The following is a 72,089-nucleotide window of genomic DNA, read 5'->3' as shown; positions in this document are numbered from 1 at the left end:
TTTAACACTATCATGTCTGTGTATGCAAAGAAGCATCAGCTACTCCTCTGCTGGGTTCCAGGACACGCTGGGATCGCTGGGAATGAGTTGGCAGACGAGAGGGCTGCTGCTGCTGCACTCAGGAACACTGTAGACATAACAACCGTACCCTACACAGACCTCAAGCCACACATCAGACAACACCTGCGGAGAACATGGCAAACACACTGGGACGAACAGACAGACAACAAACTACACGTAATAAAGCCACACTTGGGACGGTACACAGCTGACTCACGCAATAGACACACGGAAGTCGCCTTGGGTAGGCTGCGGATAGGGCACACCCATGCGACGCACTCGTATCTGCTGACGGGATCTTCTAGACCCCAGTGCAGCAGGTGCGGAGATGCCCTATCCGTGGTGCACATACTAATCACATGCAAGGCACTTCACACAACACGACGCAAACACTTCCCACAGCTATACAGACTACACGTCCCACCACACCCAGCGTTTTTCCTCTCTGATGATCCCATGTTTTCTATCAAGTGCGTTTTTAAATATTTAGAAGAAGTTCAATTTTTAGACCTCATTTCATACCACGCGTGATCACTCCCTGGCCCTATACACCAGCCATGCTCATTGTCGTTTTGTGATTTTACTTTTGTTTTTGCTGACTGTTCGTAGTGTCTAAGGTTTCACCCCTCATATATGACTATTGTTTTGGCGCTCTTTGCCCTAGTTGGCCTTGCGCCATAAACATACAACCATCATCATCATTTTCATTAGGCCGGGAAAGATGAACCACGTAATGAAAGAAGCTTCATCCCGTGTTTGTTTTTCGGTTCTTTCATAGACCCCACAAAGTAGAATTCGGCAGCAAGTAACGCGAACGCTCTCAAGCAGACGCGTTCATGCACCGCACAAGGCGTGTTTACATCGTGAATTTAAAGTTGCCAAAAATTACGCAATAATAAAAATATAATACACGTCCCGTCATTGCGTAAAAAACGGCAAGGCCTCTTAAGCATTTCTTTTGTTCGGGCCCTGATCGTTTGAGATGGATTATGCCATGCTTCAATGACAAAGGGAGGCTGGTTGTAGCACAGGATCCATAAATCATTCATTTATTTAAAAAAGCACAGGACATATTACATGACAATTAACACCAGTTTTGTTGAATATACACGTATGGGGTACACAGTGTAGGAAAACATATCAAAATAGGAAACTGCTCCTGACTCGAAATTGCTAAACCAGAAGAGAGTGTTCTAAACCAGAATGAGAGCGTAGATTGTGTCCTCTAGTAAATCTATGAGAGTGATTACACGTGTTCCAGAAACAATATATTCATCAAATAAAAACAGGACAGGCAAAACAAAGCATACGTTCTTTGCTAAAGACAAAAATGCGTCCCATGAACAGATGTGCATACATGGATTATGTTACTAGAAGCTGTGAAAAATATACCTAACTGTGGCTCTCTTGGGCTGTAGGATTCAAAGAATTTTTTTCTCTTGGCTCTGAAACAACGGTATGGATTAAACAGGGTGCTTTATATGCTCCCCTCAACATTTCTGCTTTCTGCCCTACCCGGCCACGAGAAAGCCACCCACATGAAAATGGGCAAGCTCATTCCAGCTGGAAATGAAGATTTCTAGGTAGATTTCTAGCTGGAATGTGTAATATTCGTTGGAAATGCGAGTTTCCAGCTGGAAAGCAATCCCAGTCAAGCTGGGAATCAAAATTTCCAGCTGAAAAGCAATTCCAGCCTAGCTACAGTCCAGCTGGAAAGTGCTGTTTCGAGCTGGGAAGGGCAATTCCCAGGTGGAAAAAATCCCAATCTAGACTGTGATTGCTTTCCAGCGGGAAATTGGCATTTCCACCTAGAATGTCCAACATTCCCAGCCTAGGTGCACTTCTGCTGGAAATTGCAGTTTCCAGCTTGACAGTTATTTCCCCTTTGCTGGAATGCAAATAGAAACAGATGACATTTTGGGAAAGACAAACTTGAAACAACAAAGACGGGGATCAAGGCTAACTTCCAGCTTTGTGATTTGCAGTAAATTTAATTTGGCAATCTTGAAATTATACACAGAATACAGCCATTTGTGTGCAAAATTAATTGGGCTTGACAAAAAATGTTTTTAGCAAATCCATGCGGCAGAACTTATTTGCCTGAATTTAGATCATTTAAGTGTTTAACAAAACACACAGTTGTATGCAATTGAAGGTCATAAACACTTTGAAACTGTTTATTGCGTAGCTCTCACATGAACAAATACAAATAGAAAGGTATTCATGGATCCATTCAAAACAAATTGCAAAGGGGGATATATACACGCACACGATTCAAGGCATTAAACAAGACAGGTTAATTAGTGGGTATATCAACAGCGTGGCACCAAAAATGTAATGAGAAAAAAAAACTCGAGGAATCTCATGTTCCAATCTGAAAAGGTGAAAAGATGTACTAGTTTAAGAATCTATGCCAGCCAAGAAACCAAAGAAATACACATAATTGAAGATTTACTGCTAGCTAGAACAGAAGTTCCAATGTACACCACGATCAACTTGAAAGTGAGTGGCGAAGAAACACACAGCAGCACCACGTTAAGGGGTGTATCATGGTTGTACGATACAAGAGACTGTGAGGGGAAGAAGGCAACACTATATTTCGGAAGTTCTGAAAATAGCTGCTGTGCCGCTTGAAAGGGCCGCTGACCAATGCTCCCGCGATCACCCTGAAATTGATGACTGTGCGACACATACAAACAACTACAATACAATCAGTTGGTGATCAATTACTCCTTAAACACGAAAAAAAATGAGCTCGAGTCCAGACATTCAGTCTACATGCCTACAGATGTTGGCACAATCCAAAATGAAATGGTACAAGTTATTGAGCACAAACAGAGCGAGTTTTGAACACAAATATGGAGAGTATGGGCAGCAGCTCAACAGCATAAGGAAGCTAGCTCGAAGACACACTGGGACCACCTAGGCACACTGCTTCTGAATAAAAACTGCCCAAGTACATTTCAAGTTTCGCTTGCGACATTTGAGAACCATAGCAAAGTTTTGGTGAAATCTATTCACAAGGCTATCAGCAGTATTACAATAGCAATGTCTCGAACCGCTCAGTAACTCAAGGATAGAACAAGCCCCCCAAAAATCACATAGTTAATCTTGTATTCAGCACTATCATGTCCGTGTATGCACAAAAGCATGAGCTGGTCCTCTGCTGGGTCCCAGGACACGCAGGGATCGCTGGGAATGAGTTGGAAGACGAGAGGGCCGCGGCAGCTGCACTCAGGAACACTGTGGACATTACAACGGTACCCTACACAGACCTCAAGCCACACATAAGACAACACCTGCGCAGAACATGGCAAACACACTGGGACGAACAGACAGACAACAAACTACATGTAATAAAGCCACACTTGGGACGTTACACATCTGACTCACACAACAGACACACGGAAGTCGCCCCCGCACGGGGCAACTTGAGCAATCTTGGTGACGGTACTGGCGATACCGCGGACCCCGAGCCCCCAAACATACGCTGGATCCAACCGTGGCAATGTGTTTATAGGTGAAGGGTTAGAAACCATGAACGGTGGCCGTCGGAGCCCAGGTCAAGCTCCGGCGGATGGGCTCCCTGTCTGTTCACCAGGCAGGGAGCTCCGGGACCTCTTTGGCTACCAGGGTAAGGTCAAAGGAGAAAGTACCCCCGTCTCCCTGCTTTCCAATGTGTCATATGGCATTTTCCAAACCCCCCCCCAAACGTGATCGGCCCCCGAAAAGGGGCCGCACCGAAGTTTCCTTTCCTCCGTTGCCGTCGTTAACCTTTCCTGAACCGAACCATTTTTCTCGATTTCTTGTGATGGAATCCCTCAATTCAACCCACCCTCTTGCATCTCAGTCAGTCTTCTTGATCGCCAAGTATCTTGAAGCCATAGTAGGAAAATCGTATAAATGCAAAAAACAAAGGTCTGGTGAACTCCTCATTGAAATAAATGACAAGCAGCAGTCTGCAAAGCTTCTAGCTCAGACTAGACTGGCTGATCTTGACATCCGGGTCACACCCCATCGGAGCCTCAACAGCTCGCAGGGTGTGATATCCGAGACAGACCTCCTGAACGAAACCGATGCGGATCTCCTTGCCGGCTTGAAGGATCAGGGCGTCACTGCCGTGAGACGCATCACCATCCGTAGAGACGACAAGGAGATTCCCACCAAGCACATCATCTTGACCTTTGACCGCGCAGTTCTCCCACAACATATATATGCAGGTTTTATCCGGTGCTCAATACGTCCGTACATCCCGAACCCGCGGCGCTGTTTTAAGTGCCAGCGGTTCGGGCACGGTACGAACTCTTGCCGTGGCCGAACGACGTGTGCGAAATGCGCGGCGCACGACCATCCTAGTGACAACTGCCAATCCGATACCCTCACTTGTGTAAACTGCGGGGGACCGCATGCAGCGTACTCCCGCAAGTGCGAAAAGTTCCAACTCGAGAAAAAGATAATTAACATCAAGGTAACCGAGAACATCACCTTCCCGGAGGCGAGAAAGAGGTTCGCCTCTTTCCCTCTGGGGAGGTACGCTGACGCGGCTCGCCGGGGGGCGGAGCGGCGTCTGGTGTCCACAGGGACCCAGTTCAGCGAGTCTGACCTGGTCCCGCCCCCGCCCCCCGCTGGGTTGCCTCACGCAGCCCAACCCGGCACCACGCCGCTTGCTGAGGCAGCAGCGGTTGTGGTGCAAACCACTCCTGTCGGGACCGGTGCCGCTCCCGCCTCTGTCTCCCCGTCCTCCAGTGCGTTGGAGGGTACCGAGGTGATGGACACTACGGGCCCCGCACCGGCTCCCACCGCCACCGCACCGCCCGTGCCACCTCTGGCGCCCCCGACGGTGGCGGCTCAAACGAAGGGCTCCCGAAGGGGGGCCAAGTCCGGGGGGCCCGGTCCGTCGGGCACCCCTCGGACATCCGACGACGAGATGGATGTGGGGCCGTTCCTGCCTGCAACGCAGCGCAAGGAGCGGCCACCGACTTCCAAGCCTGCAGAAAGGCCCAAAAAGCCCAATCCAAGAGTAACAGCCCCGAAAGACGACACATGAACACACACGAACACACACATTCCAGTCATTCTTAAATTTAAATAATGGGAACAGAAAATATCATCCAATGGAACTGCAGAGGCCTCCTTAAAAATCTTGACGATGTGTATGAGATTCTGCATGCCAGTCAGCCAAGTATTATGTGTCTCCAGGAAACCCACCTCAACTCTAAACAAACAAATTTCTTAAATAGGTACATGGTATTCAGAAAGGACAGGGTTGGCTGCACCCACTCTTCAGGAGGTGTGGCCATTATCGCCCGGAAATCATTAGCATGCCACCCTGTCACTTTAAACACTGTCCTCGAGGCTGTAGCGATTCGTACCATAATATTTAATAGGTTGATAACGGTATGCTCCATTTACATCTCTCCTGATTTTGCACTTCTGAGCTCTGATTTCGAGGCACTGGTTGACCAGCTGCCCGAACCATACATACTATTAGGCGACCTTAATGCGCACAACTCTCTTTGGGGCTCCACCAGAACGGATGCCCGAGGTCGCCTGATAGAGAAGTTCCTCACATCCTCCGGAGCATGCCTTTTCAACAAAAAACAGCCTACATACCATAACTTAGGACACAATACATACTCGCATCTTGACTTGGCTATTGGTTCCGCAGTTCTCTTTCCATGTCTTGATTGGGGTGTGGGCACAGACCCATATGGTAGTGATCATTTCCCCACTTCATTAACGTATATAGGTATAGGCCCGAGCAGTCCATCTTCCCTTAAAAGGTTTAATGAATCACAAGCAAACTGGAGCACATTCACACAAACATCTCAACTACACCACACATCCATAAAACACCTACACGTGGAGGAAGCCGCCCAACTCGTCACAGCGCACATCCTCGAGGCCGCCGAAAAGTCCATTCCCCAGGCCTCCAGTGGGTCCCGCAGCCCAAGGAGGCCCTGGTGGAACGAGGACTGCAGGCGGGCGCGAGAGGCCCAGAACAAGGCGTGGGGTGTCCTTCGCCGGTACCCCACGTCAGATAACATCATTTCTTTTAAACGGGCAAAGGCTTTTGGAAAGCGAGTGCGTCGTGAGGCGAAAAGGGAGAGTTGGCGCACCTTCCTCACTTCCATCAACTCGTACACTGACACACATAAAGTCTGGACACGAATACGAAAACTAAAAGGACAACAGACACACAGCCTGCCCCTGGTTAGTACAACAGGGGACACACTGGAAGACCAGGCTAACACACTTGCGCAACACTTCGAACACGTGTCCAGTTCAGCACACTACACAAACACTTTCATGAAACACAAAACATCTGTAGAAAAGAAGTCCCTGCGTGATAACAACAAGTCGCACACTTCTTACAATTCTTGTTTTTCAATTCATGAGCTGAAGGTTGCTCTGAGCACATGTAAGACGTCAGCTCCAGGTGCAGACAAAATCACATACACCATGATACAACACCTACACCCAGACACTCTTGAAACACTCTTACACCTATACAATAAAATATGGCTTTCGGGGCACATTCCTCGCTCTTGGAGGGAGGCCATAGTAGTGGCTGTCCTGAAGGAAGGGAAGGACCCTTCCTCTCCTGCCAGTTATCGCCCCATTGCCCTGACAAGCTGCCTGTGCAAGCTCCTCGAGAAGATGATAAACAGGAGACTTGTGTACTTCTTAGAGTACAACGGTCTTCTCGAGAGCTGCCAGGCGGGCTTCAGGGCGGGGCGATCTACGAACGATCAACTCGTTGCGTTAGAGTCATATATCAAAGATGCTTACCTCCACAAGCAGTACTGCATGACGGTCTTCTTTGATCTTGAAAAGGCGTACGACACTGCTTGGCGGTACGGTATCCTTAGCGACCTAAAGTCCTTTGGCATGTCGGGTAACATGATGAACACGCTTGCAAGTTACCTGTCTGAAAGAACATTTCGCGTGCGAGTTGGAACGGCACTTTCTAGGGTTCATGTGCAGGAAAACGGCGTGCCGCAAGGTGGAGTTCTAAGTTGCACCCTTTTTATTGTAAAAATGAATTCCCTCAGGAAGGCGTTGCCACCGTCGATTTCCTGCTCCGTTTATGTAGACGACGTACAATTATCCTTTAAGTCTTGTAACCTGTCTGTCTGCGAGCGCCAAATCCAGCTTGGTGTTAACAAGCTAGCTGGTTGGGCAGACAGCAACGGTTTTAAATTTAATCCAGGGAAGTGCACTTGTGTCTTGTTTTCCAAGAGGCGTGGCATCCGGCCGGATCCAGACATTCATCTCAATGGTGTCTCGATTCCTGTCAAGAAAGAACACAAGTTTTTAGGTATAATCTTTGACGAAAAGCTCACGTTTATCCCACATATAAAACAACTAAAACATAAATGCTTAAAAACAATGAATATCCTGAAGGTTCTGTCGCACATTTCTTTTGGTGCTGACAAACAACTTCTTTTACGTGTTTTTACCAGCTTGATAGGCTCACGACTGGACTATGGTAGCGTTGTCTATGGGTCAGCCACTAAAACATCCCTCAGAATGCTGGACCCTGTGCTTCATCTAGGGCTCCGCTTGTCGTGTGGTGCCTTTCGGACTAGTCCAGTCGAAAGTCTGTATGTAGAGTGCAACAAATGGAGCCTAGAACGTCAGCGAGCCTACACAGACCTGCTTTATGCTTTTAAAATCTCATCAATGCCTCACCATCCTTTTACGTCAGTTTTTTATGATACATCAATATCTCAACTTCTTGCAAATCGCCCATCAGTCTCTGCTCCCTTCGCTTTCAGAGTAAGAGAAGAAGCGTCACAACTTGATGTCATGTTCTCAGACACCATCAAAACCTCCGCTACTGAACTTCTAGTACCGTGGCAGCTTCGCCCGATATCATGTGATGTATCTTTTACAAGTGTCGAGAAAAACAGAGTGCCTAGAAGCGCGATCGTGCAACATTTCTTGTCCCTTCAGCACAAATACAAGTGTGCTGAATTTTACACAGATGCTTCTAAAACTGCCACAACTGTTTCCTGTGCTGCGCATGGTGGTGGTACCTTTAATGTCTGTAGAACTATGAATAGAAATACAAGTATCTTTACGGCAGAGGCCTATGGCATACTTCTTGTAGTTCAACATATTGTTCTAAGTCGAATTCCGAAATCTGTAATTTATACTGATTCTTTAAGTGTTGTGCGTGCATTATCCTCACAGAAGTCTAAAAACCATGTGGTCAGTGCTCTCATTAGTACTATTATGTCTGTGCATGCGTTAAACCTTGAGGTGACCGTGTGCTGGGTGCCAGGGCACTCTGGAATTCCAGGTAATGAGACCGCAGACGGAATGGCGGCCGCTGCTGCCCTTACAACAACAGTTGACATAACAACAATACCCTACACCGACCTCAAATCACACATCAGACAACACCTTCGCACAACATGGCAAGCGCACTGGAATCAACAGACTGACAACAAACTACACATTATAAAGCCACTCTTGGGAGCATACACCACTGATACTCACAACAGACACAACGAAGTTACCCTGGCTCGATTACGGATAGGCCACACGCATGCAACACACTCCCACCTGCTCACGGGATCTCCAAGACCCCTGTGTAGCAGGTGCGGGGAGGGCCTATCCGTAGTCCACATACTAATAACATGCAAGGCACTTCACACAACACGACACAAACACTTCAGAGAACTCTACAGACAACATATCCCACTACACCCATCGCTGTTTCTAGGCGATGATGCCAGTGTTTCTATGAAACGTGTGTTTGATTATTTGTCAGATGTTAAGTTTTTAAACCTTATCTCATATCACGCATAATCAAATCTGGCCCTATACACCAGCCATCACCATTACCTTTAATTGATTTTACAATGTCCGATTTACATGTTTTTATACCTACCTTTTTATGGTAATCACTTCGCTTCATTACATAACTTCTTTTCTGGCGCTCTTTGCCCTCGCTGGCCTTGCGCCATGAAACACCAACCATCATCATCATCACACGGAAGTCGCCTTGGGTAGGCTGCGGATAGGGCACACCCATGCGACGCACTCGTATCTGCTGACGGGATCTCCTAGACCCCAGTGCGGCAGGTGCGGAGAGGCCCTATCCGTAGTGCACATACTAATCACATGCAAGGCACTTCACGCAACACGACACAAACACTTCAGAGAACTCTACAGACAACATATTCCCCTACATCCGTCGTTTTTCCTAGGTGACGATGCCATTGTTTCCGTCAAACGTGTGTTTGAGTTTTTGTCAGAAGTCAAGTTTTTAAACCTCATTTCCTATCACGCATCATGAAATCTGGCCCTTTACACCAGCCATCCTCACTGTCTTTTATTGATTTTACTTTTATTCTTGCTTACTGATTTCAGTGTATAAGTTCTCACCTCTCATATTTAACCACTGTTTTGGCGCTCTGTGCCCTAGTTGGCCTTGCGCCATTAACATCCAACCATCATCATCAACTCAAGGATAGAAAACAGCTGAAGATCGCACCACAACGCACTCATACAACCACACCTTTAAATTGAAGCCAGTGCTATGCCCCTGCAGTAATACCGTCATCCTGGTACCTCCTGCAATTTTCCTGCCCCTGCACATGTCCAGTGTTCAGTGGTTGTTCATTTTGATCAATGCAATTAGCACCAGTTTTTTAAGGGAATTTATAATTATGCACTCCCTTTTCAGATGTGGTCTAGATACCTTTGACATTATTCTCAGACTAAGAAGCAAGGCAGAAATTTTAAATATTCTTGTTCAAGGTGAGATTCATCCATTCAGCTCAAACAGATGTGAAAAACAGTGTTTATGCTATAAGCAGCAATAACAAAAAAATTGGCGCAGCTTACAGCAGTGGTGAAAGGCTGGAAAAAGAGCACAGCTGGCGGCCCCTCTGACTTTGTCAGAGACCCTTCTGTTGCACCTCACATTTATTTTCCAACTTGCCCCTCAAAGTTCTCCATAGCTGCCAGACCCCGATTGTTTTGTCCGCAACCTTTCACGTCTCCCTCAAAGTGAACCACTTTAGCACATGCTAGGAGCCATGGCCAAGTCCAAAGCCAATGCCTGTGCTACGAACCCAAAGGAAATGCTGTGCAACTTGAATGCAATGGTAGCTCAATTGTGTATAGACGCCGGTTTTATAACCAACAGACCAGGTCTTCCAACCAACGGAAGCGGTTTTTTTTTCAATTGGCTCCACATGTTATTCCTCCTCACTGCTCCCCGCACGGGGCACCTTGAGTATTCATGATGACGGTGAGCAGCGACACCGCGGACCCCGAGCTCCCAACATAAGCCGTGTCCAACCGTGGCGACGTGTTTAAAGGTGAAGGGTAGAAGCCGTAAACGGTGGCCGTCGGAGCCTTGGTCAAGCTCCGGCCGATGGGCTCCCTGTCTGTTTACCAGGCAGGGAGCTCCGGGACCTCTTTGACTACCAGGGTAAGGTCAAAGGAGAAAGTACCCCCGTCTCCCTGCTTTTTTCTATGCCATATGGATAATTCAAAACCCCCCCCCAAACGTGATCGGCCCCCGAAAAGGGGCCGCACCGAAGTTTCTTTTCCATCCCTACCAACCATCAACACTCCCCCCGCACGGGGCACCTTGAGCAATCTTGGTGACGGTACTGGCGATACCGCGGATCCCGAGCCCCCAAACATACGCTGGATCCAACCGTGGCAATGTGTTTATAGGTGGAGGGTTAGAAACCACGAACGGTGGCCGTCGGAGCCCAGGTCAAGCTCCGGCGGATGGGCTCCCTGTCTGTTCACCAGGCAGGGAGCTCCGGGACCTCTTTGGCTACCAGGGTAAGGTCAAAGGAGAAAGTACCCACGTCTCCCTGCTTTTATACTATGCTTTATGGTATTGTCTAAACCCCCCCCCAACCGTGATCGGCCCCCTAAAAGGGGCCGCACCGAAGTATCGTTTCCCCCATTGCCATCTTTGACATTTCCTGAACCAGATCATTACTCTAGATTTCTTGTCATGGAGTCCCTGAATCCAACCCACCCTCTTGCATCTCAGTCAGTCTTCTTGATCGCCAAGTATCTTGAAGCCATAATAGGAAAATCATATCAGGCCAAAAAACAAAGAACTGGTGAACTCCTCATCGAGGTACATGACAAGCAGCAGTCCACAAAGCTTCTAGCTCAGACTAGACTGGCTGATCTAGACATCCGGGTCACACACCATCGGAGCCTCAACAGCTCGCAGGGTGTCATATCCGAGACAGACCTCCTGAACGAAAGGAATGCGGATCTCCTTGCCGGCTTGAAGGATCAGGGCGTCACTGCCGTGAGACGCATCACAATCCGCAGAGACGACAAGGAGATTCCCACCAAGCACATTATCTTGACCTATGACCGCGCAGTTCTCCCACAACACATAAATGCAGGTTTCATCCGGTGCTCAATACGTCCCTACATCCCGAACCCGCGGCGCTGTTTTAAGTGCCAGCGGTTCGGGCACGGTACGAACTCATGCCGTGGCCGAACGACGTGTGCGAAATGCGCGGCGAATGATCATCCAAGCGATAATTGTCCATCCAATACCCTGTCTTGTGTGAACTGCGGCGGGCCGCATGCAGCGTACTCCCGCAAGTGTGAAAAGTTCCAACTCGAAAAAAAGATCATAAACATTAAGGTAACCGAGAACATCACCTTTCCAGAGGCGAGAAAAAGGTTCGCCTCTTTCCCTCTGGGGAGGTATGCCGACGCAGCTCGCCGGGGGGCGGAGCGGCGTCTGGTGTCCACAGGGACCCAGTTCAGCGAGTCTGACATGGTCCCGCCCCCGCCCCCCGCTGGGTTGCCTCACGCAGCCCAACCCGGCACCACGCCGCTTGCTGAGGCAGCAGCGGTTGTGGCGCAAACCACTTCTGTCGGGACCGGTGCTGCTCCCGCCTCTGTCTCCCCGTCCTCCCGTGCGTTGGAGGGTACCGAGGTGATGGACACCACCCCCGCACGGGGCACCTTGAGCAATCTCGGTGACGGTACTGGCGATACCGCGGACCCCGAGCCCCCAAACATAAGCTGGATCCAACCGTGGCGATGTGTTTATAGGTGGAGGGTTAGAAACCACGAACGGTGGCCGTCGGAGCCCAGGTCAAGCTCCGGCGGATGGGCTCCCTGTCTGTTCACCAGGCAGGGAGCTCCGGGACCTCTTTGGCTACCAGGGTAAGGTCAAAGAAGAAAGTACCCCCGTCTCCCTGCTTTCCAATGTATCATATGGCATTTTCCAAACCCCCCCCCAAACGTGATCGGCCCCCGAAAAGGGGCCGCACCGAAGCTTCATTCCCACCCTTGCCAACAATTGCATCCCAAAAGCCAGATAACTATCCGCGCTTCTTAATTGTTGAATCTCTTGACAAGTCAAATCCTATCTCCTCCCAGTCAGTGTTCCTTATCACCAAATTCCTTGAAGGCATCCTTGGCAAGTCTTTCCAAGCCAAGAAACTGAGAACGGGCGAAGTTCTGGTCGAGGTGAACACTCACCAGCAAGCCACAAGCCTCCTTACCCAGAATCGCATGGCAGATCTGGACATCAGAGTCACACCCCACCGTAGCCTCAATAGCTCTCAGGGTGTGATTTCTGAGCCAGATCTGATAAATGAAATGGAAGCCGATCTGCTCGAAGGTCTGAAAGGCGAGGGCGTGACGGCAGTGAGGCGCATCACCATCCGGCGAGATGATAAGCAAATCATGACAAAACATATAATCTTGACATTTGACCGTTCCACACTCCCCGAATCCATCAAAGCAGGTTTCATTCATTGTTCTGTCCGGCCTTACATCCCGAACCCGCGGCGCTGTTTCAAGTGCCAACGGTTCGGGCATGGCACCACCTCCTGTCGCGGCAAAACAACGTGTGCAAAATGTTCATCCCAAGATCATGATACAGATAACTGCCAGGCTCAACAATTAATGTGCAGCAACTGTCGTGGACCTCATGCTGCGTACTCCCGCATGTGTGAAAGGTTCCAGATGGAAAAGAAAATAATAAATCTCAAAATCACTGAAAACATCACCTTCCCACAGGCGCGGAAGAGGTTCGCCTCTTTCCCCCTGGGCAGGTACGCCGACGCAGCTCGCCGGGGGGCGGAGCGGCGTCTTGTTTCGGCGGGGACCCAGTACCGAGAGTCGGACTTGGTCCCGCCCCCGCCCCCCCCTGGGTTGCTTCTTGCAGCCCAACCCGCCTCCGCACCGCTCGCTGAGCCAGCAGCGGCTGTGGTGGCATCCACGTCCGGTGGGGATGCTGCTGCACCCACCGTTTCCCCCTCTCCACCAGCCCGAAGCACACGCGAGGGCCCGGACGAGATGGAGACGGAGGCAGTCGCAGCGACCTCCTCCTCCGCCTCGCTGCCTGTGCCACCTGTGGTGCTCCCCACGCCTTCGGCACTGGCACCGCAGGCAAAGAACACCCGAAAGGGTACCACGTCAAGGGGGCCCAGTCCGCTGGGCACCCCCTTGCCATCAGATGACGACATGGACGTCGAGCCCTTCCGGCTTTCATCGCAACGGAAGGAACGGGCTGCGACGTCCAGGTCAGTAGAGAAGGCCAGAAAGCCCCTCCCAAGAGTTCAAGCCCCGAAAGACCCTACATAAATAATCACACACCAGTAGCTTTAACACATCCTAATGGGAAGAGAAAACATAGTTCAATGGAACTGCAGAGGCCTTCTGAATAATCTTGATGACGTGCATGAGATTCTGCATGCCAACCAGCCAAGTTTAATGTGCGTCCAGGAAACACATCTGAATGCCAAACACACAAATTTCTTGAATAGTTACATGGTATACAGGAAAGACAGGGATGGCTGCACACACTCTTCTGGCGGTGTGGCCATAATCGCCCGCAAATCCTTAGCATGCCACCCTGTCACCTTGAACACCGTCCTTGAGGCTGTAGCCGTCCGCACAATAATTTTTAATAGGTTGATAACGGTATGCTCCATTTACATTCCTCCTGATCTTGCACTTCTGAGCTCTGACTTTGAGGCGCTGGTCGACCAGCTTCCTGAACCGTACATCTTAACAGGCGACTTCAATGCACACAATTCTCTTTGGGGCTCTTCTCGCACGAATGCCCGAGGTCGCCTGATAGAGAAATTCCTTACATCTTCAGGAGCATGCCTTTTCAACAATAAACAGCCTACATACCATAACACAGGTCACAACACATACTCGCATCTTGACTTGGCTATTGGATCCGCAGTTCTCTTTCCATGTCTTGAGTGGGGTGTGGGCACGGACCCATATGGTAGTGACCATTTCCCCACTTCATTAACGTACATAGGTACAGGCCCGAGCAGTCCATCTTCCCATAAAAGGTTTAATGAAGCAAGAGCTAACTGGAATACATTTACAGACACATCCCAACTACACCACACATCCATAGGACACCTACACGTTGAAGAAGCTACCCAACTGCTCACGGCGCACATCCTCGACGCCGCCGAAAAGTCCATTCCCCACGCCTCTGGTGCCCCGCGCAACCAGCGGAGGCCGTGGTGGAATGAGGACTGCAGGCGGGCGCGAGAGGCCCAGAACAAGGCGTGGGGTGTCCTTCGTCGGTACCCCACGTCGGGTAACCTCATTTTGTTCAAACGGGCCAAGGCGTTAGGAAAACGTGTGCGCCGTGAGTCAAAACGAGAGAGTTGGCGTTCCTTCATAACATCCATCAACTCCTATACAGACACACGGAAAGTATGGACGAGAATACGCAAACTCAAAGGACAACAAACTCACAGCCTGCCTCTGGTCAGCACTACAGGGGACACACTCGAAGACCAGGCTGACACACTCGCACAACACTTCCAACACGTGTCCAGTTCAGCACACTACACGAACACTTTCCTGAGGTATAAAGACTCTAGTGAAAAGAAGTCACTACACGACAACAACAAATCACAGACTTCTTACAACTCCCTGTTTTCACTACATGAGCTGAGGGCTGCCCTGAGCACGTGTAAACCCTCAGCTCCAGGCCCAGACAACATTACATATACAATGATACAACACCTGCACGCAGACACGCTTCTAACACTCTTACACCTATATAACAAGATATGGCTTTCGGGGCACATTCCAAACTCTTGGAAGGAGGCTATAGTTGTAGCTTTCCTGAAGGAGGGAAAGGACCCGTCATCCCCCTCAAGTTACCGTCCTATTGCCCTGACGAGCTGCCTGTGCAAGCTCTTCGAGAAGATGATAAATCGCAGGCTCGTGTACTTCCTTGAGTACAACGGTCTTCTCGAGAGCTGCCAGGCAGGCTTCAGGGTAGGGCGATCGACGAACGATCAACTGTTAGCTCTTGACTCGTACATCAAGGATGCCTTCGCGCACAAGCAGTATTGTTTAACTGTGTTTTTCGACCTTGAGAAGGCATACGACACCGCTTGGCGTTATGGGATCCTTAGGGACCTCAAGTCATTCGGTGTTTCGGGAAACATGTTGAACGCTCTTGTCAGTTACTTGTCGGACAGGACGTTCTGAGTAAGAGTTGGTGGTGCACTCTCAAAGGTTCACGTGCAAGAAAATGGCGTGCCACAGGGTGGCGTGTTGAGCTGCACTCTCTTCATAGTAAAAATGAACTCTCTTGGTAAGGCACTGCCACCTACAATCTCTTATTCCATGTATGTAGATGATGTCCAGATATCCTATAAATCATGCAATATGTCAATCTGCGAACGTCAAGTCCAGCTTGGTGTAAAGAAACTTGCCGGCTGGGCAGACAAGAATGGTTTTAAATTGAATCCGGTAAAAAGCTCCTGCGTTGTGTTCTCCAGGAAGCGCGGTGTCCATCCGGACCCAGACATTCATCTTAATGGCGTGTCGCTTCCTGTGAACAAGGAGCACAAGTTCTTAGGTGTTGTGTTTGATCACAAACTCACATTCATTCCCCACATCAAGGAACTTAAAAATAAATGTCTCAAAACAATGAATATACTTAAGGTTCTCTCCCACCAATCCTACGGTTCCGACAAAGAACTCCTGCTTCGCTTGTATACTGCATTGGTTGGGTCTCGTTTAGACTATGGCAGTGTGGTATATGGGTCGGCTACTAAAACAGCGTTGCGAATGCTTGACCCAGTGCTACACTTGGGGCTTCGTCTCGCCTCGGGTGCTTTTCGCACTAGCCCTGTCGAGAGTCTGTATGTCGAGTGTGATAAGTGGAGCCTTGAGAACCAACGAACGTACATGGACTTGCTATATGCTTTTAAAATTTCATCACTGAATAATCATCCTTTTTATCCTGTTTTTAACGATACATCAACATCTCTGCTCTTTGCAAATCGCCCATCCGTTCCTCTGCCCTTTTCACTTAGAGTGAGAGAGCGAGCCTCGGATCTAAGAGCTTCGTTTTTAGATGTGTACAGGTCATCCTTTTCTAACAGTTTACCGCCTTGGCAAGTTCGCCCGGTGTCGTGCGACCTTACTTTTATGAGACTTGAAAAAAATCGTGTACCACGAGCTGCAATACTGCAGCACTTTCTGTCTTTGCAGTTTAAATACACATGTGCAGAATTTTATAGTGACGCTTCGAAATCCTCCAGTATGGTGTCGTGCGCTGCTCATGGTCCTAATTTCAATGCAGCCAGAACCATGAGCGTGCACACATCAATTTTTTCAGCAGAAGCGTATGGGATTTTACTGATTGTACGACACATTCTTGAAACTCAAATTCCCAAATCCATCATCTATACAGATTCTTTGAGTGTTGTTCGCGCACTGTCATCGCACAAGCCCCCCAAAAACCACATAGTTAATCTTGTATTCAGCACTATCATGTCCGTGTATGCACAAAAGCATGAGCTGGTCCTCTGCTGGGTCCCAGGACACGCAGGGATCGCTGGGAACGAGTTGGCAGACGAGAGGGCCGGTGCTGCTGCACTCAGGAACACTGTGGACATTACAACGGTACCCTACACAGACCTCAAGCCACACATAAGACAACACCTGCGCAGAACATGGCAAACACACTGGGACGAACAGACAGACAACAAACTACATGTAATAAAGCCACACTTGGGACGGTACACAACTGACTCACACAACAGACACACTGAAGTCGCCTTGGGTAGGCTGCGGATAGGGCACACCCATGCGACGCACTCGTATCTGCTGACGGGATCATCTAGACCCCAGTGCAGTAGGTGCGGAGAGGCCCTATCCGTAGTGCACATACTAATCACATGCAAGGCACTTCACGCAACACGACACAAACACTTCAGAGAACTCTACAGACAACATATTCCCCTACATCTGTCGTTTTTTCTAGGTGACGATGCCATTGTTACCGTGAAACGTGTGTTTGAGTTTTTGTCAGAAGTCAAGTTTTTAAACCTCATTTCCTATCACGCATAATCATATCTGGCCCTATACACCAGCCATCCTCACTGTCTTTTATTGATTTTACTTTTGTTCTTGCTTACTGATTTCAGTGTCTAAGTTCTCACCTCTCATATTTAACCACTGTTTTGGCGCTCTTTGCCCTAGTTGGCCTTGCGCCATTAACATCCAACCATCATCGTGATGGACACCACGGGCCCCGCACCGGTTCCCACCGCCACCGCACCGCCCGTGCCACCTCTGGCGCCCCGGACGCCCTCGGCGGTGGCGGCTCAAACGAAGGGCTCCCGAGGGGGGGCCAAGTCCGGGGGGCCCGGTCCATCGGGCACCCCTCGGACATCCGACGACGACATGGATGTCGGGCCGTTCCTGCCTGCAACGCAGCGCAAGGAACGCGTCCCGACGCCAAAGCCTCCCGACAAGCCAAAAAAGGCGAGAGTCACAGCCCCGAAAGACGACACATAAACAAACACACACACTCCAGTAGCTCTCACACTAAATAATGGGAAGAGAAAACATAATTCAATGGAACTGTAGAGGCCTTCTTAAAAATCTTGACGATGTATACGAACTACTGCATGCTAATCAGCCAAGTGTAATGTGTGTTCAGGAAACACATTTGAATTCCAAGCACACAAATTTCTTGAATAGTTACATGGTCTTCAGAAAGGACAGGGATGGCTGCACACACTCTTCTGGCGGTGTGGCCATAATTGCCCGGAAATCCTTAGCCTGCCACCCTGTCACTCTGAACACTGTCCTTGAGGCTGTAGCAATTCGAACGATATTATATAATAGGTTGATAACGGTATGCTCCATCTACATTCCTCCTGATCATGCACTTTCGAGCTCTGACTTCGAGGCGTTGGTTGACCAGCTGCCCGAACCATACATTCTTACAGGCGACCTTAATGCTCACAACTCTCTTTGGGGCTCTTCTCGCACGGATGCCCGAGGTCGCCTGATTGAGAAATTTCTTACATCTTCAGGAGCATGCCTTTTCAACAGTAAACAGCCTACATACCATAACATAGGACACAACACATACTCATATCTTGACTTGGCGATTGGCTCTGCAGTTCTCTTTCCTCTTCTCGAGTGGGGTGTGGGCACTGACCCATATGGCAGTGACCACTTCCCCACCTCACTAACATACATAGGTAAAGGCCCATGCAGTCCATCTTCCCATAATAGGTTCAATGAAGCACGAGCTAACTGGAATACATTTACAGAGACATCCAAACTACACCACACATCCATAGGACACCTACACGTTGAAGAAGCTACCCAACTGCTCACGGCGCACATCCTCGACGCCGCCGAAAAGTCCATTCCCCACGCCTCTGGTGCCCCGCGCAACCAGCGGAGGCCGTGGTGGAATGAGGACTGCAGGCGGGCGCGAGAGGCCCAGAACAAGGCGTGGGGTGTCCTTCGTCGGTACCCCACGTCGGGTAACCTCATTTTGTTCAAACGGGCCAAGGCGTTAGCAAAACGTGTGCGCCGTGAGGCAAAACGAGAGAGTTGGCACACCTTCTTGACATCCATAAACTCTTACACAGACCCACACAAAGTCTGGACACGAATACGAAAACTAAAAGGACAACAGACACACAGCCTTCCCCTGGGTAGTAGAACAGGGGACACACTGGAAGCCCAGGCTAACACACTTGCACAACACTTCGAACACGTGTCCAGTTCAGCACACTACACAAACACTTTCATGAAACACAAAACATCTGTAGAAAAGAAGTCATTGCGTGATCACAACAAGTCGCACACTTCTTACAATTGTCCTTTTTCAATTCATGAGCTGAAGGTTGCTCTCAGCACATGTAAGCCTTCAGCTCCAGGTGCCGACAAAATCACATACACCATGATACAACACCTACACCCAGACACTCTTGAAACACTCCTACATCTATACAACAACATATGGCTTTCGGTGCACATTCCTCGCTCATGGAGGGAGGCCATAGTGGTGGCTTTCTTGAAGGAAGGAAAGGACCCTTCCTCTCCCGCCAGTTATCGTCCCATTGCCCTGACAAGCTGCCTGTGTAAGCTCTTTGAGAAGATGATAAACAGGAGACTCGTGTACTTCTTAGAGTACAATGGTCTTCTCGAGAGCTGCCAGGCAGGCTTCAGGGCGGGGCGATCTACAAATGACCAACTTGTCGCTCTTGAGTCATACATAAAGGACGCTTTCATTCACAAACAGTTTTGCACAACGGTGTTTTTTGACCTTGAGAAGGCATATGACACCGCCTGGCGTTACGGGATCCTCAGTGACCTGAAGTCATTTGGTGTCTCAGGGAACATGATGAACATTCTTGCTAGTTATTTGTCCGAAAGAACTTTTCGTGTGAGAGTTGGTAGCGCACTCTCAAGGGTTCATGTACAAGAAAACGGCGTTCCGCAAGGTGGAGTTTTAAGCTGCACTCTTTTCATAGTTAAAATGAACTCCCTTGGGAAGGCATTGCCACCTACAATTTCTTATTCCATGTATGTAGACGACGTCCAGGTATCTTTTAAATCATGCAATATGTCCATCTGTGAGCGTCAAGTCCAGCTCGCTGTCAAAAAACTTGCCAGCTGGGCAGACAAGAATGGGTTTCAACTTAATCCAGAAAAAAGCACCTGTGTTGTCTTCTCCAGGAAGCGTGGGATCCATCCGGACCCAGACATTACACTTAATGGCGTTTCGCTTCCTGTGAGGAAGGAACACAAGTTTTTAGGAGTGGTGTTGGATGAAAAACTTACATTCATACCTCACATTAAGCAATTGAAACATAAATGTCTAAAGGCTCTCAACATTCTTAAAATCTTGTCCCACCAGTCTTATGGAACGGACAAGCAACTCCTCTTGCGTATTTTCACCAGCCTAGTGGGGTCCCGATTGGACTATGGAAGCGTCATTTATGGGTCTGCAACAAAAACGGCACTGAAAATGCTCGACCCAGTGCTGCATCTGGGTCTTCGCCTTGCATGTGGTGCTTTTCGCACTAGCCCAGTCGAGAGCCTCTACGCCGAGTGTGATAAATGGTCCCTATATCACCAGAGGATTTACATGGATTTGTTGTATGCCTCGAAAATCATGGCCCTGACTAACCACCCTTTTAATTCCACCATTAATAACACATCCTCACAACAACTGTTCTTAAATCGTCCATCCATCTCTCTGCCCTTTTCACTTAGGGTAAGAGAGGAAGCCTCTGAGCATGAGGTACCCTTTTTAGACATTCACAAGACACCCATCACTGATTTTATACCACCATGGAATCTGCGCCCTGTGCTCTGTGACCTGTCTTTTACGCATCTTGATAAGAACAGGGCACCAAGAATTGCGATTCAGCAGCATTTCATGTATCTGCAGGATAAATACAGGGCTGCAGAGTTTTTCACTGATGCTTCCAAAACGTTCACTGCGGTGTCTTGTGCTGCTCATGGACCCAATTTTGAAGGAGGTAGAGCCATGAATGCAAAGACAAGTATTTTTTCGGCAGAAGCATATGGCATCTTTCTGGCTGTTAATCACATAGTTGAACATAATATTCCTAAATCCATCATCTATACAGATTCGCTGAGCGTAGTCCGTGCATTAATATCCGGAAAGTCATCGAAACACCATGTAGTTAACCTTCTCTTGAAATCAATTATGCTGGCGTATTGTTCAAACCTTGAGGTGACTGTGTGTTGGGTGCCAGGCCACTCTGGCATCGGCGGAAATGAACTGGCGGATGAAATGGCCGCCAATGCTGCACTCCGAATCACAGTAAACATAACAACACTTCCTTACACAGACCTCAAGCCACACATAAGACAGCAACTCCGTAAAACGTGACAAGCAGACTGGAGCAAACAGACAGACAACAAACTACACGTAATAAAACCACACTTGGGACAATACACTACTGACTCACACAACAGGCACATTGAAGTTACCTTAGCTAGATTACGGATAGGCCATACACATGTGACGCACTCGCACCTGCTCACGGGATCTCCAAGACCCCTGTGTAGCAGGTGTGGGGAGGGCCTATCCGTAGTCCACCTACTCATACAATGCAAGGAACTTGACACAACACGACACAAACACTTCAGAGAACTCTACAGACAACATATTCCCCTACACCCGTCTCTGTTTCTAGGTGACGATGCCATGGTTTCTGTAAAACGCGTTTTTAAATACTTGTCAGATGTTAAGTTTTTAAATCTCATTTCCTATCATGCGTAATCACATCTGGCCCTATACACCAGCCATCACCATTATCTTTTTTTATCTTACTATGTCCGGTTTACTCTTTTTATACCTACCTTTTGTGGTAATCACTTGTTTTCATTAAATAACTTCTCTGGCGCTCTTTGCCCTCGTCGGCCTTGCGCCATTAAACACCAACCATCATCATCATCAACACTCCCAAACCTGACAACTATCCTCGGTTTTTGGTCCTTGAATCAGTAGATAAATCGAAACCCGTCTCCTCCCAGTCTGTATTCCTTGTCTCCAAGTTCCTTGAAGGAATCATTGGCAAATCTTTCGAGGCAAAAAACTACGAACAGGCGAAGTACTAGTTGAAGTAAAAACTCAGCAGCAGTCCGCAATCCTCCTGAAACAAACCCGCATGGCAGATCTGGAGATCAAGGTCACACCCCACCGCAGCCTCAACAGCTCTCAGGGTGTGATCTCTGAGGCAGATCTCATTTCTGAAACCGATGCCGACCTTTTGGAAGGCTTAAGGGATCAGGGCGTCACGGCTGTAAAGCGCATATTCATACGCCGCGATGACAAACAAATAGCCACTAAACACATTATCCTGACCTTCGATAGATCCATCCTTCCAGAATCTATAAATGCAGGGTATATACATTGCAATGTCCGCCCGTACATCCCGAACCCACGGCGCTGTTTCAAGTGCCAACGGTTCGGGCATGGCACAAACTCTTGCCGTGGCCGACTTACCTGCGCTAAGTGCGGTCAGCATGACCATCCCTCAGAAAATTGTGAATCCGAAACCTTCAACTGTGCCAACTGCCAGGGATCCCATGCAGCGTACTCGCGAAAATGTGAAAAGTTTAAGCAGGAGAAACAGATAATTAATGTCAAGGTAACAGAGAACATCACCTTCCAAGAGGCGAGGAAGAGGTTCGCCTCTTTCCCCCTGGGGAGGTACGCCGACGCAGCTCGCCGGGGGGCGGAGCGGCGTCTTGTTTCGGCGGGGACCCAGTACCGCGAGTCGGACTTGGTCCCGCCTCCGCCCCCCCCCTGGGTTGCCTCAGGCAGCCCAACCCGCCTCCGCACCGCTCGCTGAGCCAGCAGCGGCTGTGGTCGCAACCACGTCTGGTGGAAGCGATGCTGCATCCTCCACTTTCACTCCAGCGTCCCAAACCACAGGCGAGGGCGCAGAGGAGATGGACTTGGGGGAGCCAGCAGCAGCTCCCACCACCACCGCACCGCCTGCGCCAACCGAGGCGTTCCTCAATCCCTCGGTGGTTGCGGGCAAGGAAAAGCGCACCCCAAAGGGTTCGCGGTCCAAGGAGCCTGATCTGTCAGGCGCTCCGAGGACATCCGAGGATGAAATGGACGTCGGTCCGTTCTTGTCTGCGGTGCACCGCAAGGAACGCGTCCCGACGCCAAAACCTCCCGACAAGCCAAAAAAGACGATAATCACAGCCCCGAAAGACGACACATAAACAACACAGTCCAGTAGCTCCGAACACTTCATAATGGGAAGAGAGAACATAGTACAATGGAACTGCAGAGGCCTGTTTAAAAATCTTGACGATCTAAATGAAATACTGCATGCTAATCAGCCAAGTGTAATGTGTGTTCAGGAAACACATTTGAATTCTAAACACACAAATTTCTTGAATAGTTACCTGGTATACAGAAAGGACAGGGATGGCTGCACACACTCTTCTGGGGGTGTGGCCATAATCGCCCGGAAATCTTTAGCATGCCACCCTGTCACTTTGAACACCATCCTTGAGGCTGTAGCAATACGCTTAATAATATTTAATAGGTTGATAACTGTATGCTCCATATACATTCCTCCTGATGTTGCACTTTTAAGCTCTGACTTCGAGGCGCTGGTAGACCAGCTGCCCGAACCATACATCCTTACAGGCGACCTTAATGCTCACAACTCTCTTTGGGGCTCTTCCAGAACGGATGCCCGAGGTCGCCTGATAGAGAAATTCCTTACATCTTCTGGAGCATGCCTTTTCAACAGTAAACGGCCTACATACCTTAACATAGGACACAACACATACTCATGTCTTGACTTGGCGATTGGATCAGCAGTTCTCTTTCCTCTCCTCGAGTGGGGTGTGGGCACTCACCCATACGGTAGTGACCACTTCCCCACCTCACTTACATAGATAGGTAAAGGCCCATGCAGTCCATCTTCCCATAATAGGTTCAATGAAGCACGAGCTAACTGGAATACATTTACACAGACATCCAAACTACACCACACATCCATAGGACACCTACACGTCCAAGAAGCTACCCAACTGCTCACGGCGCACATCCTCGACGCCGCCGAAAAGTCCATTCCCCACGCCTCTGGTGCCCCGCGCAACCAGCGGAGGCCGTGTTGGAATGAGGACTGTAGGCGGGCGCGAGAGGCCCAGAACAAGGCGTGGGGTGTCCTTCGTCGGTACCCCACGTCGGGTAACCTCATTTTGTTCAAACGGGCCAAGGCGTTAGGAAAACGTGTGCGCCGTGAGGCAAAACGAGAGAGTTGGCGTTCCTTCATAACATCAATAAACTCCTACACAGACACACGGAAAGTATGGACAAGAATACGGAAACTCAAAGGACAACAAACACACAGCCTGCCTCTGGTCAGCACAACAGGGGACACACTCGAAGACCAGGCTGACACCCTCGCACAACACTTCCAACACGTGTCCAGTTCAGCACACTACACAAACACTTTCATGAAACACAAACAAACAGCCGAAAAGAAACCTATACTAGATAACAATAGGTCAACATCTTCTTATAACTCAGAGTTTTCACTGCATGAGCTGAGGGCTGCTTTGAGCACGTGTAAACCCTCAGCTCCAGGCCCAGACAACATCACATACACAATGATACAACACCTGCACGCAGACACTCTTCTAACACTCTTACACCAATATAACAAGATATGGCTTTCGGGGCACATTCCAAACTCTTGGAAGAAGGCTATAGTTGTTGCTTTTCTGAAAGAGGGAAAGGACCCGTCGTCCCCCTCAAGCTACCGTCCTATAGCCCTGACGAGCTGCCTGTGCAAGCTCTTCGAGAAGATGGTAAATCGCAGGCTCGTGTACTTCCTCGAGTACAACGGTCTTCTCGAGGGCTGCCAGGCAGGCTTTAGGGTGGGGCGATCGACGAACGATCAACTGGTTGCTCTTGATTCGTACATCAAGGATGCCTTCGCGCATAAGCAGTACTGTTTAACTGTCTTTTTCGACCTCGAGAAGGCCTACGACACCGCTTGGCGCTACGGGATCCTCAGTGACCTGAAGTCATTCGGTGTCTCGGGTAACATGTTAAACACTCTTGTCAGTTACCTGTCAGAAAGAACGTTTCGAGTGAGAGTCGGTGGTGCACTCTCAAGGGTTCACGTGCAAGAAAATGGCGTGCCACAGGGTGGCGTGTTGAGCTGCACTCTCTTCATAGTAAAAATGAACTCTCTTGGTAAGGCACTGCCACCCACAATCTCTTATTCCATGTATGTAGATGACGTCCAGATATCCTATAAATCATGTAATATGTCAATCTGCGAACGTCAAGTCCAGCTTGGTGTCAAGAAACTTGCCGGCTGGGCAGACAACAGTGGGTTTAAATTGAATCCTGCAAAAAGCTCCTGCGTTGTGTCACCAGGAAGCGTGGGGTCCATCCGGACCCAGACATTACTCTTAATGGCGTGTCGCTTCCTGTGAACAAGGAGCACAAGTTCTTGGGTGTGGTGTTTGATCACAAACTCACATTCATTCCCCACATAAAGGAACTTAAAAATAAATGTATCAAAACAATGAATATACTTAAGGTTCTCTCACACCAATCCTATGGTTCCGACAAAGAACTCTTGCTTCGCTTGTATACTGCTTTGGTTGGGTCTCGTTTGGACTATGGCAGTGTGGTATATGGGTCGGCAACTAAGACAGCCTTGCGAATTCTTGACCCAGTGCTACACTTGGGCCTTCGTCTTTCGTCGGGTGCTTTTCGCACTAGCCCTGCTGAGAGTCTTTTTGTCGAATGTAATAAGTGGAGCCTTGAGAACCAACGAACATACAGGGACTTGCTTTATGCTTTTACAATTTCATCGCTGAATAATCATCCTTTCTATCCTGTCTTTAATGATACATCAACATCTCTGCTCTTTGTAAATCGCCCATCCGTTCCTCTGCCCTTTTCACTTAGAGTGAGAGAGCGAGCCTCAGATCTCAGTGCTTCGTTTTTAGACGTGTACAGGTCATCCTTTTCTAACAGTTTACCGCCTTGGCAAGTTCGCCCTGTGTCGTGCGACCTTTCTTTTATGAGACTTGATAAAAATCGTGTACCACGAGCTGCAATACTGCAGCACTTTCTGTCTTTGCAGTTTAAATACACATGTGCGGAATTTTATAGTGACGCTTCTAAAACCTCCACTATGGTGTCGTGCGCTGCTCATGGTCCAAATTTTAATGCAGCCAGAACCATGAACGTGCACACAACAGTTTTTTCAGGAGAAGCGTATGGAATTTTACTGATTGTACGACACATTCTTGAAAATCAAATTCCCAATTCCATCACCTATACAGATTCTTTGAGTGTTGTTCGCGCACTGTCATCACATACACCCCCCAAAAACCACATAGTTAATCTTGTATTTAACACTATCATGTCCGTGTATGCACAAAAGCATAAGCTGGTCCTCTGCTGGGTCCCAGGACATGCAGGGATCGCTGGGAATGAGTTGGCAGACGAGAGGGCCGCTGCTGCTGCACTCAGGAACACTGTAGACATTAAAGCGATACCCTACACAGACCTCAAGCCACACATAAGACAACACCTGCGCAGAACATGGCAAACACACTGGGACGAACAGACAGACAACAAACTACATGTAATAAAGCCACACTTGGGACGGTACACAGCTGACTCACACAACAGACACACGGAAGTCGCCTTGGGTAGGCTGCGGATAGGGCACACCCATGCGACGCACTCGTATCTGCTGACGGGATCTTCTAGACCCCAGTGCAGCAGGTGTGGAGAAGCCCTATCCGTAGTGCACATTCTAATCACATGCAAGGCACTTCACACAACATGACACAAACACTTTAGAGAACTCTACAGACAACATATCCCACTACATCCATCATTGTTTCTAGGTGACGATGCCAGTGTTTCTGTGAAACGCGTGTTTGAGTATTTGTCAGATGTTAAGTTTTTAAACCTCATCTCCTATCACGCATAATCAAATCTGGCCCTATACACCAGTCATCACCATCATCTTTATTGATCTTACTATGTCCAGTTTACACGTTTTATACATACCTTTTGTGGTAATCACTTCTTTTCATTAAATAACTTCTCTGGCGCTCTTTGCCCTCGTCGGCCTTGCGCCATTAAACACAAACTATCATCATCATCCTCCTCCTCACTGCTGCTAACCCCATACCTCTCAGTCCTTTGTTTGGGGTGGGCCACTGGTTATGTTGCGATTTCGTAGCATAAAGGTCCCGGGTTCGGTTTCTAGAACCTCCCTAACCACATTTTTTCTTGAGGCATGCACTACAAGCACCTCGTGGGCTCTTTGCCTTGCCACTTTCCCTTACTTCAAGGTTTTCTGGTGCAACCGACAGATAAGGCTCGGCCTAAACAGCTCCACTGTTAAAAGAGAAAAGACACAGCACAGTGGCCAAGGCACGCTGCTGAGCTCAAAGACACACGTACGATTGTGCAACATGAAAAAAGCAGTATGTTTATATTGTGCTGTACATGGTAAAGATCCCTAGGTGGTCAATGTTCATGGGCCTCCAATATGATGTGCCTTTTAGCCCAAGTGTGTAGCTTCCGCCCGTAAAACCCCAAATTCTTTTGCAAAACAGTCAAGTGAGTTTGCAAGCAGAAGTATGGTAAGAAGCTTGTGCCAGGGCATTGCCTGTTATCTTGTCTGATTGAAGAGGTCACGGTGGCACCTAATCTTTGAAATGGCGAGGGTGCGAGAGAACAAAAACAAATTACCCTAAGCGGAAAAATTGCAATGATGGCTGGTGCCGAGGCTGTTAGTGTTGACACTAAATACATTTAGTGGTCTTCGATTCTGCATAAGTTTTTACGAGTGCCTTTCCATGTGCATGAGTTGACTGGTCACGTCTAGCTGGCCAGGTTGGACACGAGCTTCTTATTTTTGCAGCTCAGCACCTTTCTGAAATGCCGATATGATGTACCTTTTATCCCAAGTGTGTAGCTCCCGCCCGTAAAACCCCAAATTATTTTGCAAAACAGTCAACTGAGTTTGCAAGCAGAAGTATGTTAAGCAGCGTTTTCATTTATAATTTGTCCAAACAGCTAGGCATGGTTCTTGCCAACCACCACTGCTTGCAGTCGTCAGTGCTCACACCCGCCGCGGTCGCTCAGTGGATAAGGCATTGGGCTGCTTGTTCACTCAGAGTCTTTCAAAAGGAGAGATATTCCTGCCACAAGAAGGCTCCAGTGCTGCACGTATGCGCTATCTAGGATACCGCTGACGCATGGTATGCTGTAGCGGAGTAACCAGCCTTGGCATTCTGAGGCTTTCCAGTTTTTTATCGTTTCGAGAGCCCTTGGTTGGCGGTTTACGCATTCTGACATTTTTATGGAGCACAGCCTTTGGGAGATGACTGCTACTGGTACACATTCTTGGTCACAGTAGTAGTCGCCGCTAGCCCCTAGCCATAGGTCAGTCATCTGCCTACTAACGCCGAGGAGAATACAGTGCATGTAATCCGGAGACCATGCCCATGCAGGGCTGAAACCTGGCAGGTTGATCAATGGGGAGGCTCCTTTAACACCACGGACAGTGCCTCCTTCCACACAAGCGGCTCTCATGTCGGCCACAACTTCTGCATCCGTTCGGTCAGCATACGGTTTCCCCAAACTGTACTTCACAGTAACTAAACTAAAAGTGGCAAAAGCAAAGAGAAGTTTATAAAGCACTGGGGGATATATCTGGATAAATAAAGTGGATACACTACTGTCTACATATTTTTACAGCATTACACAGGCCACAAACTTGAGATACAATCAGGTGTACTATTCAGAGCCATGCCAGGAATGTGCTGGCTTAAATGGACTGCAATGCAGAATTATATACGGATGAGTGTACCAAGATCATGGATATATACTACGTGCACATTGCATCCAGTTCACAAGGTGTTCCGATATTTATTGCTAATGAAACGTAAAATGCACTATTTTACAAAAACTGTCATCCCGTAACAAAAAGACAAGTGAACCTTACAGCTGCAAACGTTCCATGAGCACTTGTTAATGGCAGAGACTTACCATCAACGTTTTTTTCCAGGATGGTAGACCAGCTGCAGCCGAAGTAACCGTTATACTGCATCATGTTCTGCATTGATGCTTTTGCTGGGGCATCTGCACAGCAGCAAATGCAGAACACCTGAAAAAATAGGGGTTACAAAACATTTATACACCTTTGAACTGAGCACTATAAGATTTACATTGTAGGCATCAAAAATTTTACCTTTGAGCATATCTGCTCATCTCAAAATGTCCAGGCGACGCCTTTCTTGTTGAGCTCCCTCATCTGTGACAGAAATGCTTGGAGGAGCAGTCATATTAGGGTGCTCATTCCCGTACCAAAGCATCGGCATCAGTACATTCTTCCACCGCAGGCGGGGAGGCAGCTCATTAATGGTGACTTGTACGGGCCATATGCTGTACTTGGAGGACCTATACACAGGGGCTGCCGTCTGAATTTATAGGGTGTATTCAGAGGCACTCGGCCGCGCGGCGGCGCTACCTGCGCGGCGTCGCCGACTCCATTTGTGCGGTTGAGTTGTTTCGCGACGGCGCAGTACGGCAGGGCGACTGACGTGGTTTTCTTCGCGCTGACTCGTTGTATTTGTTTATTTCTTGTGTTTCTTCGAACTACCGTGGCTGACATTACATCCACGCGTGTCTCAAGTGTGATGCGCTGGTGTGTGGGACCACCGTATCGCCCACGTTTGCGGCGTGCTTGTGGATTGTGCGAGAGGGTGCCCCGCGTCGAGCTGAATGCGTGACCGTGCTTTCAACAGTTGCCTCCCGCTATGAAGCTGAGTGATTATGCAAAGGTGCTGGGGGGAGACGATCGCGACAGATACGTTTACAAAATTAGAAGGTGCGGCGGCGACGACCCACTGACTTGGGGTGAGGAAGACTTGACCGATGACCTTCAACGGTTTCCCATTGTGGACGAAGCTGACATCAGAGACTACCTGGTTCACGGAACTAGCTTTATTACTAGGGAACAGTTGAAGGCCAAGATATCCTTGGACGCCCACAATTACCTCATCAGTGGCTTCCGCCGCATGGACAACGACGACTTGGCACGCAAGCCAAGTAAATGTGCCAAACACCCACCTACTGTCCCCACACGAGACGAGATGCCAGTTTTTTATTCTGCTTTGAGCAAGTCAAAGAGTCGCCCTGCGCTCTTAGCCTTGCACCCAGATATTTCTGAGCCATATCTTCCTTTGGCCACCAAGTTTCCACAAGTACTACTGCAGAACCTGTACCAGGACGACTGCCCAGAGTCATTGAAGGAGGTTTTGGAGGAGTGCCTGAAGGTGTCCGAGCAGCTTGGGGCTGATGCCGAGGTAAGCCTGCCATTCTTTTTTCCACCCTGTCTAGCTACAGGTCAAGAATGACAGAAACTAGGCACCGAATTGTGATTACATTCAAACCATGCAGTAGATTCCATAATGAGCACCTGACCTGGTTTACTCGTGACACTTTTCATTTCGAATTTGCTTCACTTGCCCATACAGTTGAAGCACAGTATGATTAGCTGCAGTAGCATTTCAGTTGGATTCTACTGTCAGGACAACGTAATGTTTTTTTTTAAAAGCAGCTTTTGATGTGCTGTTACTGTAAACAGTCGATAAAGGATGGCATTTGCTGACAGGTGTGCGTGCTGGTGGAAAAGCAAACAAGGGCGCAAACAGCGTCTACCAAATGGCACCACTTTCGGACTGGGCGCATCACGGCATTCAACGCAGGAGCAGTGCGTGCCACATCGATTGGGAAACCCTCACAGTCTCTTCTTAAGAAGATCGGCCACCCCGAGGACTGCAGATTTAGCTCGCAAGCTACAGACTGGGGGGAAAAATGAGCCAAAAGCTAGAGAGGCCTATGTAGCAGCCATAGCAACCCAGCATGTGGACTTTTGCGGCAGTGCGTCAGGTTTGCACATAAGCCCCGAGTTCACATTCCTGGCTGCCACACCGGATGGGCTCATCGTTTGTGCTTGCTGTGGTGGTGGCGTGCTGGAGGTGAAGTGCCCGTTTTCTGCTAAGGACTCGTGCATCGAGAAGCTTTCACAAAAGAACACATCGTGTCTCATCCCTGAAGCTGGAGACGCAAGACTTTCAAGGAGTCATCATTACTACACCCAAGTGCAAATGCAGATGTTTGTTTGCAAGCGCAACTACTGTGACTTTGTTGTGTGGACAGTGGAGGACATGTTTGTTGAAAGGATCGCCCTGGATGAAAACTTCTGCTCCATGATGCTGGAGAAGTGCACTCTCTACTTTCAAAAAGTGCTTGCTGCTTCCCGAACTCCGCTTCGGCTACTGGAGCAAAACCTCTCAGGCTGCACAGGCGCAGCTCGATGCTGTAGTGATGCAGGGCGACACCCTGAAGAGGAGCTGTACTGCTACTGTGGGGAGCCTGAACATGGTGATATGGTGCAATGTGACGGCAAGCGATGCGAGAGGAAATGGTTCCACTTTGCTTGTGTAGGACTAAAGGGGCCACCAAAGGCCAGAAAATGGTTAAGCAAAGAATGTAGGCAACAAGGCTCGCAGTGAAGTTGACCGAATGAGGCCAAAACATGAACTTTATTGTGGAATGTGCTTGTATACAATTTAGGCCACAGTTTAATGTTGGTCAATTAGCAGAAGCAAATATGCAAAGTTAGGCAGCCATACTTCTTTTTCGTTCCTAATCAAAGGGCACAACAGAGTCGCACACATTTGTCAGGGCAGCACTGACGAACACAATTCTATCAAGTGTAGTCACCTTCTTTCCGTGAACTTCTTTGACGTGCAGTAGATCGAGGGGAACAGTGCTTTTAAGTAATGATTACTTGTTTCGCAGTACTCCAATTACCGTAAAAACCCGCGTATAATACGAGATTTTTTTCCAAATTTTACTATGTAAAATTTGTGCCTCGTATTATATGTGAATCCCAAAGTTTTCAGCCGAAAATTTGCACTTTCAGTTTCAGCGGAGGGTGCGCCATCTTGCGGTGGCGTTAGCTGGCTGCTGCTTCTCTTAGCTGGCGCCATTTTGATTGCTTTGACCACGTGAAGGATCTCGGCACGTTCACCGCAAGTCTATCACGAGGTCGGGTGCACGAAAACAGTATTCGGCTGCAATTAAAAGAAACGTTATTTTATGTGCCGAGACCATCAGGAATTGCGCCCCAGGACGGCAGTTCGGCGTCACCGAAGGCAGCATTCGTTGGTGGAGAAAGCAACTGGTGCTTGACTGGATAAAGTTTGTCGGCCTGGAGCACTGTTGGGGATTCCCGTCAGTGCTCGTGTTGGACGCCTTTCGCTGCCACCTGGCCGATTCCGTGAAGATGTTGTTGCGCGAACCCCACACCGAACTCATTGTCATACCAGGAGGAATGACATCCCAGCTGCAACCGCTAGACGTTTGCATCAACAAGCCTTTCAAAGACTGCATCAGGTCCTGCTACCAAGAGTGGATGAGATCAGAAGACCTGTAAGTGACAGCTACCGAATGGCTGACGCGGGTTTCTCCAGCAGTGCTTTGTGGCTGGATAGCGGATGCGTGGGACAGCATCCCGGAGGAGCTCGTCAGTAGCTCTTTTAAGAAATGCGGCATCTCGAACGCCCTTCTTGATGGCACTGAGGACCACTTTCTGTGGGATGACATTTCCGACAAGGCGACTTCAGGAGACAGCGGCAGCAAAACTGACGATGACTGAACGGACGTCGGGAGACAGTGCCAGCGAAAACTGACAATGACTGAACGGTAACTGCAGTGCAAATAAATGTTTTCTGTGCTCTTTACCTCGCATTATATGCGGATGAAAACTTTTTTTCTGATTTTGCTGTCCCCGAATTACACCTCGTATTATACGCGGGTCCGTATTATACGCGGGTTTTTACGGTACCCGCTCTACGTGAATGTTCACATTTGCCAGCTTTTGTGTAGCCTCAGCAGAATACGCAGACAGCTGTGCTTTCCCTTTCGTGAAAGCTGGAATCTCCAGCTTTGCTCCACACATGCCAACAGCATCCCCTATCGTGAAGCCTCGGTCGGCTAGGACAGAGTCCCCAGGCAACAAGTTCTTAAGTATGCCACACGACTCAGTGAGTAGCTTATCGCTTGTGCGGCCGCACCACCCTCTAGAAATGTATGTAATTACTCCTTGTGGAGCAATCCCTATCAAGTACTTCACGGTATTGTGATTGTACGCGGACCATGTCAGTGAATGTGGCTCCATTGAAGACGGCCTGTCCAAAAAAATCTCGAAGCAGTCGAGAATTACTGCAACTTTGTTGCCAAAGGTGCTTTTGAAGGCCATTGGCATCGTTTTCTGAAGCTCCTCCCTTTCGGGCCACGAAACAAGCTCTGTGAGCCTAGTGAAGGCTGCGTCAAGCCACCTGTCTATGATACGCGTCACGGTGGCCTGCGAGACATGGAATCTGGAAAACAGAAGTAATGAAAATCATTACGCTTGATGCACTACATATCATTGTAAGGATGGCCACGGCTAAAAGGTGAAGCTAACTGCTGGGCGTACATGCAATGCAAGCTCCAAAGTGTTTTATGATCACTTCTTAAAGCGCATTTCTATAAATGATAAGTGTAGCTAAAAATCAGCTGAGTCATAAACACTAAAGCTTTAAATGATAACCATTCCAGTGGTGAAGGTAGCAGGAAGTAGGCAGAGAAGCGTAGCAGAAGAAAAAAATGGTCCATGCACATATGAGAAATGGAACCTGTAAGCTATGTCTTCTAAATGCAAGTTTAGCCTCAACCACATCAAGAAAACCACCATTTCTTGAAACTTTGGTAGGCAGTTCCGGCTAGTGTGGTGCACATCTGGTTCTATGAGGTCATATACTGCCTTTAAAACCTCATAATTTGGCAGCCCTGTATAAAAGGCTACCATGCCTTCATTGAGTTTTAGTATGCCCTCGGCCAGGTTTTTCTCTGCAAGTTGCTTCTTTAGCGTGTCAACCTCTGATTGTAGGCGGCCGTTCTCTTGTTCAAGGGATGCGATGCGAGCTGCCTGGTTTGATGCATCTTCTTCACCTTCAAGCCCTGCATGGTCAACTTGATGGATGTCACGTTCCACTGCACTACAAACCTTGCAAAATGATTGTTTAATAAACAGACACTCTGAGACTGCTCGTGAAAATCTTACCATCTGGTGCAGCCATCCCTGTTTCATTGTCTGATAGCTCCCAGAAAGACGAATTGCCAGCTGAAAAAAAAGTATTGTCAAGCTATGTGGTGCTACGCAGCAAGATGTCATAATTGGTAAACACTTGTGGGCTTACTTGTGTTGGCCCAAGATTGTGTTGCCAGTGGTCCCACACAGCACGGCCTGCTAGCAGCTGAAGTGTAAGTGGAAAGGCATGCTGTCATAGTAACTCAATGCTGTTCCACTGCTGTAATGTAGTAGTCAATGTGAACAACGGGTAACATACCTTCATGCTGGGCTGCTGGCTCTTCTTGGCATGAAAGACTGCTCTCGAACAGGCAACGTACTTTCATGCTGGGCTGCTGGCTCTTTTTGGCATGAAGACTGCTCAGCAGCTAAAAAAAAAAGAAACCGAAGATGAACAACTTGCCGCGTGAGCTCATCACTGTTAAATGTAGCAGCCTGAAAACTTCAACTACAGGTGACGAGGAAACGCACTTTCGTATCGGTCAGTCTCTTCCTCCTCGTACAACAGGCCGTTAGTGCCCCGACCGGGGCACCTTGAGCAATCTTGGTGACGGTACTGGCGATACCGCGGACCCCGAGCCCCCAAACATAAGCTGGATCCAACCGTGGCGATGTGTTTATAGGTGGAGGGTTAGAAACCACGAACGGTGGCCGTCGGAGCCCAGGTCAAGCTCCGGCGGATGGGCTCCCTGTCTGTTTATCAGGCAGGGAGCTCCGGGACCTCCTCAGCTATCAGGGTAAGGTTGTGGAAGAAAGTACCCCCGTCCCCTGCTTCTATACATACTGTATGGCATTTTCAAAACCCCCCCCCAAACGTGATCGGTCCCTGAAAAGGGGCCGCACCGAAGTATCTTTTCCTTCATTGCCATCTTTGACATTTCCTGAACCAGATCATTACTCTCGATTTCTTGTCATGGAGTCCCTCAATCCAACCCACCCTCTTGCATCTCAGTCAGTCTTCTTGATCGCAAAATATCTTGAAGCCATAATAGGAAAATCATATAAGTGCAAAAAACAAAGGTCTGGCGAACTCCTAATCGAAATAAATGACAAGCAGCAGTCTGCAAAGCTTCTAGCTCAGACTAGACTGGCTGATCTAGACATCCGGGTCACACCCCATCGGAGCCTCAACAGCTCGCAGGGTGTGATATCCGAGACGGATCTCTTGAACGAAACGGATGCGGATCTCCTTGCCGGCTTGAAGGATCAGGGCGTCACTGCCGTGAGACGCATCACCATCCGCAGAGACGACAAGGAGATTCCCACCAAACACATTATCTTGACTTTCGACCGCGCGATTCTTCCACAATACATAAATGCAGGTTTTATCCGTTGCTCCATCCGTCCGTACATCCCGAACCCGCGGCGCTGTTTTAAGTGCCAGCGGTTCGGGCATGGTACGAACTCTTGCCGTGGCCGAACGACGTGTGCAAAGTGCGCGGCGCACGATCATCCGAGCGAGAACTGCTCAGCCGAAACTCTCACTTGTGTAAACTGCGGGGGGCCGCATGCGGCATACTCCCGCAAGTGCGAAAAATTTCAACTAGAAAAGAAAATCATCAACATCAAAGTCACTGAAAACATCACCTTCCCAGAGGCGCGAAAGAGGTTCGCCTCTTTCCCCCTGGGGAGGTACGCCGACGCGGCTCGCCGGGGGGCGGAGCGGCGTCTCGTTTCCACAGGGACCCAGTTCAGCGAGTCTGACCTGGTCCCTCGCCCGCCCCCCCCTGGGTTGCCTCTGGCAGCCCAACCCGCCACCACGCCGCTTGCTGCGGCAGCAGCGGTTGTGGTGGCAACCTCTTCCGTCGGGACCGGTGCCGCTCCCGCCTCTGTGTCCCCGCCCTCCAGTGCGTTGGAGGGTACAGAGGTGATGGACACCACGGGCCCCGCACTGGTTCCCACCGCCACCGCACCGCCTGTGCCACCTCTGGCGCCCCGGACGCCCTCGGCGGTGGCGGCTCAAGCGAAGGGCTCCCGAGGAGGGGCCAGGTCCAGGGGGCCCGGTCCGTCGGGCACCCCTCGGCCATCCGACGACGAGATGGATGTCGGGCCGTTCCTGCCTGCAACGCAGCGCAAGGAACGCGTCCCGACGCCAAAGCCTCCCGACAAGCCAAAAAAGGCGAGAGTCACAGCCCCGAAAGACGACACATAAACAAACACACACACTCCAGTAGCTCTCACACTAAATAATGGGAAGAGAAAACATAATTCAATGGAACTGTAGAGGCCTTCTTAAAAATCTTGACGATGTATACGAAATACTGCATGCTAATCAGCCAAGTGTGATGTGTCTTCAGGAGACGCAGTTGAATTCCAAGCACACAAATTTCTTAAATAGGTACATGGTCTTCAGAAAGGACAGGGATGGCTGCACACACTCTTCGGGCGGTGTAGCCATAATAGCCCGGAAATCCCTAGCATGCCACCCTGTCGCTCTCAACACCGTCCTTGAGGCTGTAGCAATGCGCACAATAATTTTTAATAGGTTGATAACGGTATGCTCCATATACATTCCTCCTGATGTTACACTTTTGAGCTCTGACTTCGAGGCACTGGTTGACCAGCTGCCCGAACCGTACATTCTAACAGGCGACCTTAATGCTCACAATTCTCTTTGGGGCTCTTCTCGTACGGATGCCCGGGGTCGCCTGATAGAAAGGTTTCTTACATCCTCTGGAGCATGCCTTTTCAACAACAAACAGCCTACATATCATAACATAGGACACAACACATACTCATGTCTTGACTTGGCTATTGGCTCCGCAGTTCTCTTTCCTCTTCTCGAGTGGGGTGTGGGAACTGACCCATATGGCAGTGACCACTTCCCCACCTCACTTACATACATAGGTAAAGGTCCATGCAGTCCATCTTCCCATAATAGGTTCAATGAAACACGAGCTAACTGGAATACATTTACAGAGACATCCAAACTACACCACACATCCATAGGACACCTACACGTTGAAGAATCTACCCAACTCCTCACGGCGCACATCCTCGACGCCGCCGAAAGGTCCATTCCCCACGCCTCTGGTGCCCCGCGCAACCAGCGGAGGCCGTGGTGGAATGAGGACTGTAGGCGGGCGCGAGAGGCCCAGAACAAGGCGTGGGGTATCCTCCGTCGGTACCCCACGTCGGGAAACCTCCTTTTGTTCAAACGGGCCAAGGCGTTAGGGAAACGTGTGCGCCGTGAGGCAAAACGAGAGAGTTGGCGTACATTCATAACATCAATAAACTCCTACACAGACACAAGGAAAGTATGGACACGAATACGCAAACTCAAGGGACAACAAACACACAGCCTGCCTCTGGTCAGCACTACAGGGGACACACTCGAAGACCAGGCTGACACACTCGCACAACACTTCCAACATGTGTCCAGTTCAGCACACTACACGAACACTTTCCTGAAACATAAAGCCTGTTGTGAAAAGAAGTCCCTACGCGACAACAACCAATCACAGACTTCTTACAACTCCCTGTTTTCACTACATGAGCTGAGGGCTGCTCTAAGCACGTGTAAACCCTCAGCTCCAGGCCCAGACAACATTACATACACAATGATACAACACCTACACGCAGACACACTTGAAGCACTTCTACATCTATATAATAAAATATGGCTTTCGGGGCACATTCCACACTCTTGGAGGGAGGCCGTTGTAGTGGCTTTCTTGAAGGAGGGAAAGGACCCGTCGTCCCCCTCAAGTTACCGCCCAATAGCCCTGACGAGCTGCCTGTGCAAGCTCTTCGAGAGGATGATCAATCGCAGGCTCGTGTACTTCCTCGAGTACAACGGTCTTCTCGAGGGCTGCCAGGCAGGCTTCAGGGCGGGGCGCTCCACCAATGATCAGCTTGTTGCCTTGGAATCTTACCTAAAAGATGCCCTCATTCACAAACAGTTCTGCATTACAGTCTTCTTTGATATGGAAAAGGCCTACGACACGGCATGGCGATACGGCATCTTGAGTGACTTGAAGTCTTTCGGTGTTTCGGGCAACATGCTTAGCACTCTTTCTAGCTACATGTCTGAACGAACTTTCCGTGTAAGAATTGGTAGTGCACTTTCTAATGTACATGTTCAGGAAAATGGCGTGCCTCAAGGAGGTGTTTTGAGCTGCACACTCTTCATAGTGAAGATGAACTCACTCCGTAAGGCATTGCCACCAACCATTTCTTGCTCAGTTTATGTAGATGATGTGCAAATATTTTTTAAATCATGTAATATGTCAATCTGTGAACGGCAAGTCCAGCTCGGCGTGAACAAACTTGCTGGCTGGGCGGACACAAACGGCTTTAAGCTGAACCCCGTAAAAAGTACTTGCGTTGTGTTCACCCGTGTTCGCGGGATCCATGTGGACCCTGACATTACTCTAAACGCCGTGTCGATTCCTGTAAAAAAAGGAGCACAAGTTTTTAGGCATAATATTCGACAACAAATTAACATTTCTTCCTCATCTGAAAATGCTTAAGCAAAAATGCCTAAAAACTATGAATATCCTTAAAGTTGTTTCGCACCAATCGTACGGTGCAGACAAGCAGCTACTCCTGCGTCTGTATACTGCACTGGTTGGATCTCGCTTGGACTACGGCAGCGTCGTATATGGGTCTGCAACGAAAACGGCACTTAAAATACTTGACCCAGTTCTGCATCTGGGGCTTCGCCTTGCTTGTGGCGCCTTTCGCACCAGCCCTGTGGAAAGCCTCTATGCAGAGTGCCACAAATGGTCCCTGTATCACCAGAGGATATACACTGACTTGTATGCCTCTAATATCATGTCTCTCACAAATCATCCTGTTAACTCGACCATTCATGATGCATCCTCACAGCAGCTCTTTTTAAACCGCCCATCTATTCCCATGCCGTTCCCTCTCAGAGTGAGAGCAGAAGCTTCTGAGCTAGCAGTGTCATTTTCATATATCCACAAGACAGCGATCATTGATTTTACTGCACCATGGCAAGCCAGGGATGTTTCTTGTGACCTGTCCTTTGTGCAGTTCGACAAAAACAGGGCACCAAGGGCAGTTCTTATGCAGCATTTCCTCTTCCTACAGGATAAGTACCAGTGTGCAGAGTTTTACTCCGACGCATCAAAGACAGCTGATGCTGTGTCTTGTGCTGCGCATGGACCGAACTTTAACATGGCAAAAAGAATGAACTCCCACAACAGCATTTTCACAGCTGAAGCACACGGCATTTTACTTATTTTAAACCACATTGTCCAGCATCAAATTCCAAAGTCCATAGTTTTTACAGATTCTCTTAGTGTTGTACGTGCACTTTTGTCTAGAAAACGCTCAAAAAATTATGTAATCAATCTTGTTTTTAAGGGCCTTATGGTGGCATACGCATCAAGTCTCGAAATAACAATATGTTGGGTTCCTGGCCATTGTGGAATAGCCGGGAATGAAACTGCAGATGAAATGGCCACTGCTGCTACACTCTTGAATTCAGTGGGCATAGCAACACTTCCGTACACAGATATGAAGCCACACATCAGACACCAACTTCACAACACGTGGCAAACACACTGGAGTGAACAGACAGATAACAAGTTACATGTAATAAAACCTCACTTGGGACCATACGCTACTGACTCACATAACAGACACATTGAAGTTACCTTAGCTAGGTTGCGGATAGGCCACACTCACGTAACACACTCACACCTGCTCACTAGCTCTCCAAGACCTGGGTGTAGCAGGTGTGGGGAGGGCCTATCCGTAATCCACATCCTAATCACATGCAAGGCACTCGACACAACAAGACACAGACACTTCAAGGAACTATGCAGACAACACATTCCACTACACCCTTCGTTGTTTTTGGGGGATAATGCCATGGTCTCTGTGCAACGCGTTTTTAAATATTTGTCTGATGTAAACTTTTTAAACCTCATTTCCTATCATGGGTAATCAAAACTGGCCGTATACACCAGCCATCACCATTGTCGTTAATTCATTTTAGTGTTATTCTGGCTTTAGTAGCCACTATTTTCTTCTAAATACTTTTGTTTGGCGCTCTTTGCCCCAGCTGGCCTTGCGCCAAAAAACTCCAACCATCATCATCATCAGGCCGTTAGTGCCTAAAAAAAGTAGTAAAGTGATTGATCCAAGGTGCTCACTAGGCTACGGTCATACCTAAAGAACTTCCACTGGCGACTGGCATCACGTTCGTGTCTTGGGGACCCAGTACGTGACATTGACGCACCCCGCACGGGGCACCTTGAGCAATCTTGGTGACGGTACTGGCGATACCGCGGACCCCGAGCCCCCAAACATACGCTGGATCCAACCGTGGCAATGTGTTTATAGGTGAAGGGTTAGAAACCATGAACGGTGGCCGTCGGAGCCCAGGTCAAGCTCCGGCGGATGGGCTCCCTGTCTGTTCACCAGGCAGGGAGCTCCGGGACCTCTTTGGCTACCAGGGTAAGGTCAAAGAAGAAAGTACCCCCGTCTCCCTGCTTCCCAATGTATCATATGGCATTTTCCAAACCCCCCCCCAAACGTGATCGGCCCCCGAAAAGGGGCCGCACCGAAGCTTCATTCCCACCCTTGCCAACAATTGCATCCCAAAAGCCAGATAACTATCCGCGCTTCTTGATTGTTGAATCTCTTGACAAGTCAAATCCCATCTCCTCCCAGTCAGTGTTCCTTATCACCAAATTCCTTGAAGGCATCCTTGGCAAGTCTTTCCAAGCCAAGAAACTGAGAACCGGCGAAGTTCTGGTCGAGGTGAACACTCACCAGCAAGCCACAAGCCTCCTTACCCAGAATCGCATGGCAGATCTGGACATCAGAGTCACACCCCACCGTAGCCTCAATAGCTCTCAGGGTGTGATTTCTGAGCCAGATCTGATAAATGAGACGGAAGCCGATCTGCTTGAAGGTCTGAAAGGCGAGGGCGTGACGGCAGTGAGGCGCATCACCATGCGGCGAGATGATAAGCAAATCATGACAAAGCATATAATCTTGACATTTGACCGTTCCACACTCCCCGAATCCATCAAAGCAGGTTTCATTCACTGTTCTGTCCGGCCTTACATCCCGAACCCGCGGCGCTGTTTCAAGTGCCAACGGTTCGGGCATGGCACCACCTCCTGTCGCGGCAAAACAACGTGTGCAAAATGTTCATCCCAAGATCATGATACAGATAACTGCCAGGCTCAACAATTAATGTGCAGCAATTGTCATGGACCTCATGCTGCGTACTCCCGCACGTGTGAAAGGTTCCAGATGGAAAAGAAAATAATAAATCTCAAAATCACTGAAAACATTACCTTCCCAGAGGCGCGGAAGAGGTTCGCCTCTTTTCCCCTGGGGAGGTACGCCGACGCAGCTCGCCGGGGGGCGGAGCGGCGTCTTGTTTCGGCGGGGACCCAGTACCGAGAGTCGGACTTGGTCCCGCCCCCGCCCCCCCCCTGGGTTGCCTCTTGCAGCCCAACCCGCCTCCGCACCGCTCGCTCAGCCAGAAGCGGCTGTGGTGGCATCCACGTCCGGTGCGGATGCTGCTGCACCCACCGTTTCCCCCTCTCCACCGGCCCGAAGCACACGCAAGGGCCCGGACGAGATGGAGACGGAGGCGGTCGCAGCGACCCGCTCCCCTTCCTTACTGCCTGTGCCATCTGGGGTGCTCCCCACGCCTTCGGCACAGGCAGCGCAGGCAAAGAACACCCGAAAGGGTACCACGTCAAGGGGGCCCAGTCCGCTGGGCACCCCCTTGCCATCAGATGACGACATGGACGTCGAGCCCTTCCGGCTTTCATCGCAGCGGAAGGAACGGACTGCGACGTCCAGGTCAGTAGAGAAGGCCAGAAAGCCCCTCCCAAGAGTGCAAGCCCCGAAAGACCCTACATAATCACTCTCCAGTAGCTCTATCACATCATAATGGGAAGAGAAAACATAGTTCAATGGAACTGCAGAGGCCTTCTGAATAATCTTGACGACGTGCATGAGATTCTGCATGCCAACCAGCCAAGTTTAATGTGTGTCCAGGAAACACATCTGAATTCCAAACACACAAATTTCTTGAATAGTTACCTGGTATACAGGAAAGACAGGGATGGCTGCACACACTCTTCTGGCGGTGTGGCCATAATCGCCCGAAAATCCTTAGCATGCCACCCTGTCACCTTGAATACCGTCCTTGAGGCTGTAGCAATACGCTTAATAATATTTAATAGGTTGATAACGGTATGCTCCATCTACATTCCTCCTGATGTTACACTTTTAAGCTCTGACTTCGAGGCGCTGGTTGACCAGCTGCCCGAACCGTACATTCTAACAGGCGACCTTAATGCTCACAATTCTCTTTGGGGCTCTTCTCGTACGGATGCCCGGGGTCGCCTGATAGAGAGGTTTCTTACATCCTCTGGAGCATGCCTTTTCAACAATAAACAGCCTACATATCATAACATAGGACACAACACATACTCATGTCTTGACTTGGCTATTGGTTCAGCAATTCTCTTTCCATGTCTTGAGTGGGGTGTGGCCACGGACCTATATGGTAGTGACCATTTCCCTACTTCATTAACGTACATAGGTACAGGCCCAAGCAGTCCATCTTCCCATAAAAGGTTTAATGAAGCAAGAGCTACATGGAATACATTTACAGAGACATCTCAACTACACCACACATCCATAGGACACCTACACGTTGAAGAAGCTACCCAACTGCTCACGGCGCACATCCTCGACGCCGCCGAAAAGTCCATTCCCCACGCCTCTGGTGCCCCGCGCAACCAGCGGAGGCCGTGGTGGAATGAGGACTGTAGGCGGGCGCGAGAGGCCCAGAACAAGGCGTGGGGTGTCCTTCGTCGGTACCCCACGTCGGGTAACCTCATTTTGTTCAAACGGGCCAAGGCGTTAGGAAAACGTGTGCGCCGTGAGGCAAAACGAGAGAGTTGGCGCTCATTCATAACATCTATAAACTCGTACACAGACACACGGAAGGTATGGACACGTATACGCAAACTCAAAGGACAACATACACACAGCCTGCCCCTGGTCAGTACAACAGGGGACACACTGGAAGACCAGGCTGACACACTCGCACAACACTTCCAACACGTGTCCAGTTCAGCACACTACACGAACACTTTCTTGAAGTACAAAGCCTCTTGTGAAAAGAAGTCCCTACACGATAACATCAAATCACAGACTTCTTACAACTCCCTGTTTTCACTACATGAGCTGAGGGCTGCTCTGAGCACGTGTAAACCCTCAGCTCCAGGCCCAGACAACATTACATACACAATGATACAACACCTACACGCAGACACACTTGAAGCACTTCTACATCTATATAATAAAATATGGCTTTCGGGGCACATTCCACACTCTTGGAGGGAGGCCATTGTAGTAGCTTTCTTGAAGGAGGGAAAGGACCCGTCGTCCCCCTCAAGTTACCGTCCAATAGCCCTGACGAGCTGCCTGTGCAAGCTCTTCGAGAAGATGATCAATCGCAGGCTCGTGTACTTCCTCGAGTACAATGGTCTTCTCGAGAGCTGCCAGGCAGGCTTTAGGGTGGGGCGATCGACGAACGATCAACTGGTTGCACTTGACTCATACATCAAGGATGCCTTCGTACATAAGCAGTACTGCTTAACTGTCTTTTTCGACCTCGAGAAGGCCTACGACACCGCTTGGCGTTATGGGATCCTTAGTGACCTCAGGTCATTCGGTGTTTCGGGTAATATGTTCAACACCCTTGTTAGTTATTTGTCGGAGAGAGCGTTCAGAGTAAGAGTTGGTTGTGCACTTTCAAAGGTTCACGTCCAAGAAAATGGTGTGCCGCAAGGTGGCGTGTTGAGTTGCACTCTCTTTATCGTAAAGATGAACTCTCTGGGAAAGGCACTTCCACCAACAATCTCTTATTCTATGTATGTAGACGACGTGCAAATATCTTTTAAATCATGTAATATGTCAATATGCGAACGTCAAGTCCAGCTTGGTGTCAAGAAGCTTGCCGGCTGGGCAGACAAGAATGGGTTTAAATTGAATCCTGCAAAAAGCTCCTGCGTTGTGTTCTCCAGGAAGCGCGGGGTCCATCCGGACCCAGACATTACTCTGAATGGTGTGTCGCTTCCTGTGAACAAGGAGCACAAGTTCTTAGGTGTTGTGTTTGACCATAAACTCACATTCATTCCACACATCAAGAAACTTAAACATAAATGTCTGAAAACAATGAATATACTTAAGGTTCTCTCTCATCAATCGTATGGTTCCGACAAAGAACTCCTACTACGGCTCTATACTGCGTTGGTTGGGTCTCGGTTAGAGTATGGCAGTGTGGTATATGGGTCGGCGACTAAAACAGCGTTGCGTATGCTTGACCCAGTGCTACACTTGGGGCTGCGGCTTGCGTCGGGTGCTTTTCGCACTAGCCCTGCTGAGAGTCTTTATGTCGAGTGTAATAAGTGGAGCCTTGAGAACCAACGAACATACATGGACTTGCTTTATGCTTTTAAGATTTCATCGCTGAATAATCATCCTTTTTATCCTGTCTTTAACGATACATCAACATCCCTGCTCTTTGTAAATCGCCCATCCGTTCCTCTGCCCTTTTCACTTAGAGTGAGAGAGCGAGCCTCGGATCTCAGTGCTTTGTTTTTAGATGTGTACAGGTCATCCTTTTCAAACATTTTACCGCCTTGGCAAGCTCGCCCTGTGTCGTGCGACCTTTCTTTTATGAGACTTGACAAAAATCGTGTACCACGAGCTGCAATACTGCAGCACTTTCTGGCTTTGCAGTTTAAATACAGATGATGATGATGATGGTTGGTGTTTCATGGCGCAAGGCCAGCGAGGGCAAAGAGCGCCAGAAAAGAAGTTATATAATGAAGCGAAGTGATTACCATAAAAAGGTAGGTATAAAAACATGTAAATCGGACATTGTAAAATCAATTAAAGGTAATGGTAATGGCTGGTGTATAGGGCCAGATTTGATTATGCGTGATATGAGATAAGGTTTAAAAACTTAACATCTGACAAATAATCAAACACACGTTTCATAGAAACACTGGCATCGTCACCTAGAAACAGCGATGGGTGTAGTGGGATATGTTGTCTGTAGAGTTCTCTGAAGTGTTTGTGTCGTGTTGTGTGAAGTGCCTTGCATGTTATTAGTATGTGGACTACGGATAGGCCCTCCCCGCACCTGCTACACAGGGGTCTTGGAGATCCCTTGAGCAGGTGGGAATGTGTTGCATGCGTGTGGCCTATCCGTAATCGAGCCAGGGTAACTTCGTTGTGTCTGTTGTGAGTATCCGTGGTGTATGCTCCCAAGAGTGGCTTTATAATGTGTAGTTTGTTGTCAGTCTGTTGATTCCAGTGCGCTTGCCATGTTGTGCGAAGGTGTTGTCTGATGTGTGATTTGAGGTCGGTGTAGGGTATTGTTGTTATGTCAACTGTTGTTGTAAGGGCAGCAGCGCCCGCCATTCGGTCTGCGGTCTCATTACCTGGAATTCCAGAGTGCCCTGGCACCCAGCACACGGTCACCTCAAGGTTTAACGCATACACAGTCATAATAGTACTAATGAGAGTATTGACCACATGGTTTTTAGACTTCTGTGAGGATAATGTACGCACAACACTTAAAGAATCAGTATAAATTACAGATTTCGGAATTCGACTTAGAACAATATGTTTAACTACAAGAAGTATGCCATAGGCCTCTGCCGTAAAGATACTTGTATTTCTATTCATAGTTCTACAGACATTAAAGGTACCACCACCATGCGCAGCACAGGAAACAGTTGTGGCAGTTTTAGAAGCATCTGTGTAAAATTCAGCACACTTGTATTTGTGCTGCAGGGACAAGAAATGTTGCACGATCGCGCTTCTAGGCACTCTGTTTATCTCGACACTTTTAAAAGATACATCACATGATATCGGGCGAAGCTGCCACGGTACTAGAAGTTCAGTAGAGGAGGTTTTGATGGTGTCTGAGAACATGACATCAAGTTGTGACGCTTCTTCTCTTACTCTGAAAGCGAAGGGAGCAGAGACTGATGGGCGATTAGTAAGAAGTTGAGATATTGATGTATCATAAAAAACTGACGTAAAAGGATGGTGAGGCATTGATGAGATTTTAAAAGCATAAAGCAGGTCTGTGTAGGCTCGCTGACGTTCTAGGCTCCATTTGTTGCACTCTACATACAGACTTTCGACTGGACTAGTCCGAAAGGCACCACATGACAAGCGGAGCCCTAGATGAAGCACGGGGTCCAGCATTCTGAGGGATGTTTTAATGGCTGACCCATAGACAACGCTACCATAGTCCAGTCGTGAGCCTATCAAGCTGGTAAAAACACGTAAAAGAAGTTGTTTGTCAGCACCAAAAGAAATGTGCGACAGAACCTTCAGGATATTCATTGTTTTTAAGCATTTATGTTTTAGTTGTTTTATATGTGGGATAAACGTGAGCTTTTCGTCAAAGATTATACCTAAAAACTTGTGTTCTTTCTTGACAGGAATCGAGACACCATTGAGATGAATGTCTGGATCCGGTCGGATGCCACGCCTCTTGGAAAATAAGACACAAGTGCACTTCCCTGGATTAAATTTAAAACCGTTGCTGTCTGCCCAACCAGCTAGCTTGTTAACACCAAGCTGGACTTGGCGCTCGCAGACAGAGAGGTTACAAGACTTAAAGGATAATTGTACGTCGTCTACATAAACGGAGCAGGAAATCGATGGTGGCAACGCCTTCCTGAGGGAATTCATTTTTACAATAAAAAGGGTGCAACTTAAAACTCCACCCTGGGGCACGCCGTTTTCCTGCACATGAACCCCAGAAAGTGCAGTTCCAAGTCGCACGCGAAACGTCCTTTCGGACATGTAACTAGAAAGCGTGTTCATCATGTTACCCCTTATGCCAAAGGACTTTAGGTCGATGAGGATACCATATCTCCAAGCAGTATCATACGCCTTTTCTAGATCAAAGAATACTGTCATACAGTACTGCTTATGGAGGAAAGCATCTTTTATATACGCCTCTAATGCAACGAGTTGATCGTTGGTAGATCGCCCCGCCCTGAAGCCTGCCTGGCAACTCTCGAGAAGACCATTGTACTCTAAGAAGTACACAAGTCTCCTGTTTATCATCTTCTCGAAGAGCTTACACAGGCAGCTTGTCAGGGCAATGGGGCGATAACTGGCAGGAGAGGAAGGGTCCTTCCCTTCCTTTAGGACAGCCACTACTATGGCCTCCCTCCAAGAGCGAGGAATGTGCCCCGAAAGCCATATTTTATTGTATAGGTGTAAGAGTGTTTCAAGAGTGTCTGGGTGTAGGTGTTGTATCATGGTGTATGTGATTTTGTCTGCACCTGGAGCTGACGTCTTACATGTGCTCAGAGCAACCTTCAGCTCATGAATTGAAAAACAAGAATTGTAAGAAGTGTGCGACTTGTTGTTATCACGCAGGGACTTCTTTTCTACAGATGTTTTGTGTTTCATGAAAGTGTTTGTGTAGTGTGCTGAACTGGACACGTGTTCGAAGTGTTGTGCAAGTGTGTTAGCCTGGTCTTCCAGTGTGTCCCCTGTTGTACTAACCAGGGGCAGGCTGTGTGTCTGTTGTCCTTTTAGTTTTCGTATTCGTGTCCAGACTTTGTGTGTATCAGTGTATGAATTGATGGAAGTGAGGAAGGTGCGCCAACTCTCCCTTTTCGCCTCACGACGCACTCGCTTCCCAAAAGCTTTTGCCCGTTTAAAAGAAATGAGGTTGTCTGACGTGGGGTACCGGCGAAGGACACCCCACGCCTTGTTCTGGGCCTCTCGCGCCCGCCTGCAGTCCTCGTTCCACCAGGGCCTCCTTGGGCAGCGGGACCCACTGGAGGCCTGGGGAATGGACTTTTCGGCGGCGTCGAGGATGTGCGCCGTGACGAGTTGGGCGGCTTCCTCCACGTGTAGGTGTTTTATGGATGTGTGGTGTAGTTGAGATGTTTGTGTGAATGTGCTCCAGTTTGCTTGTGATTCATTAAACCTTTTATGGGAAGATGGACTGCTCGGGCCTATACCTATATACGTTAATGAAGTGGGGAAATGGTCACTACCATATGGGTCTGTGCCCACACCCCAATCAAGACATGGAAAGAGAACTGCGGAACCAATAGCCAAGTCAAGATGCGAGTATGTATTGTGTCCTAAGTTATGGTATGTAGGCTGTTTTTTGTTGAAAAGGCATGCTCCGGAGGATGTAAGGAACTTCTCTATCAGGCGACCTCGGGCATCCGTTCTGGTGGAGCCCCAAAGAGAGTTGTGCGCATTAAGGTCGCCTGTTAGTATGTATGGTTCGGGCAGCTGGTCAACCAGTGCCTCGAAATCAGAGCTCAGAAGTGCAAAATCAGGAGAGATGTAAATAGAGCATACCGTTATCAACCTATTAAATATTATGGTACGGATCGCTACAGCCTCGAGGACAGTGTTTAAAGTGACAGGGTGGCATGCTAATGATTTCCGGGCGATAATGGCCACACCTCCTGAAGAGTGGGTGCAGCCAACCCTGTCCTTTCTGAATACCATGTACCTATTTAAGAAATTTGTTTGTTTAGAGTTGAGGTGGGTTTCCTGGAGACACATAATACTTGGCTGACTGGCATGCAGAATCTCATACACATCGTCAAGATTTTTAAGGAGGCCTCTGCAGTTCCATTGGATAATATTTTCTGTTCCCATTATTTAAATTTAAGAATGACTGGAATGTGTGTGTTCGTGTGTGTTCATGTGTCGTCTTTCGGGGCTGTTACTCTTGGATTGGGCTTTTTGGGCCTTTCTGTAGGCTTGGAAGTCGGTGGCCGCTCCTTGCGCTGCGTTGCAGGCAGGAACGGCCCGACATCCATCTCGTCGTCGGATGTCCGAGGGGTACCCGACGGACCGGGCCCCCCGGACTTGGCCCCCCTTCGGGAGCCCTTCGCTTGAGCCGCCACCGCCGCAGGCGTCGGGAACGCCAAAAGTGGCACGGGCGGTGCGGTGGCGGTGGGAGCCGGTGCGGGGCCCGTGGTGTCCATCACCTCGGTACCCTCCAACGCACTGGAGGACGGGGAGACAGAGGCGGGAGCGGCACCGGTCCCGACGGAAGACGTGGCCACCACAACCGCTGCTGCCTCAGCAGGCGGCGTGGTGGCAGGTTGGACTGCCCGAGGCAACCCAGGGGGGGGCGGGGGAGGGACCAGGTCAGACTCGCTGAACTGGGTCCCTGTGGAAACCAGACGCCGCTCCGCCCCCCGGCGAGCTGCGTCGGCGTACCTCCCCAGAGGGAAAGAGGCGAACCTCTTTCTCGCCTCTGGAAAGGTGATGTTCTCAGTGACCTTAATGTTTATAATCTTTTTTTCTCTAGTTGGAATTTTTCGCACTTGCGGGAGTACGCTGCATGCGGCCCCCCGCAGTTTACACAAGTGAGGGTTTCGGATGCGCAGTTCTCGCTCGGATGATCGTGCGCCGCGCATTTCGCACACGTCGTTCGGCCACGGCAAGAGTTCGTACCGTGCCCGAACCGCTGGCACTTAAAACAGCGCCGCGGGTTCGGGATGTACGGACGGATGGAGCAACGGATAAAACCTGCATTTATGTGTTGTGGGAGTACTGCGCGGTCGAAAGTCAAGATAATGTGTTTGGTGGGAATCTCCTTGTCGTCTCTGCGGATAGTGATGCGTCTCACGGCAGTGACGCCCTGATCCTTCAAGCCGGCAAGGAGATCCGCATCCGTTTCATTCAAGAGATCTGACTCTGATATCACACCCTGCGAGCTGTTGAGGCTCCGATGGGGTGTGACCCTGATGTCGAGATCAGCCAGTCTAGTCTGAGATAGAAGCTTTGCAGACTGCTGCTTGTCATTTATTTCGATTAGGAGTTCACCAGACCTTTGTTTTTTGCATTTATACGATTTTCCTATTATTGCTTCAAGATACTTGGCGATCAAGAAGACTGACTGAGATGCAAGAGGGTGGGTTGGATTCAGGGACTCCATGACAAGAAATCGAGAGTAATGTTCTGGTTCAGGAAATGTCAAAGATGGCAATGGAGGAAACGGTACTTCGGTGCGGCCCCTTTTAGGGGGCCGATCACGGTTGGGGGGGGTTTTAGACAATACCATAAAGCATAGTATAAAAGCAGGGAGACTGGGGTACTTTCTCCTTTGACCTTACCCTGGTAGTCAAAGAGGTCCCGGAGCTCCCTGCCTGGTAGACAGGCAGGGAGCCCATCGGCCGGAGCTTGACCAAGGCTCCGACGGCCACCGTTTACGGCTTCTACCCTTCACCTTTAAACACCTCGCCACGGTTGGACACGACTTATGTTGGGAGCTCGGGGTCCGCGGTGTCGCTGCTCACCGTCACCAAGATTACTCAAGGTGCCCCGTGCGGGGCAGTTTAAATACACATGTGCCGAATATTATAGTGACGCTTCTAAAACCTCCAGTATGGTGTCGTGCGCTGCTCATGGTCCTAATTTCAATGCAGCCAGAACCATGAACGTGCACACATCAATTTTTTCTGCAGAAGCGTATGGAATTTTACTGATTGTACGACACATACTTGAAAATCATATTCCAAAGTCTATCATCTACACAGATTCCTTGAGTGTCGTTCGCGCACTGTCATCGCATACACCCGCCAAAAACCACATAATTAATCTTGTATTTAACACTATCATGTCTGTGTATGCAAAGAAGCATGAGCTGGTCCTCTGCTGGGTCCCAGGACATGCAGGGATCACTGGGAACGAGTTGGCAGACGAGAGGGCCGGTGCTGCTGCACTCAGGAACACTGTGGACATTACAACGGTACCCTACAGAGACCTCAAGCCACACATAAGACAACACTTGCGCAGAACATGGCAAACACACTGGAATGAACAGACAGACAACAAACTACATGTAATAAAGCCACACTTGGGATGGTACACATCTGACTCGCACAACAGACACACGGAAGTCGCCTTGGGTAGGCTGCGGATAGGGCACACCCATGCAACCCACTCGTATCTGCTGACGGGATCTCCTAGACCCCAGTGCGGCAGGTGCGGAGAGGCCCTATCCGTAGTGCACATACTAATCACATGCAAGGCACTTCACACAACACGACACAAACACTTCAGAGAACTCTACAGACAACATATTCCCCTACATCCATCTTTTTTCCTAGGTGACGATGCCATTGTTTCCGTCAAACGTGTGTTTGAGTATCTGTCAGAAGTCAAGTTTTTAAACCTCATTTCCTATCACGCATCATGAAATCTGGCCCTTTACACCAGCCATCCTCACTGTCTTTTATTGATTTTACTTTTGTTCTTGCTTATTGATTTCAGTGTCTAAGTTCTCACCTCTCATATTTAACCACTGTTTTGGCGCTCTTTGCCCTAGTTGGCCTTGCGCCATTAACATCCAACCATCATCATCATCATCGTGACATTGACGCAGGGGTGAGACAGCTGCGCATATTGCGCATATTTGATACGAATTTGTTTTTCTGCGCCAGACTGCTCCAAAAGCTTGAAAAGTGCAAAAATTGCGCCAGACTGCTCCAAAAGAGTCCGAGAGCCAAGGATTATAACCCTCCCGTCAGTTTCGGCGGAGAAAAAGGCTTACTGACGGCATAATTTTCCAGCACCCCCAAGGTGATGCTGTTTGTAGAAGTTTAATTGATTGATAATATAATTCATTAAGAAACCTGCACAAAAGTGTCCCCGAGAGAATTTTATCGAAAGCCACAATGTCGGGTTGCAGATGTTATATTCTGTGCGTTTTTAAAGTTTCCCCATCAAAAAGCATTCCAAAGTCCTGTAGAAAAAATACTTATGTGTATTGAGGCGTCAAACTACTTGTGCAAGTTGATTAAAAAAACGGCAATTTTTGGAACGCCGTATCTCCGGAACGACATTACTGGGCGCCGCAATCTTGGTGTGGTGAAGATGTGAAAACGTGGCCGTCGGGCGAAGCAGTTGCTTATGGTTCAGGCAGAGTGCTTTTTGCCTATTTCTACCTTGGTTTTAGTTACCGCGATGGCCGGGTTTACATTTAGTCGTTTGATCTGTTGCGGGACTCCGAAGACGGGAGTTCGTCAAAAACATGGCGCCCTCCAATTCACCGTGTTTCGGCCTTGAGCGTGAGGTGCGGTACGTGCTTGGACTTATTTCGGAGTCATTGCGGTGTTATAAAATGCTAAGTTATTGCTGCTTTTGGCAGCGAGCTTGCGAGCGGCGGGATTGGGATGGTCGACACTGCAGAGGGGGCAGCGCAGGCTACATCGCCGCAAAATGTTCAAGCAGTGTCCGATATCAGGACGGGCTATTATTTCACACTACTAATAATGGTTCGTTTATCTGAAGTGAAATGCAATGCCCAGAGGGAGGCGGCTAAACATACCAACGTTACTCAAATTACGATCGTAGGGAACATGCACCTTGGAGATTGAAGTGGGAGGGCTGGTGGGGTGCGACGACTGTCACCTCGCTTTGCGCAACATGTGCCGTAAAGCCGAGTATGGGATTACCAAAAAAAATTACACCATCTTCCCACGTGGGAACCCTGACGAGATGCAAAGCCGTGTAAACTCGTGCAAACTCGAGATGCTTTGTATCTCCTCAGGGTTCCCACGTGGGAGGATGGAGTAATTTTTTTTGCTTTTCGCCTCCATCAGAAACGCGGCCTGGAAACGAACCCGCGACCTCGTCGTGCTCAGCAGCGGAACGCCTTAGCCACTGAGCCACCGCGGCGGGTCACTGCCAGAAGCGTTGGCGTCTATTTTCAGCTCATCGGACGGCGCAGACCGAAGCAGCAACTGAAGGGAGCGGCGGCGCGAACCTGGTTTATCTGAAGTGGCGAGGAGGAGGGGAGAAGAGAAGAAGCGCGCACAGCTGTTGGGGAGAGGAGAGTGACGCTATCACAGCTGGATTGGAGAGGAGGAGCAGCGCACACAGGTGGTGTGGAGGGGAGGAGGGGAGACAGTGACGTTATCACAGCTGGCATGGAGAGGAGCTGAGGTGCGGACGGACGCCGGAAGGACAACGGACATAGTCCCGAGCAAGAGATGCTTTGCATCTAAAATAACAATTTCGGCATTCACATGGTAACACGATTGCTTAATTTCTCAATTCGATATTTTCAACCGAACTCTACGCTATCTATTCATAGAGCTTAAGAATTAAAAATGGTTTTTAAAAAAAGTAGTGCAGTTCGTACCTTGTGATACTCTGGTAGAAACAGCTTTATTGAAAGTCTGTTTCAGTGTTATGTACGTTCAAAGCCGATTAAAAAGTGCACTTTTCCCCTGTGAGTTGCCAAAAATTTGATTTTTTAAGCTCCTAAGGTGACATAATAAATGTCGTTCTTCTGCTCAAAATCAAGGTTCCTCTGCTCGGAAATTGAGATTTCGCTGCTCCAAAAACTGCTCCCAAATCTGATTCAGCTGTCTCACCCCTGTTGACGTGAAACTTCTGCTTCGGACCTCGCACGAGCCCTGTTCTGGCAACGCTTGTATCTGGACAGATATTATCCCAGCCGTTTAGGTTTCATTAGATCGTTACTGTTACAGCGGCAGAAAACAAAGCACTTTCGTACCTGTCCCCAGCTTCGTTTTTGTCGATCATGGTCGACATGTAGCTGAGGTTGAGGCTGGGCGCCCATTCGGACTTCATCTCGTCCGTGAAGTACGCTGGCCGACCTAAACAGAGAAGATTTCAAGTACTATTGCGCAAACGGCGAAGCGAGAGATGAAAGAATTGATTCCGCATCATCCTCACCTGTAACGAAGTGCGCGCCACAGACTCGGTAATGAGTCGCTTCATCATCGATGTCTTCCCGGCGAATTTGTTGCAGCCTGAGCGCTCTTCTTCTGGACAAAACGTCTGCCGTTTTTGAGCACTACCCCAGCCTTGGCTTAGGTATGCCAGAAAAACCGATGCGCTTGAAATTCTCGTCGTCCGGTCCGTTGCGCGTCCGGTTGCTGCAGCCGTAAACCGCACAGTTCACCAGTTCGAGGCGGGAACTGCTAACTACTTAGGCCAAGGCGTTAGCAAACCCACGACACGACAGACCCTTCGCCTAATCACTCAGCTTCATAGCGGAAGGCAACTGTTGAAAGAACGGTAACGCGTTCAGCTCGACGCGGGGCACACATTCGCACAATCCACAAGCACGGTGGTCTCACACACCATCGCATCACACTTGAGACACGCGTGGATGTAACGTCAGCCGCGGCAGTTCGAAGAAACACAAGAAATAAACAAATCCAGCGAGTCCGCGTGAAGCAAACCACGCTAGTCGCCCTGCCGTACGTGCGCCGTCGCAAAACTCAACCGCACAAATGGAGTCGGCGCCGCCACGCAGGTAGCGCCGCCGCGCGGCCGAGTGCCTGTGAATACACCCTATAGGCTCCGCCACGGCCGGACTGGAGCAGCGGCGAGCGCGCACTTTCATACGGAAGGTGGGAACTATACCCGAAGCGTATGCCGTATGAAAGTGCGCGCCCGCCGCTCCTCCAGCCCGGCCGTGGCTCCGCGCAGTCAAGTTTGCGAGCGAGCGCAGCGCCATCTACTGCGCCTCCGCGCAACACTGGGTAGGCCGTGCCTCACCGTCCTGGCCGGCCGGCTGCTCTGGGCACTGTCCCCGCACGGGGCACCTTGAGTAATCTTGGTGACGGTATTGGCGATACCGCGGACCCCGAGCCCCCAAACATACGCTGGATCCAACCGTGGCAATGTGTTTATAGGTGAAGGGTTAGAAGCCGTGAACGGTGGCCGTCGGAGCCTTGGTCGAGCTCCGGCCGATGGGCTCCCTGCCTGTCTACCAGGCAGGGAGCTCCGGGACCTCTTTGACTACCAGGGTAAGGTCAAAGAAGAAAGTACCCCCGTCTCCCTGCTTTTCAATGTGTCATATGGCATTTTCAAAACCCCCCCCCAGACGTGATCGGCCCCCGAAAAGGGGCCGCACCGAAGTTCCATTTCCACCTCTTTCGACAACTGTCTTGCCAACAACTGTAAACAACTATTCCCGTTTTCTTGTAGTTGAGTCAACTGACACAGAAAGATCTGTCGCTTCATTGTCTGTCTTCTTGTTATCGAAGTTCCTGACGAGTATAATTGGTGAGGCGTACAAAGCCAAGAAACAAAGAACTGGGCAATTGCTGGTCGAAGTGACCAAGCAGCAGCAGGCAGAAAAACTCTTGAGCCAGACCCGAATCGGTGATCTTGACATCAGGGTCACGCCCCACCGCAGCTTAAACAGCTCCCAGGGCGTGATCTCCGATCCCGATCTACTAAATGAAACTGAAGCCGACCTGCTGGAGGGCCTTCGAGGTCAGGGCGTAACAGCAGTCAGGCGCATAAACATACGTAGAGAGGACAAACAAATACCTACAAAGCATCTTATCTTAACTTTCGACAGGTCGAGCCTTCCAGAATACATCAATGCAGGTTTTGTTCGATGTCCGGTCCGGCCTTACATCCCTAACCCGCGGCGCTGTTTTAAGTGCCAACGGTTTGGGCATGGCACCAACTCCTGCCGCGGCCGCCTTACCTGTGCGAAATGCGGCCAACATGACCACCCGTCCGAAAACTGCAACACCCAGAGTTTCACCTGTGCCAACTGCCAGGGGCCCCACGCAGCTTGGTCTCGCACTTGTGAGAAATTTAAGCAAGAAAAACAAATCATAAATGTAAAGGTCACTGAGAACATCACCTTTCCAGAGGCGCGAAAGAGGTTCGCCTCTTTCCCTCTGGGGAGGTACGCCGACGCGGCTCGCCGGGGGGCGGAGCGGCGTCTGGTGTCCACAGGGACCCAGTTCAGCGAGTCTGACCTGGTCCCTGCCCCGCCCCCCCCTGGGTTGCCTCGGGCACCCCAACCCGCCTCCGCACCGCTCGCTGAGCCAGCAGCGGCTGTGGGGGCAACCACGTCTGGTGGAAGCGATGCTGCATCCTCCACTTCCACTCCAGCGTCCCAAGCCACAGGCGAGGGTGCAGAGGAGATGGACTTGGGGGAGCCAGCGGCAGCTCCCACCCCCACCGCACCGCCTGTGCCATCCGAGGCGTTCCTGAACCCCTCGGTGGTTGCGGGCAAGGAAAAGCGCGCCCCAAAGGGTTCGCGGTCCAAGGAGCCTGATCCCTCAGGCGCTCCGAGGACATCCGAGGATGAAATGGACGTCGGTCCGTTCTTGTCTGCGGTGCACCGCAAGGAACGCGTCCCGACGCCAAAGCCTCCCGACAAGCCAAAAAAGACGAGAGTCACAGCCCCGAAAGACGACACATAAACAACACAGTCCAGTAGCTCCGAACACTTCATAATGGGAAGAGAGAACATAGTACAATAGAACTGCAGAGGCCTTCTGAATAATCTTGACGACGTGTATGAGATTCTGCATACCAATCAGCCAAGTGTTATGTGTGTTCAGGAAACACATTTGAATTCTAAACACACAAATTTCTTGAATAGTTACCTGGTATACAGGAAAGACAGGGATGGCTGCACACACTCTTCTGGCGGTGTGGCCATAATCGTCCGGAAATCGTTAGCATGCCACCCTGTCACCTTGAACACTATCCTTGAGGCTGTAGCAATACGCTTAATAATATTTAACAGGTTGATAACGGTATGCTCCATATACATCCCTCCTGATGTTTCACTTACGAGCTCTGACTTCGAGGCGCTGGTTGACCAGCTGCCCGAACCATACATCCTGACAGGCGACCTTAATGCTCACAACACTCTTTGGGGCTCTTCTCGCACGGATGCCCGAGGTCGCCTCATAGAGAAATTCCTTACATCTTCAGGAGCATGCCTTTTCAACAGTAAACAGCCTACATACCATAACATAGGACACAACACATACTCATGTCTTGACTTGGCGATTGGCTCCGCAGTTCTCTTTCCTCATCTCGAGTGGGGTGTGGGAACTGACCCATATGGCAGTGACCACTTCCCCACCTCACTTACATATATAGGTAAAGGCCCAAGCAGTTCCTCTTCCCATAATAGGTTCAATGAAGCACGAGCTAACTGGAATACATTTACAGAGACATCCAAACTACACCACACATCCATAGGACACCTACACGTTGACGAAGCTACCCAACTCCTTACGGCGCACATCCTCGACGCCGCCGAAAAGTCCATTCCCCACGTCTCTGGTGCACCGCGCAACCAGCGGAGGCCGTGGTGGAATGAGGACTGTAGGCGGGCGCGAGAGGCCCAGAACAAGGCGTGGGGTATCCTTCGTCGGTACCCCACGTCGGGAAACCTCCTCTTGTTCAAAAGGGCTAAGGCGATGGGAAAACGTGTGCGCCGTGAGGCAAAACGAGAGAGTTGGCGTACATTCATAACATCAATAAACTCCTACACAGACACACGGAAAGTATGGACACGTATACGCAAACTCAAAGGACAACAGACACACAGCCTACACCTGGTCAGTACAACAGGGGACACTCTGGAAGACCAGGCTGACACACTCGCACAACACTTCCAACACGTGTCCAGTTCAGCACATTACACGAACACTTTCCTGAAACATAAAGCCTCTTGTGAAAAGAAGTCCCTACACGACAACAAATCACAGGCTTCGTACAACTCCCTGTTTTCACTACATGAGCTGAGGGCTGCTCTGAGCACGCGTAAACCCTCAGCTCCAGGCCCAGACAACATCACATACACAATGATACAACACCTGCACGCAGACACTCTTCTAACACTCTTACACCTATATAACAAGATATGGCTTTCGGGGCACATTCCAAACTCCTGGAAGGAGGCTATAGTTGTAGCTTTCCTGAAAGAGGGAAAGGACCCGTCGTCCCCCTCAAGCTACCGTCCTATAGCCCTGACGAGCTGCCTGTGCAAGCTCTTCGAGAAGATAGTAAATCGCAGGCTCGTGTACTTCCTTGAGTACAACGGTCTTCTCGAGAGCTGCCAGGCAGGCTTTAGGATGGGGCGATCGACGAATGATCAACTTGTAGCTCTTGACTCGTATATCAAGGATGCCTTCGCGCATAAGCAGTATTGTTTAACTGTCTTTTTCGACCTTGAAAAGGCATACGACACCGCTTGGCGTTATGGGATCCTTAGTGACCTCAAGTCATTCGGTGTTTCGGGTAACATGTTGAACACTCTTGTTAGTTACTTGTCAGACAGAACGTTTCGAGTAAGAGTTGGTTGTGCACTCTCAAACGTTTACGTGCAAGAAAATGGCGTGCCACAGGGTGGCGTGTTGAGCTGCACTCTCTTCATAGTAAAAATGAGCTCTCTTGGTAAGGCACTGCCACCTACAATCTCTTATTCCATGTATGTAGATGACGTGCAGATATCCTATAAATCATGCAATATGTCAATCTGCGAACGTCAAGTCCAGCTTGGTGTAAAGAAACTTGCCGGCTGGGCAGACAAGAACGGTTTTAAATTAAATCCTGTAAAAAGCTCTTGCGTTGTGTTCTCCAGGAAGCGCGGGGTCCATATGGACCCAGACATTACTCTTAATGGCGTGTCGCTTCCTGTGAACAAGGAGCACAAGTTCTTAGGTGTTGTGTTTGACCAGAAACTTACATTCATTCCACACATCAAGGAACTTAAACATAAATGTCTGAAAACAATGAATATACTTAAGGTTCTCTCCCATCAATCTTATGGTTCCGACAAAGAACTCCTACTACGGCTCTACACTGCTTTGGTTGGGTCTCGTTTAGACTATGGCAGTGTGGTATATGGGTCGGCGACTAAGACAGCGTTGCGAATGCTCGACCCAGTGCTACACTTGGGGCTTCGTCTCGCCTCGGGTGCTTTTCGCACTAGCCCTGTCGAGAGTCTGTATGTCGAGTGTGATAAGTGGAGCCTTGACAACCAACGAACGTACATGGACTTGCTATATGCTTTTAAAATTTCATCACTGAATAATCATCCTTTTTATGCTGTCTTTAACGACACATCAACATCTCTGCTCTTTGCAAATCGCCCATCCGTTCCTCTGCCCTTCTCACTTAGAGTGAGAGAGCGAGCCTCGGATCTCAGTGCTTCGTTTTTAGATGTGTACAGGTCATCCTTTTTTAACAGTTTACCGCCTTGGCAAGTTCGCCCTGTGTCGTGCGACCTTTCTTTTATGAGACTTGACAAAAATCATGTACCACGAGCTGCAATACTGCAGCACTTTCTGTCTTTGCAGTTTAAGTACACATGTGCAGAATTTTATAGTGACGCTTCTAAAACCAACAGTATGGTGTCGTGCGCTGCTCATGGTCCTAATTTCAATGCAGCCAGAACCATGAGCGTGCACACATCAATTTTTTCAGCAGAAGCGTATGGAATTTTACTGATTGTACGACACATTCTTGAAACTCAAATTCCCAGTTCCATCATTTATACAGACTCTTTGAGTGTTGTTCGCGCACTGTCATCGCACAAGCCCCCCAAAAACCACATAGTTAATCTTGTATTCAGCACTATCATGTCCGTGTATGCACAAAAGCATCAGCTGGTCCTCTGCTGGGTCCCAGGACACGCAGGGATCGCTGAGAACGAGTTGGCAGACGAGAGGGCCGGTGCTGCTGCACTCAGGAACACTGTGGACATTACAACGGTACCCTACACAGACCTCAAGCCACACATAAGACAACACCTGCGCAGAACATGGCAAACACACTGGGACGAACAGACAGACAACAAACTACATGTAATAAAGCCACACTTGGGACGGTACACAGCTGACTCGCGCAACAGACACACGGAAGTCGCCTTGGGTAGGCTACGGATAGGGCACACCCATGCGACGCACTCGTATCTGCTGACGGGATCTTCTAGACCCCAGTGCAGCAGGTGCGGAGAGGCCCTATCCGTAGTGCACATACTAATCACATGCAAGGCACTTCACACAACACGACACAAACACTTCAGAGAACTCTACAGACAACATATTCCTCTACATCCATCGTTTTTCCTAGGTGATGATGCCATTGTTTCCGTGAAACGTGTGTTTGAGTATTTGTCCGACGTCAAGTTTTTAAACCTCATTTCATATCACGCATCATGAAATCTAGCCCTATACACCAGCCATGCTCATTGTCGTTTCGTGATTTTACTTTTGTTTTTGCTGATTTTACTTAGTGTTTAAGTTTTCACCCATATCATCTACTATTGTTTTGGCGCTCTTTGCCCCAGTTGGCCTTGCGCCATAAACATCCAACGATCATCATCATCATCTGGGCACTGTGCACGCACCCTTGCAAAAGCGTCTATTAAGTGCTTAGGTGTGCTCATGTTTGCGGAATACGCTACGACGGCGACAGGATGGAGTGTTATCGACCGAGAGGCTTTAGAAGAAACAACGCAGAAGGAAAGCTACCGCCTTCGCTGCCCTGATTCGTCCGAGTTTGGAGGGCTGGTCACAGCCTCATAGGCGGCACATGTTTCCGTGAAATTTTTAGAAAATACAACGGCGATGACTACCAAGCAGATTGCATGCTGCTGTCAAAGTAAAGTATATCGGTTTGCCAGCTGTTAATACTCATAAGCTTACAACAAATTTCTCCTTAGCGAATACGCGCTCATTGGCAGTATTTGCACGAAGGTTGGTTTATCTGCATCATGCATGCGCCTTCCACGGCCTTTATAATGAAAATTTATGCGGCACGTAACACGCAGCCGCGTTTTAATTGTAAGAGAACTTATTGATGGCTGCCACATTTCACCCATTTCTTGGAAATATATGATTGCCTTTAAACAAAGTAGCGCCATTTGTTTGAAAAAAAAGCTGTCAAAAGTCGAAATACCTACGCCAGTACAAGGTGTGAAAGCAACGCATGTGGGATTTTTGCGCTGCAGATAGATACTGTTCAACAAAACAAAGTCGTTTTAACGGGGCTCAGAACAGCAACTTCAGAGAACAATAAAAAATAAGCGGAGTTTATGATAATTCTAATATTTGGAGGCCCTGCTTACCCTTTCAAAAGGAAGAGATAGTATTAAATCGTTCACGGGCATTTCCTGGAGGGCTTGGAGCGAAACCCGTGTACGCTGTGAATTATTCACGGAAAAGGAGAGGGAAGGCACAGAGGTTGAAGTCTTCCTTTCGCTCCTGAGGCGATCCTGCTTGACCTCGTGCACGGAGCGAGAAAACGTGTTCGCTGCGTGATCTCGGGGTGGGACGAACTGGCACCAGCGGAAACGAACTGCAGGGGCGAGGAGCAGGACGCATTCTGGGAATGTTTGGTGATAATTCCGGCCGTGACATTGAAAATCGTCGTCAGGTTCGTTTCCCGGCCGCAGCAGTCGCTTTATGATAGAGGCGAAAAGCGAAAATGCCCGTGTGTACGAGATTTCGGCTCACGTTAAAGATCCCTAGGTGTCCAAAATGAATCCCGATCCCTCCACTACGGCGCGCCTCATCGCCTGTCTGGCGTCGGCGCGTTGAACCGCACAATCAATCAATTGAAAATCTCCGGCAGTTGGTGCGCAGTTCTCGTGCTTCCCACTCGCCTGATTCATATTGGAGCCCGCGTATTTAAGGTAATTATACTTGCTTTGAAGTCAATGCTACTAGCACGTAGCGCAGCGTACAGACCGCACTACACCCAAACAATCGATCCTGTGAGACGGAGCACCGTCCTCGCGAAACCACAGCGGTCCGCGATTTCAAGTATGCCAACAAAACGGCTTCTTTCCAGTGCTGTGAACAGTTCAATAATTTGTGCTTTCTAGCAGAAACACAAATTCACTGAAAAAACTGTGTGGAAACGTGAAAACGTGCGCACGAAATGCTCCACATGCGTGGCACTGGGAAGTCAATATCGCTTGCCCCCCTCCCCGTACGCGTAGTCAACAGTTCAATCCTTCAGTTTATTCCTAGCCCTGTGCGGTAGAATTACTGTAGAATGTTGTAATTAATCTAAACCCTAAAAATTGCCTGTACAGCATTTCATCCGCTGCCGCCAAGCAGGAGCGCAACCGAAACCCGAGCACGCTGGCGAGCGGTGGCCGTCCCAGTATTATTCATATACCCCGATGCGGCGCTGGGTGTCGCGGCTCAATGTCGCCCGCTGTTCACTGCACGGCGCCTATAGTTAGTGTAAGGTCATGAACACCCATGTTTTCTTCTCCGCGCACAACACCATAGCGGTGACCGTCGGTGATGTCACGCATGTTGGTCACGGGTTCGGTGTTTACTCTCGCTAAAGAAGCCATTACCGCCGACATAACTGTCTTGCTTGAAAGGACTGCTGCGAGCTGCTTATGGAATGGCAAACCAACAAAAAAGCTGCCTGTATGGACAAGGTCACGTCCTCATATGACTTGTGACACACTGCACATTCCACTTGCAGCTGTTGCCGCTCCTGAACGGCTCCCGTTGTCTCCGCGAGGATCACTTTGCACTCCACGCCGTAAAAATTAAAAACAATCTCTGAGAGGTTTACACCGCAGAGCTTCTTGAAAAGGTATTTGCTTTCGGGAAACATCTTTTTGCCAAAGAGCTTGTTAAACAGCTTTTGGACAGCCTCGATCGCTGCCCACGACAGTCCGAACTTAATGGCAACATCCAAAAGCATAACCAAGGCGTCACCACGGGTCAGCGGCTGCGAATCTGCTAATAGCGTGGCCAATCCCTCGCAGTCAAACAAGTCACTCGGTCTCGGGCCAGCATTTTCACTGCTCGGCTCGTTGCCCAGTTCATCGGGAAGCGGCGACGTTGGCGGCGTCACGGACTCGTCTGAAACCTACTCGTCCTCACTGAACAGCTCCCACTCAGGACACTCCTCATCACTGAACAGCTCTCGCGAAAGACACTCCTCATCACTGAACAGCTCCCCCAGATGTCGTTCTGGCTCTTCACTCTGGTCCGTCTGTTTTGTGGGTCGCACGTCACTTGGGCTAGATGCTGCAGGCAGCCTTATCGTTTGGCGGCATTCAGCCGAAGTAGAGGGTCGATGGGAAATTTCTTCCTCGTTGGCTAGGCGCCATCTCGTTGACTTTGGTAAAGGGACGGTCTAATCTGGATCGATATACGTTTTTCGTCTCATTGGCGGAGCCATGCCGAAGCAATTTCTGGGTCAACTAATCGCACGAAAAAACTTTCTCGAGCACCGCGCAAAGGAGGCAAGACGCCATAAGAGATGCCATCATAGCAGGAGCAGGAGGGAGCCAATGTCGCCGTCGATGCCGTCGATAGGTTACCTTGAACTGCACAGCAGCTCTGCATCTTTGGCAATTTATTCAGCAGTTTTAGGCCATTCGAGAGAAAATATTTTATAACGTGTACATTAAACTGATGCTTTTTGAATAAAGAAGGAAAGGCGTCATCTTCTATTTATTTTACGTATGGATTTTGTTCTCTGACCAGCCCAATATCAAGCCAAACGGAGACGATGCCAACATGGCGCCTTCTACAGGCTAGCATAAAGTTTTTCTTCCCTCCATGCCTTCTAGCTAGTAATCGTAGAGAGCGTGGACAGACGTTCGAGAAAAGCATAAGCCATTTACAGCGCTTTTTGGTGACCCATATTTCATAACCCAGTGCTTTCAGCAATGTTGTTTCCGTGAATTTGTGGACACGCCACGCTATGTTCGCGCTTGTCCGTTTTGTGCAAGATGCCGATAATCGGCTGCACCTTGTACCCGTCGAGGACATTGTTAATTTCAACCCGAACAATGAAGATGACTTTGACAGCCGCATTACATATTCTGCCAACTGACACGACGATGGTGGCGAGAACAACGGAGTTTACGTGGCCCAGATTCTGAAGTTGGCAGGTAAGTTCACCTTTGTTTTGTTTCACGCGTGTGTGTGTTTAGAAGGAGGCCTTGTCGGGCGCGCACTTTTCCTCCGATATGCGGATCGCTGGCTGGCAGTAGCCTCAAACAATATAAAAAAACCTTCAGCTTACTGCTCGGAGGATGGTATGATTTGTAGCGCTGCACACATTGATTTCCTCCTTTTCGACACCTCGTGGTTCTTTAGTTCGTGCAAACAATGAGGAAAGGGCCAAGTACGTTTGCGGCAGACCACGCTGCGAGCACATTGCAACGTGAGGGAGTTCAGCATCGATCGGTTACCAATTAAGTGGAATTACCCGCTTGCGCTATACTGCAACCGCACGTTTTTTGCACAGGCTACCTCTTTTTAACGTCATGATCAATTCCTTAAATTTCTACGCATTGTTTTTCTTTGCTGGGGTGCAATGGTAAGCGTGGCTGTCTGTCGGCTCAGGACAAAGCATTGATCTGCACTTTAGGAATTCACTTTTTCAAATTAGTTAATCAAATTATTTCAGTTATATCAATATTTTGAGAGGGTGGGGTGGGGTGGTACGTTTGAGGTCGCTGTTGTCACAGCATGGATAAACACGCACAGGTGCTCCAAAAGTTAAAAGGAGCACAAGAGCGGTGGCCGGAGCCGGCCAAACTGCATACCAGCGCTATGAATAGATGCGCCGCAGATAGCGAGATTGTGTGACCACATCCGGCTGGTCCATCTCTACATGCTGACGCCCGCCTTATCGCCCAATGCTCTTTGTCCCGTGTACAGTCGCGGGCGATTTGAAGGTAATCGCGTGAGCTTCGACCGATAAAGACGATAACGCCCCTGCGCGGTATTTTTCGGTGTGCCTGGGACCTAGTATATATATTCTCCTCTCCCTCGGTCGCTGTTCCTTCAGGCAGTCATCACTCCCACGGCTAGTAAACCACCGCTTTGTGGTGATTTTGCGTGGTTGTAATCACTTGTGGGCTTTCTTCTTGGTTATTGTGAGCACCGATAGCACCCATTGTTATAAATGCCCAGTATTTCTCGACAATGCATTTGTCCGCACCTTTTCGAGAACTGCTGTGAGGTACGAGGTGGATGTCATCACTGCATTCGCGATAAAAAAAGAGGAAGGGGTTTCTGGTTTTGCTAAGGGAGTGAGGACCGCTTTAATAATCAGCTACGGAGGGAGAGAAGAATTCGCAGACAAGGAACCAGGCGCACTAAAACAAGCTGCGCGGGTGCGTTATTGTCGTGGTTGGTCTATGCTAGCGCGATTACCTTCAAATCGCACGCGACTGTACTTGCTTGTCTGCATAGTCGTAGCACTTTTCCCAACATGTATATTTACATAACCTTTCAAATTTTGTTGAAATATTAAATGATTCTTTAAAATGTTTCGCTACAGCCACAAAGGAGCTCATGAACGAGAAAATGCGTTCGAAAAGAGTGGCTATACCCAAGCTGAACGCATCAGATGTTTCCGACGTCGACACTGACAAGGATTTTGAGGAGGACGCTTCTTCTGCTCGGAAGCATCTGAGAGCAGCAATTTTTTTCTCCATTTTCTTCTCTCCATTTTCTCCAATTGTGAGTGCACTTGTTAAATTAATCAAGGCCCACCGCTTTTCTGCGTGAAAAGTGCATTAAATAATATCTAGCTGTTTGTATGCAGGAGGGGGAAAAAAGCGCAAGAACAGAGCTGCTGCCAAGAAGATTCAATTTCAAGAAGTGTTACGGGAACACACGCAGCATGCACTTGAGGCCAATACTACTGTCAGCAAGCAGGCAGCATCTGGAAAAGTATGTCAAACATTTCTTTCTGCTAAAGATGAAGTAACTAAATTCACTAATTATCCCCAGGCGAACTTGAGAAGCCAGACAGTCCCACAGCCTGGCACTGATAGTGTGCGGGCAACCTCTGCATTGCTGAAGTGCCTACTGCACCATGCAGCTACAATGAGAAGGTATATATCAACTCGATCATGTTTGATTGTGCCTGTGCCTGCTTAGGCTACGTACGTGTTTCTACTGATGTTTCTTTTTAATCATTACTTGGATGTTATCTTTAAAAAAGAAACCACTGCTTGTAAAACAGTAGAATGAATGGGGACTGCTTCTGCTGTCATTAGTTTGCATAAATACAAAAGAATGGTTACAACTTCTCCATCAAGAAAAGTTTTGTTTGAAACCACTCAAAATATTTTGAATATCTGGAGGTCTCAATTCCTTCTCACACATTCAATAGAAATTTAAACAACTTTACATTTTCTGGCGTGGTGTTGGATAGCGAAAAAATGGAGTTTATGAGGTACAGTTATTTTACTCAGCCCTCTAGGAGCAATGTAGGCAAGTGCAGTGTCTGTGTTTGTAACTTTTTTGTATGTGCAGAGAAAAAAACGGCCAAGGCTCTCCCCAGACACAAGCACAAGCTCGGATGACTGCCTCATTTCATCGGCTGAGCTTCAGAATGCACAGAAAGAAGCCGAATTTTGGAAGAAACAGTTTCGACTCCAACAAAACCATACTGCAACTTTGAGGGACCGTATATGGTTTCTAGAAAAAACATTGGAGACACAGTTGACAGCATGTTAGGCCTTTCTTTACTTTTTATGGCGTTGTTTTGTGTAGCTGCTGATTGCAAAGGAGAAGTTTGAACCTTTCACATTTTTAGATATTTGTGTCAACTGAACCTCAATTCTCTTTTCAGTGCACAACACGATTGCTGACTTTAAAAAAAGCGAAATTGGTGAGCATATTCAACTGCATGAAAAATTATTCTATCTTGCGAGCTGTCTGCAGTACGGCTGAACGTACAAGGCATGAAGCCTGTTCTACCTGCACAGTAGGGCAGTAAAAATATCTTTCGATGGTTCTGGGGACAATTGTCGCTATGCGACAGCCTGCCTTTGTAGAATGTCACTGGCTGTTAGCCGTGCTGCATTGGTATATTGGTCAAGCATAATGTGGCATATGCAGTGCTGCCAACAAGTTGTTGGATGAACTTAGACATACTTTGCGGAGTACCTGCCCTACTGCACACAAACATGCTTGTATTCAATGTTTTGACTGACCCAAAGCATTGCTTTTGGTTTTCGTAATAGCTAATGGTTGCTCATGTTGCTGTGTACATTGTATACCCTGTGTAAAAATACTGGCCTTGTTGTCAGGCTTGCATGCAATAATTGAGGGCTGTTATTATTGGATTCAATTTCAATTTGCAGCTGTGGATCCCCCAGAGGCTCCAGTTAATGGCCACCACAATGATGTCGGCAGTGAAGATTGCCACCAGGCTGACTTGGGGACACCTCCAAACAATCAAATGGAGGGTGGTGCAGGTAGAAACATATCAAATAGTATATTTCATTTCATTCCTCTTTTTATTTCTCTTATGATTTTTTTTTGTTGCTGCAGCGGCCTCCCCTCCCATTGAAGGCGCAGTGAACCCTGGGCCTGACGAGGAGCCTGCGGCATTTTGTGCAACAAGCGATGAACGCGTGAGTTTAACTTTTCTTCCAGTGTTATAAAAATAATGTCATGTCTCATGTAAAAACTGTTGATTTGAAGAACAACAGTATGCTGCAATGTCAAATAAGTAGGGCATGCTAACAATTTGATTCTTGAAAAAAAGTGAGTTACTGTAGTCTGTTTTTTGCTTAATGGTGACAGTCAACTTTAACGAGCAAATGTAGTGGCCATCCTTCTCGCCCTTTAAAAACTGAAAAAAACATTCATTGTGGCCATGACGTCTGAACAGACGACTGCACTGGTCTTTCTTTGTCTTTCTCCACATCCTCACTCAGAGCGACTCATTCTGTGATTCTGAACTGAGATATGATGCCCTCATCTGCCAGTGCATCCCACACCCCTGTATTTTTTTGCCTGTACATTGATGTAGACTGCAAAGAACACGTCTTGAAAAGCATCCGCCATGGACGTTTTATATTGGCTGAATGCAATCTTAAAGTAGATTTCGGCGCCCAAGAAAGGTCTCCAGGGGGTCAAAATTAATCGGGAGCCCTCCACTGCTGCGCACCTTATCGCCTGCATTGTGTCGGCGCGTTAAACCCTACAATCGATCAATTAATGCTATCTTGGCGTCTCTCTTCGAGAGGGAAAAATGACAAAACACACAAGGAATCTACTTGTGTTTGAATTAACAGAGCATATACATAGAATTCTATAAAGCTAGTCTGGGCCAAATCGTACAATTCGAATTATTCACAGATTCGAATAATTGATGTTCGAATTCACAGGTTTTTGCTGTATACTTCCCTAAAGACAATTACTCTAGCCTTGCTATTGCGCTTACTGGGTGTAATACTATTATGACAGTGCTTGCCCTTTTTCGAATCTCTTTTTATTCCAGTTCCACCTATGTGGCAAAGTATTTGCCACAAAAGAGCAGGCAGACAAACTTTTTAAAAATAAAAGGCCCTCCATCCTAGTGAGGGATGCCGCTCACGTGATTTGGGGCCCCGCCTAATTGGCGGAGCGCAGTGTAAACGGAAGGCTGGCCCCCTGTAAAAACGTCAACCAAGGAAGTAGCGCCTCAACAGCTGACACCGGCAAAGTTGAATGTTGTTTACGGTAAGTGCTGCTTTATAATTTGAGCGAGTATAATAATTTAGATTCTTCTTTTTCAGCATGCCTGGCTCACTGGGGCAAAGTGAAAAACAGCGACACCACTGTGGCAGCTTCCAATGTCCCCCGCATCCTGAGCGAGAAGATCCAAGATGTTAAAAAAAAGCTGAAGCTTGCAAAAGCCTAAACAACGCCAAAGTTCCTTGCACTGTCAGCAAGATTCTCAACATGCCCATGAGCAGTAAAAAAAATTTAAAATAGTGCCTCCACGAGTTCTGGGACATTTCAGCTTGCACGACAGCAGAATTGCTTAGTGCAAGCTAAAAGCTGATTTATTTATTAGCCCATAGTGTACAATGAATGCTACTACTTTAGTTATCCAGCAGTCTTGCAAAAAAATTGAATTGGGTAGCACGTCAGTTTTTCTTGTACCTGTAGCACATCGATTTAGCAGAATTTACGAAAATCCGAGTTGAGAATGTAACGCAAGCCCCCAACATGTAGCTGGAAATGCAGTTTGACATTAAACCAGAGTTCACAGATTTCCACCCAGAAAAATTCAACCGGGAATTTTGCATTCCCAGCTGGATTATGAAACTGGAAATCCCTCCCAGCTGGGAAATTTCCCAGCTGGAAGAGCAAATTTCCAGCTAGAAATTCTGGACGGGAATTTCGCATTCCCAGCTGGATTAAGGAACCCGAAATCTCTCCCAGCTGGAAAATTTCCGAGCTGGAAGAGCAAATTTCCAGCTAGAAATTCTGGATGGGAATTTTGCATTCCCAGCTGGATTATGGGACTGGAAATCTCTCCCAGTTTGGAAATTTTCCAGCTGGGAGAGATTTCCGGTTCCATAATCCAGCTGGGAATAGAAATTTTTTTTCACCTGGGCAATGTTCCTTGTTAGACAAGGACTTCTTCATGGGCAGATCCATCACTTCCATTCCATCTACTGACACTTCCGTTCTTTTCTTCCGTTTGAATCCTGAGCACCCCTTTGTAGGTGAACCTCTAATAGCAATTCCACTGCTTGAGGCCACATTTTCCTTGGCAATGTTTTCGGCTTCACCGAGCAGAGAAAGTATGCCAACATCCCATTCAAGAGATGGAAAGAGTACTGCAGAGCCAATAGCCAAGTCGAGGTGTGAATAAGTGTTGTGTCTTATATTATGGTATGTAGGCCTGTTTTTATCGAATAGGCATGCTCCCGAAGCTGTTAGATATTTTTCGATAAGGCGACCTGGGGCATCCGTGCGGGCAGAGCCCCAAAGAGAGTTATGTGCGTTGAGGTCGCCTAAGACAATGAAAGGTGCGGGTAGCTGATCTACAAGGCCCTCGAAATCCGAGCTCGAGAGCTGGAAATCGGGAGAGATGTAAACGGAGCATAGTGTTATTAGCCTATTGAAAATTATTGTACGAATGGCGACAGCCTCAAGGACGGTCTGTAACTGGGTAGTGTGACGCGCCAAGGATTTTCGGGCAATGATGGCCACACCCCCGAAAGATGTACCACCACCATCCCTGTCCTTCCTAAATACCAGGTAACTATTCAAGAAATTTCTATGTTTGGAATTTAAATGGGTTTCTTGTAGGCATAAGACACTTGGCGGATTGGAGTGCAGTATCTCGTACACATCGTCAAGATTTTTAAGTAGGCCTCTACAGTTCTATTGGATTATGTTTTCTCTTCCCATTATTTAGTGTGATAGCTACAGGAGTGTGTATGTGTATGTGTCGTCTTTCGGGGCTGTGACTCTTGGATTGGGCTTTTTGGGCCTTTCTGTAGGCTTGGACGTCGGAGGCCGCTCCTTGCGCTGCGTTGCAGGCAAGAACGGCACGACGTCCATCTCGTCGTCCGATGTCCTGGGTGTGCCCGTCTAACCGGGTCCCACGGAGTTGTCCCCCCTTCGGGAGCCCTTCGTTTGAGCCGCCATCGCCGCGGGTGTCGGGGGCACCAGAAGTGGCACGGGCGGTGCGGCACGGTGGGAGCCGATGCGCGGCCCCGCTGTCCATCCCCTCGGCACCCCCCAACGCAACGGAGGACGGGGGGAGCAGGGGCGGGAGCGCCATCGGTCCCAACAGAGACGGTTGGCACCACAACCGCTGCTGCCTCCGCAACCGGCGTGGTGCGGAGTTGGGCTGCATGAGGCAACCCAGGGGGGGGGGGGGGGCTGGACCAAGTCCGACTCGCGCTACTGCGTCCCAGCCGAAACCAGACGCCGCTCCGCCCCCCGGCGAGCTGCGTCGGCGTACCTCCCCAGGGAGAAAGAGGCGAACCTCTTTCGCGCCTCTGGGAAGGTGATGTTCTCAGTGATCTTGATGTTGATGATCTTTTTCTCTGTTTGAAATTTTTCACATTTGCGGGAGTACGCTGCATGCGGCCCCCCGCAGTTGACACAAGTGAGGGTGTCGGATGGGCAGTTGTCGCTGGGGTGATCGTACGCCGCGCATTTTGCACAAGTCGTTCGGCCACGGCAAGAGTTTGAACCATGCCCGAACCGCTGGCACCTGAAGCAGCGGCGCGGGTTCGGAATGTAAGGACGAATGGAGCAACGAATGAAGCCGGCATTTATATATTGTGGAAGTGCCGAGCGGTCAAAGGTCAGGATAATCTGTTTGGTGGGGATTATCTTGTCGTCCCTGCGCATCGTGATGCGCCGCACAGCTGTGACGCCCTGATCCTTTAAACCTTCGAGAAGGTCGGCATCTGTTTCCGTCAGGAGATGTGTCTGAGAAATCACACCCTGAGAGCTGTTTAGGAACCTGTGGGGCGTGACCCTGATGTCCAGATCATGGATGCGGGTTCGTGCAAGAGTGCGGGGTTGTTCTTCGGCATTGAGTTCTACAAGGATTTCTCCGGTCCTAAGCTTTTTAGCTTGATATTTGCCACCTAAGGTGCTTTGCAAAAATTTAGAAATCAAGAATACGGACATGAAAGCGACAGGTCTTGCTGAGTCAGCTGACTCAATCACAAGAAACGAGCATAGTTATTCACGGTTGTTGATAAGACATTTGTTGAAAGAGGTTGGAACGAACTTCGGTGCGGCCCCTTTTCGGGGGCCGATCATGTTTGGGGGGTGGGGGGGTTGAAAAATGTCATATGATACTTTGGAAAGCAGGGAGACGGGGGTACTTTCTCCTTTGACCTTACCCTGGTAATTAAAGAGGTCCCGGAGCTCCCTGCCTGGTAGACAGGCAGGAAGCCCATCGGCCGGAGCTTGACCAAGGCTCCGACGGCCACCGTTCACGGCTTCTAACCTTTCACCTTTCAACTTATAGCCACGGTAGGTGACAGCTTAAGTATGCGGGGCACGGGGTACGCGGTGTCGCCAATCACCGTCACCAAGATTACTCAAGGTGCCCCGTGCAGGGTAGGTATAATCTTTGACGAAAAGCTCACATTCATGCCACACATAAAACAACTAAAACATAAATGCTTAAAAACAATGAATATCCTGAAGGTTCTGTCGCACATCTCTTTTGATGCTGACAAACAACTTCTTTTACGTGTTTTTAACAGCTTGATAGGTTCACGATTGGACTATGGTAGCGTTGTCTATGGGTCAACCACTAAAACATCCCTCAGAATGCTGGACCCTGTGCTTCATCTAGGGCTCCGCTTGGCGTGTGGTGCTTTCTGGACTAGTCCAGTTGAAAGCCTTTAAGTAGAGAGCAACAAATAGAACCTACAACGTAAGCGAG

General features: G+C 48.9%; 1 protein-coding gene and 1 long non-coding RNA gene across 2 annotated transcripts; one reads left to right on the top strand and one right to left on the bottom strand.

The window, feature by feature from the left end:
- Positions 1-32,798: 32,798 nt before the first annotated feature.
- Positions 32,799-53,729, bottom strand: LOC144165367 (uncharacterized). The gene is made up of 2 exons (XM_077695461.1): positions 53,653-53,729; positions 32,799-33,342 (listed from the first exon to the last, which is right to left on the bottom strand). Exons 1-2 carry the CDS (start codon positions 53,727-53,729, stop codon positions 32,799-32,801), a joined length of 621 nt encoding a protein of 206 aa, XP_077551587.1.
- A 13,265-nt stretch (positions 53,730-66,994) lies between these two features.
- LOC144164971 (uncharacterized) lies at positions 66,995-68,607 on the top strand. Its single transcript, XR_013321283.1, has 4 exons — positions 66,995-67,143; positions 67,220-67,302; positions 68,175-68,395; positions 68,452-68,607. It is a non-coding gene; the product is annotated as an uncharacterized LOC144164971 (long non-coding RNA).
- The last annotated feature ends 3,482 nt before the right edge of the window (positions 68,608-72,089 follow it).

Source organism: Haemaphysalis longicornis, unplaced genomic scaffold (assembly GCF_048455015.1).
Source record: "Haemaphysalis longicornis isolate Haplotype H1 unplaced genomic scaffold, Haemaphysalis longicornis Haplotype H1 scaffold_14, whole genome shotgun sequence".
In the NCBI taxonomy this organism is placed as follows: domain Eukaryota; kingdom Metazoa; phylum Arthropoda; class Arachnida; order Ixodida; family Ixodidae; genus Haemaphysalis; species Haemaphysalis longicornis.
Note: the sequence above shows the minus strand (reverse complement) of the source record. Positions and strands in the feature narration are given on the sequence as shown.

Excerpts from the sequence above, each read along its gene's own strand:
- LOC144165367 (XM_077695461.1), bottom strand. The coding sequence starts at position 53,729 with ATGAAGTCCGAATGGGCGCCCAGCCTCAACCTCAGCTACATGTCGACC. Across the intron at positions 33,343-53,652 it reads AAAAACGAAGCTGGGGACAG|ATTCCATGTCTCGCAGGCCA; the intron begins GTACGAAAGTGC and ends TCTGTTTTCCAG.